The 71,101-nt window shown below is 34.8% G+C and overlaps 2 protein-coding genes and 1 pseudogene across 2 annotated transcripts; 2 read left to right on the forward strand and 1 right to left on the reverse strand.

Annotated features, from left to right (window-relative positions):
• The first annotated feature begins 13,840 nt into the window (after positions 1 to 13,840).
• Positions 13,841 to 18,500, forward strand: LOC133812798 (cytochrome P450 81Q32-like). Its single transcript, XM_062246618.1, has 2 exons — positions 13,841 to 14,839; positions 17,689 to 18,500. The coding sequence occupies exons 1-2, from the start codon at positions 13,874 to 13,876 to the stop codon at positions 18,331 to 18,333; spliced, it is 1,611 nt and encodes a 536-aa protein (XP_062102602.1). The 5' UTR covers positions 13,841 to 13,873; the 3' UTR covers positions 18,334 to 18,500.
• Positions 18,501 to 51,223: 32,723 nt separating this feature from the next.
• Positions 51,224 to 55,150, forward strand: LOC133812799 (cytochrome P450 81Q32-like; annotated as a pseudogene).
• A 10,248-nt stretch (positions 55,151 to 65,398) lies between these two features.
• On the reverse strand, positions 65,399 to 66,581 carry LOC133781808 (uncharacterized). The gene is made up of 2 exons (XM_062220888.1): positions 66,289 to 66,581; positions 65,399 to 66,197 (listed from the first exon to the last, which is right to left on the reverse strand). The coding sequence occupies exons 1-2, from the start codon at positions 66,579 to 66,581 to the stop codon at positions 65,399 to 65,401; spliced, it is 1,092 nt and encodes a 363-aa protein (XP_062076872.1).
• Between the last annotated feature and the right edge of the window lie 4,520 nt (positions 66,582 to 71,101).

Genomic DNA, 71,101 nt, shown 5'->3' on the forward strand with positions numbered 1-71,101 from the left:
GATGGCGATTGACAAGACTTGGACAACATTGAGAAATCGTGCTTGTCAAGAATATTGGAATGGTCTACAATCATTTTTGAGGATGGCCTCGGAATATAAGGATTCTGATGGAAGAATTAGGTGTCCGTGTGTCAGATGCATAAATAATAGGCTTGAAATTTTACCTGTTGTCGAAGCACATGTATTCGATTGGGGGTTTTATCAAGGTTATGAGAGGTGGATTTATCATGGGGAAGCAGAACTAGATGTTGTTGATGTAGTTGATGATGATGAAGTTGACGAGATGATTCCCATAGTGGAGGACTTCCTCTTACCGACAACTGAGCAAGTAGACAATAGTGGCGCAAGTCAATATTACGACGAGTTATTTGAGGAGATTGAAGCTGAGTTGTATCCTGTTTGTGATTGGATTTCTTCCCTTAACTTCTTAGCTAAGCTATTACATTTGAAAGTTAGAGGGAAGATTCCTAACAACATATTCGATGAATTATTGAAGTTGTTAAAGATTTCCTTTCCGAAGGAAAATAAAATTCCATCAACGTACTACGAGGCTAAAAAGAGATTGAAGAAATTAGGGTTGGGATACGAGTCGATTCATGTGTGCCAATATGATTGCTGTTTATTTTACAAAGAGCATGCAAACAAAGAGGAATGTCCAGTTTGTGGAACTAGTCGATGGGTGACTTTTGAAAAAACTAAAGGAAAAAAGGTGCCGCATAAGGTGATGCGTTACTTTCCATTGACACCCCGGTTGAAAAGACTATACAGCTCAAGGCTTACAGCGAAGGACATGCTATGGCACCACACTGGGAAATCGAAAGATGATGGAGTGATGCGACACCCGGTGGATGGGACGGCGTGGAAGAACTTTGACGTCAATCATCCTGGATTTGCAAGTGATCCTAGGAATGTCCGTTTAGGCTTAGCTGCTGATGGATTTAATCCATTTGGCAACATGAACCTGGCATACAGCATGTGGCCTGTGGTGTTGGCGAACTATAATCTTCCACCTTGGTTATGTATGAAAGACAACAATTTGATGCTGACCATCATTATTCCTGGTCCAAAATCACCGGGTAAGGACATAGATGTATTTCTAAGACCATTGGTGGATGAGTTGAAGGAGTTGTGGGCTAACGGAGTTGTTACGAGAGATAGTACGACCAACACTATGTTCAAGCTGCGCGCAGCTCTTTTATGGACAGTCAATGATTTTCCAGCTCGAAGTAGTTTGTCTGGATGGAGTGGTCAGGGATACAAAGCTTGTCCTACATGTAATGAAGACACATCTTCCATTCGAGTGATCGGTAAGACATCGTATGTTGGTCACAGAAGATTCTTGCCTAGTACACATCGAATGAGAAGGAACACTGAGTTCGATGGACAAATTGAGAGAAGACGTCCTCCGAAATTATTTACTTGTGAGGAAATATTAGAACAAGTGAACAACCTTCCACCCCAAGTTCCTGGAAAACACTTGCAGTTTGGAGGTGTCAAACGTAGAAGAGTTGCGGAAGATAGAAATTGGAGGAAAAAAAGCATCTTCTACGAGCTTGATTATTGGAGTACAAACATTTTAAAACATAACATTGATGTCATGCATGTCGAAAAAAATGTGTGTGATAGTCTCCTCAGCACAATCTTGGACAATGATAAGTCTAAGGACACCACTAATGCAAGATATGATTTGAAGAAGATGGGAGTAAGGGAATCATTGTGGATTTATGAAGATGAGAGTGGAAAGTTGATGAAGCCGCATGCTTCTTACGTGTTAACTCCTGATCAGAGACAACAATTTTGTCAATTTATTAAAGAAGTGAAATTTCCAGATGGCTTTTGTTCAAATTTGAAGAAAAAAGTAATAGAGAATGAAACAAATATCATTGGGTTGAAATCCCACGATTGTCATGTTATAATGCAACGATTATTGTCTGTGGGTGTTCGTAAGTTTCTCCCAAAAGATATATCGACCACCATTTCTGAACTATGTAGTTTTTTCAGGCAACTATGTTCGAGGACTATAAATGTTACAGATATGGAGGAAGCACAAAAAGACCTTGTTCTGATATTGTGCAAGATGGAGTTGATCTTTCCTCCGGCTTTTTTTGATATAATGATTCACTTGGTCTTACATTTGCCTGAAGAAGCAATTTTGGGTGGACCGGTATTTATGAGATGGATGTATCCTTTTGAAAGGTACATGAAAAAATTGAAGAACTACGTGGGAAATAAAGCTCGTCCTGAAGGGTCAATAGCTGAAGGCTATGTCGCTGATGAGGCTATGACATTTTGTTCGATGTATTTCAAAGGGGTTGAAACTAAATTTAATCGTCTTGATCGCAATAAAGATGAGGTGTATGTCCCACGACACCTTACTGTGTTTCAATCTCAATGTCGTCCCCTAACAAAGGGATCTCTCAAGCCTCTAGATCTTGCGACTCGTGAAATGGCTGAATGGTTCATCATTAACAATTCACCTGAAATTCAGGGTTACTTAGAGTAAGTTTATTCCCTTTAAAGTGGAATTTATGTTTATTCCAAATTATTTTATCTAATAGTCAAAGCATTCAAATTTACAGCGAACACCTAGTAGAGATCAAACTGAAATTCCCAGATGGTGATCATAATCTTTTACAGAAGAAAAATTTTCGCCAGTGGTTTCATAAGAAGGTAAAATTGAGATTATTTTTAAACATTTATTATTGTAATGATATTTTTATCATTCTAATATAAGTTTATTAATTTATTTAGATATATGACTTGCACAAACAAGGATCTTTAGAGAATGGTGATGAGTTGCTAGCTTTAGCATCTGGGTCAGATCACTTGGCAACATACTACGAAGGTTGTATAGTTAACGGTGTTCGATTTATCGCTTATGACCGAGATCAAAAGCGCACCACACAAAATAGTGGAGTGTCTGTTGCGGGAACTGAAGGTTTTAACTATTATGGCACGCTTCAAGATGTACTGGTCTTATCTTTCACTGGTGCATATTCAGTTGCATTGTTTAGGTGTAAATGGTTTAACACTGATCAAAGCAAGAAGAAAACAATCACTGAAAATAATATCACCAGTATAAACGTCAGTAGCGAATGGTACAAAGATGAGCCTTATATACTTGCTAGCCAAGCTAAGCAAGTATTCTATCTCGATGATCTACTTAGAGGCCGACACTGGAAAATTGTTGAGGATGTCAATCACCGTCAAATTTGGGACATCAAGGACGATGAAGCTGATGCAGATGTTGATGTTGTACATGACATAAACTCATCAAATTTTGTGTTGACCGTGGATCTCGGTCAGTTGGTTATGGAATCTCATGAACCTGCAACATATATTGGCACTATACAAAATTCACATGCTGATCAATTAGATGAAAATTTTATAAATGACGACTTAGGCGAAGAAGAAGAAGTCCATGAAGAAGATGAATTGCTAGTTGATATTTGTGAAGATGATGTTAATCATGTGTCTCCGATTGATGTTAATTTAATTAATGATGAAAGTGATAGTGATTATTCTACTTAGTTTTAATATTTTTGTAATAATGACAATTGTTTAAAATATAATATATGAGACTTGTAATCATGATGTTCATTTCCATTGGTGATATTTGATACTAACTAACAATTTAATACTAACTAATCATTTTTGTTCCTAAGTACAATGTCAGCAGATATAGCCACCTCTCATGGCGGAGATGGTGGAGGTCTAGACCCGCCAGATCCTAGTAGAGTACCGTCTTCCTGCGAGTCAGGTTAATAATAATTTTCAAATTTTGCTCATAGCTTGAAAGTCAAGCTCAACGAATGTTTAAATATAATATTAATATTTCACATTTTGGTTATTCTTGAAAATGTGGATAGCTGAAGTGCCGAGAAGAAAGGGTCGTGGCCTGGCTAATTCGAAGCCACTTGAAATTCGACGGCGAAATGCCGGGAAACCACTAGATCTTCAGCTTGATCCTAGGACGGACAAAGTGGTTGGCTTGGAGGACCAAGCTTTTGTCCGCGAGATAGGCCTCCAAGTCACTTTGTCGTTGCCAGGACATTACTTGGATTTCGCTGATGTACCTCAACAATTTAAGGAACAAGTCGTACATAGGATGAAGGTACAAATTTAGAACAAGTCTTGTGGTATAATTTTTAATGTAGAAATCATTTACAAACTAAACTAACATGTTATTTTTAATGTAGTATTTTTATAATGTTGATGGTCATCCAGAACCCGAGAGAGTTATGAAAATTATCTACACAGAGATGCGCAAAAGATATTCTGAGAGAAAGAACATCAGACATACTCACTTCAAAAAATATTACTCTAATCCGGAAGATTTGCAGAGTGTTTTAGTTGCCCCACCTGACCATTGCTCCAAGGAGAGTTGGAAAGATATTGTTCAGTTGTTTTTGAGCCCAAAATTTATCGCGCGATCCAACCAAAACAAGAAAAACAGAAAAGAAATGAAGTATACATCGACGCAAGGCACAAAATCGATGGCGGCTAAGCGTCACCAATTTGTAAGTAAAAATATTAATTTAATTTAACAAAATTTTACATTCTAACTTCCTATCTCTAAATTTGTATAGGCGAACCCTGATGAACATGTTATTGATACTTGGAAAGATAGCCATTTGAGAAAATCGACAAAAGTTTTTGTCAACGACACAGCTCGAGAAACTTTTGTAAGTTTATACTTTTGTGTTATTATTTTCATTAAACTATGTTACTGATGTGTTTCTAACACTTTTTATGAACAGGAAAAAATGACGGAAGAGCTTGAGAGGGCACGACTTCAAAGCCAGTCTCAAGGACCGATGGAGGGATCTGAAACTGGATCTGCTGCTGAATCCTCGTCGATCGATCAGTACGAAATTATGAGTAAAGTACTTGGGGAGAGGTCTGACTTTCAAAGAGGAGTAGGTTACAGCAAAGGCAAAGGGAAAAAATCAGCTTCTAGCTCCACAAGTCAAAGTCAGTCACAGGCCCAACCTCGGGAAGACATTGCTACTATGGCAGAAATAATTAAGTCAATGCGTGAAGAGATCCGGATGTTGAAATCTCAACAAGGTCCATCTGGTAATCCTCAGCATACCAGTACAGAAACTGAGTCGCGGTTTGAAAGCCTTCTCCAACGATATTTACCATCACAACCTGAAGGTGGTATATCTTCTCAAAGTCCACCTCCTTGGTCGATGCCACAACAACAACAACAACAACAACAACAACAACAACAACAACAACATGTGTATCCACCTCAACAGAATTATCCAAACACGTACGGACGTTCCTCCCAGTCCCCTCCTTTATATTACCCCGACGTCGCTACCGGATCTCAGACATCACATCCTAGGCGTCGTGACTTCGGGGATTCATTGCACCAGCAGCATCCACAGCAGATGTATGGTCAATTTGTGAGTCCGTCGCAGCAGCAGAGGTATGGTCAGTTTGAGAGTTTTTTGCATCAGTCTCCCTCGCCGCGACCACATGCTCGACAATTTAGATCATCTTCGCAGCATCACTCTACACAAGCACCACAGTTTGCTTCACCACCGTTGCCGCGCCCTAATACTAGTGATCAAGATATTGATCTTAATGAGTATTTTACACCAAGTTGGCCTGATCAAAACAATAATAATTAGATTATGTTTTTTAATTATATTAAGACAATTGAAATTTTATTATGTTTATGTTATAATTACTTTATATGTAATTAAAATGAGACAATTTGTATTTTCTTATTTTAATTTTATGATTAATTACAATGTTAGTTTTGTTTGATGAATATTAATTGTGTTATTAATTATAATATATGTTAAATATTATTATTTTTAAATAAGTATTATATGTATATTTATTAAAAAATAAAATAAAATAAATTGTTTTATTTTAATATTAGTATTTAAATACCGGCGGATTAATACCGGCGGTTACAATGTTAGTTTTGTTTGATGAATATTAATTGTGTTATTAATTATAATATATGTTAAATATTATTATTTTTAAATAAGTATTATATGTATATTTATTAAAAAATAAAATAAAATTAATTGTTTTATTTTAATATTAGTTTTTAAATACCGGCGGATTAATACCGGCGGAACCCGCCGGTAATAAACCCGTCAAAAACGGTGTCAGCGTCGCACATCACCGGCGGACTCCCGCCTCTATTAATCCGCCGGTAATAGTGAAATACCGGCGGGTGGTGTCAAACGGTCGGTAATGGTGATAATACCGACCGTTTATTAATGGCGGGACTTTACCGGCGGAACTCCGCCGGTAATAACAAATACCGGCGGATATACCATGTATTACCGGCGGGCTCCTCCGCCGGTAATAGTGATTTTTGTTGTTGTGATAGTTGGCCCATTAAATTATAGTATACCATAAAAAGGACCACTTAAGCCCTATTAGTAAATATAACCCCTTAGGGTTATAAGGGTATGTCATGTATTTATATGAGTGATTGGTGTTAGAAGTGGTCATGAGGATATACGGTAATAAGAAGAAAAGGGGATAGCTCCACAAGTGCTCTCTAGGCTTTGCTCAAGTTTGGTGATCTTGGTGGTGATTCTCTTTGAAGTTCTTGAAGCAAAATGGCTCACATGGAAGGATTAGGAGGTATGTGCATTTATTGATTTTGATGCTCTAAATAAATACTTGATCTTGCATTTATGATTATGAGTATGGTTGGTGATTAAAGTTTGCATTTAATGATCATAATCTATGTCATTGTTTTTCAACAATTGGTATCAAGAGCCAAAGTTATTGATTTTAGAGCTCAAATTTTTTTCATAAACCCACATTCTCAAATCTGAAATTTATGATGTTTTTTCGGATTAATAAGTTTAATGTTGTGTGAATATGAGTTTTATTCCTTCAAATGTGTTCATATATGTCTTGGGAGCATTTTGTTTACATTTTCCATTGAGGTATATATGAGTTTTAACAATGGAGAAACCCATTTCAGATTCATCATTTTTTGGTGTATTATTTTGTGTTTTTGGAGTAAATGGGTATTGGAAAATGATAGAGGATTAAAAATGGAACAAAACCCCAAAACGGCGTCGCATTTGGTGGCCGGAGCTGTTATTTACGACCGGGTTGCGAAGCGGGTCCGATTGACCCGAAAACCAGACCCACGGGTTAAATTTGGGTGACAGGGGTGAAAAAAACGACATGTCGTTTTTCCTTATCCAGGAAAAAACGACATGTCGTTTAGGCCATGGTTTATTGGGTTGGCAAACTACATGTCGTTTTCCCTCTGTCAGGCAAAAAACTACATGTCGTTTTTCTGATGTTTTTCAGCCCTTTTCTGCGCAAAACGACAGGTCGTTTTCTGACCTATGCTGCGCGTCGTTTCATCCAAACGACATGTCGTAGGCCCTATTAAATTTTTTTTTGAGGGCGCGTGGGGGCGCGTGTAGAGTATTTTTTGGGCCATTTTTCATATTTTTATGAATTTTTTAATTTTCTATCATTTTTGGGTATGTACAATACTAATGCATGAATTTTATTCATATTTTGGTTATTAATTTTAGTATTGTGGCATAAATTTTGTAATTTATTTAAACAATTAGTGCTTATTTTCTTGCCTATCGTAAGATTAAGCATGGAAAATTGTTTGGTAATGAGGAACACTTAAATATTAATTTATTTAAGTATTGTATTTTCCTCCAAATAACATTAAGATCCTTATAAGTAATTAATTATCCTATCAATGATAATTACTTACTAAAGATGCTTAATATGGTGAAGAAGATTATTAAATATTATGAATCACAATTTATCTATCCTTTCGATAGTGAATTAACGTATTTGATTATAATATTTAATAGATTGTTCTTACCTGTGTATGAGTTCCATCTTGTTAAATTTGTTTGAGAACTCTAGCATACATAATGATCATTTGTTACTTTGCGATCATTTGTTTATGAGAAAAAGAGCACAAATGACATGATTCTGTTACAACATGCATTTAATGGTTATTGCTCTTGTTTCTCATTCAGCTTTAAGCAATCCAAGAACCTCTGCTATGTTGACACTGAATGGAACTAACCACAAGCAGTGGGTAGAATCTCTCATGATGAATTTGACTCTTATGAGAGTGGACTTGGCCTTGAGAACTGATGCACCTCCGAAACCTACTGATGATACCACTGAAAAGGACAGAAAGTCCTATGAGGATTGGGAGCATTCCAATCGCTGTTGTCTGATGCTTATGAGGTATCACATGGATGAGTCCATTCGTGATAGTATTCCCCAAACTGAAATTGCAAAGGATTTTCTCGCTGCGATCAAGGAGAAATACAAGAAATTCTCAAAGAATGAGAAAAATGAATGCCTGACTTTGTTCCATCGGACCAATTATGCTGATTCAGGTGACATTAGGTCTCACATTGACAAACTGATGGGTTGTTATCAAAAGCTCAAGGGCATGGGATTGGATCTTGGTGAGGACTACATGGTGTGGTTTGTGATGGAAACCATTCCCTCTCAGTTTGATTCGATCAGATCAAGCTACAATGCTCAAAAGGAGCAATGGACCATTGAGGAGATGACTGCTATTCTTGCTAAGGAAGAGGAGGACATGAAAAAGGGAAAAGCAAGAAGTATCTCCATGATAACAAACCCGAGCAATTCTCAGAAGAGAAAGTCCACTTCCAACAACTCTAGTGACCAAAGGCCTTCTAAGAAGAAAGGCAACCACCCTAAAGGAAATGGACAAGGGAGTTCATCTTCAACTGGTCACAAGAATGAGTATTTCAAAGGGAAGTGCAACTTTTGTCAATGTTTCGGGCATAAGAAAGTCGATTGTCGAAAGCTCAAAGCCCACTTAGAGAAGAAAGGTAAATGTCTTGTGTTGGTTTGCTTAGAATCCAATATTATTGATGTGCCCTCAAATACTTGGTGGTTAGATACTGGAGCTACGATTCATGTTACGAATTCCTTGCAGACAGTGACAAATCGAAGAAGGCCGAATAGTTTGGAGGAATACGTATACATGGGAGACAATACTAAAGTCAGAATAGAATTTTTTGGGACTGTTAGACTACAGTTGAATACAGGACATTTTTTGGAATTGCATGAAGTTGCTTACTTGCCCTCTATTAGGAGGAATTCGATTTCTGTATCTATTTTGGATAGACTAGGTTATAGTCTTCTTTTTGGAACTGGAAATCTGACTTTGTATCGTGACTCTATGTTAGTTGGAAATGGAAGTTTATGTGGAAATTTATATAAGCTTGATTTACTTGATGTTGTTTCTGTTACTTCTCCCTCTTGTCCTTCTTCTTCTTCTCTTAATGCTGTTGTTGGTTCCAAACGTGCAAGATTAGATTTGAAATCTTCCATGCTTTGGCATAAACGTTTGGGCCATATTTCTAGAGATAGAATGGAGAGATTAGTGAAAGATGGTGTACTTCAGGATCTCGATTTCTCTGATTTCACTTCCTGTGTTGATTGTATAAAAGGAAAGTTAACTGCCAAGGTTAGAAAGAGTAAGTCAGACAGATGCACAGATGTATTGGAGCTTATTCACACTGACATTTGTGGGCCTTTTGTTCCACCTGCTATGGGCGGCTATAAATACTTTATCACCTTCATTGATGACTTTTCCCGATATGGTCATATTGAGCTCATTCGTGAGAAGTCTGAATCTTTGGATGCCTTTAAGATTTTCAAGACGAATGTTGAGCTCCAAAAGGGAAAGAAGATTAAAGCTGTCAATTCTGATAGAGGTGGAGAGTATTATGGGTGTTATGATGAAACTGGAAGGAACCCCGGGCCGTTTGCCAGACACTTGCAGGAATGTGGCATTGATGCAAGATATACAATGCCAGGTACACCCCAACAGAATGGAATTGCTGAAAGAAGGAATCACACACTTCTTGATATGGTACGTTGTATGTTAATTCATTCTAGCTTACCAGAGTTTTTATGGGGTGAGGCATTAAGGACTGCTGCTTATATCTTGAATCAAGTACCTAGCAAGTCGGTTCCAAAGACGCCATACGAGCTGTGGTCAGGCAAGAAATCGAGTTTGCGTCATTTTCACGTTTGGGGATGCAAAGCTGAAGTAAGGCCTTATAATCCACAATCTAAGAAGCTGGATCCGAAAACTATCAGTGGGAGTTTCATAGGCTACACTATTGGTTCGAGAGGTTCTAGGTTCTATTGTCCCTCTCACACCACCAGGGTGATAGAATCAGACCGAGCTTTCTATTTTGAGGATGAATTTGGTTCAAGTCAAGGGTCAAGAGAAATTGTGTTCAGGGAAGAGCGTGTCTATGTCCCTGTACCTGTTGCTTCCGCTTCCGCTTCTGATCCTACTAATGATCCTGTGATTGAACAAGTTCCAATAGAAGCTCATGGTGAACCTCAGGATCCAGTACAAGATGAAAATCTTGATTTGGGGGACGATGAGGTTGTGGTGAGAAGATCACAAAGAGCCCGCAGGCCTGCTATTCCTGATGACTATCTTGTCTATATGCAGGAACATGAGTTTGATGTGGGAGATGATTCTGAGCCAGCCACTTTTCAAGAAGTAGTGAATAGTCCTAAATCTGCATTGTGGGTGGATGCAATGAAAGAAGAATTGAGTTCTATGTCACAAAATGAAGTTTGGGAGTTGGTTGAACTACCCAAAGGTTGTAGACCCATCGGATGCAAATGGGTGTATAAGATCAAACGTGACTCAAATGGGCAAGTAGAGAGGTACAAGGCTCGACTTGTGGCTAAAGGTTATAGTCAGAGAGAGGGCATTGATTTCAAAGAAACTTTTTCGCCTGTTTCCACCAAAGATTCGTTGCGAATCATTATGGCTATAGTTGCCCATTTTGACCTAGAACTCAAACAAATGGACGTAAGGACTGCCTTCTTGAATGGAGACCTATCTGAGGATGTGTACATGACTCAACCTGTAGGTTTTGAGAAGTCTGGCGAAGAACACATGGTTTGTAAACTCAAGAAGTCGATATATGGGCTTAAACAAGCATCAAGGCAGTGGTATCTCAAGTTTGATATGATTGTCACTCAAAATGGTTTCAAGGAGAATGTGGTGGATCAATGTATATACATGAAGGTCAGTGGGAGTAGTTTCATTTTCTTAGTATTGTATGTTGATGACATCCTGCTTGCATCTAATAATTCTGACCTGTTGGCTGAGACAAAACAACTCTTGTTCAACCATTTTGACATGAAAGACCTTGGCGAAGCTTCTTATGTTCTTGGGATTCAAATCCTTCGAGATAGGGCCAATGGTATTCTTCGTTTGTCTCAGAAAACTTACATTGATCGGATTTTGAAAAGATTCAACATGCATTCATGTTCTTCTGGGAAAGCACCGATAGTGAAGGGTGACAAGTTCTCAAAGGCTCAATGTCCACAAAATGATAAAGAGAGAGATGAAATGAAAGCTGTTCCTTATGCGTCACTGGTTGGTAGCCTTATGTATGCTCAAGTATGCACACGCCCTGATATTGCTTTTGTTGTCGGCGTGTTAGGTAGGTACTTGAGTGATCCCGGACTTAGCCATTGGAAAGCGGCTAAGAAGGTCATGCGGTATCTTCAGGGTACCAAGGATCATATGTTGACCTATCGGCGAGCTAACACTCTGGATATAGTTGGGTTCAGTGACGCCGATTATGCGGGATGCGTGGACGATAAAAAGTCCACTTCAGGCTACATTTATATGATGGCTGGAGGAGCTGTATCGTGGAAAAGTGTCAAGCAGACACTCACAGCTTCATCCACAATGGAGGCAGAGTATATGGCGTGTTATGAGGCTACTTGTCAAGCCATATGGCTGCGGAATTTCATTTCAGCACTAGATGTTGTAGACTCTATCACGAGGCCGCTGAAATTGTATTGTGATAATTCTGTAGCAGTAGCTTTCTCTAAGAACACTAAGAGTACTTCTCGCTCAAAGCATATTTATATAAAGTACTATTTTGTTAAAGAGAAAGTCGCTGAGTCCCTCATTTCTATCGAGTACACGCCTACCACTAGCATGTTAGCAGACCCACTAACGAAAGGCTTACCTATATGTGTGTTTTTAGAACATGTTGCCCGAATGGGATTGTTGGGAGCCTAGCTTGTTAAGCTCAGTGGGAGTTTGTTATTTTTGTATTGGACATGCTAGTATTTCGTACGGATTGCTTATGACTTGTGTTTTGTTAAGAACATGCATTATGATGATGAAGTCACTTCTTTATTGTTGTTGTTACATATGTATGTTTATACGTATATTTTGTTGTTCATGGAAGTGACAGGTACAAAACGAGATGAATGCGCATAATCTCAATTTTGTTGTACCTCATGCATGTTTGGATTGATTGTTGATGATTGTTTTGAATTGAATGTCTACAAGGTCAATTCATACATGATATGTGTATCCTCTAGATATGATGTTATGTATGTTTTATTTGATTACCTTATGTGGAATGATAGACATTGTTATGGTGGCTTGATTGTATTGTCCAAGTGGGAGAATGTTGGAATTATTATAATGAACTAATACAATCATAGGTTTAATTCCATAATACACAATCATTAATTATGTGCCTAATTTTACACTAATAACCATAATGGGATGGTTAATAAATTAACTATATGTTAGAGGCACATGAGAGCACCCTTAATACTATAGTTGGCCCATTAAATTATAGTATACCATAAAAAGGACCACTTAAGCCCTATTAGTAAATATAACCCCTTAGGGTTATAAGGGTATGTCATGTATTTATATGAGTGATTGGTGTTAGAAGTGGTCATGAGGATATATGGTAATAAGAAGAAAAGGGGATAGCTCCACAAGTGCTCTCTAGGCTTTGCTCAAGTTTGGTGATCTTGGTGGTGATTCTCTTTGAAGTTCTTGAAGCAAAATGACTCACATGGAAGGATTAGGAGGTATGTGCATTTATTGATTTTGATGCTCTAAATAAATACTTGATCTTGCATTTATGATTATGAGTATGGTTGGTGATTAAAGTTTGCATTTAATGCTCATAATCTATGTCATTGTTTTTCAACATATATACCTCAAGTGTAAAGAATAAAAAATGTAATCAGTTTATAATAAATTAGTAATGTATTTTATTAGGTTATCTCTAATTTAATATTCAAATTATATAAAAAAACCTAAAAAATACTGGATAATAAGATGTAAAGTTTGTTGAATAATATATATTATACCATTATTTTAAATTTGGAATCAAAATGGTTAGTATTTTATAATTTTGTTCCGGCAATTTTGTTCCCAGGGTTTGAATTTGTTAATTGTTGTTGACATTTACTACCGTAATAAATATAAATATAGGGTATATATATACTATATGACTCAGTACTCCATCAATCTACAATAAAAAAACAAAAAGCAAAAAATATAGAAAACAAAGTTAAAATGAAACAAATAATAATAATAATAATAATAATAATAAATCATATTTATTTTTCTATTTTGTTATAATTGGTATTATGTAGTCCACAACTTCATTCAAGCTAAGGATAATTATAACAGTCGATAAGGATAATGTGTGTTTACTAAAATTCCGTTGACCAAATATATGCCAAACGGTATAGAAGAAAATAGAAGAATTTTCCTCTTTTAAACTTGTTAAATATTCTCTTTTTTCTTCTCATCTAAGAAAAATAGAAAACTAAATAAAAGGCACAGATAGCATAATAATGATAATCTAGAGAGAAATGGGTTCCAATTAGTGGCAGAAAAAGACAAAAGCAGATAGGGAATATTCTTACTATAGGAATATTCTTACTATATTTAACATCACGGCTTATATATATTACTATAGATATATATATATATATAGCTATATTCATATCCAAATATTAATTTTTCTAAAACTTTGAAACCATGGAAGAAGAGCCACTACTACTTTACATGTCCCTTTCCTTCCTTATCCTCATCCTCTTAGGGTTCAAGCTCTATTATCCCTTCATTATCCAAACCAAAAAACGACACTACAAAACCCTACCACCGACTCCACCGTACTCACTCCCAATCATCGGCCACCTCCATCTCATCAAACACCCCTTCCACCGAACACTCCACCACCTATCTCGTAAATACGGCGACGTTTTGTTGCTCCACTTCGGCTCCCGCCGCGTGGTGGTGGTATCGTCGCCCTCGGCCGTGGAAGAATGCTTCACCAAAAACGACATCGTTCTGGCCAACCGGCCGCCTCTCCTTTTTGGGAAACACCTCGGCTACAACTACACCACCGTCACCCAATCCCCTTACGGCGACCACTGGCGCAACCTCCGCCGCATCGGCGCCATCGAGGTCTTCTCCTCGAGCCGTCTCAAGTCGTTCTCGGGGATCAGAAGAGACGAAATCAAACGACTGCTTCGCAAACTAAACAACAATAATAGTAATAATGGTGGTACTGGTAGTGGTGAGTTTGCGAAGGTGGAGATGAAGTCGCTGTTCTCGGAGATGACTTATAACATCATGATGAGAATGCTGGCCGGAAAACGGTACTACGGGGAAGATTTATCGGACGAAGAAGAGGCGAGGCAGTTTAGGAAGATCATGAAGGAGGCTATATCCTATGCCGGTGCGACGAATCCCGGGGATTTCTTGCCGGTTCTGAACTGGTTTGGTGGTAAGAATGGTTATGAGAAGAGAGTGAAGAGGCTTGCGATGAGTACAGATGGGTTCTTGCAAGGTCTGATCGATGAGCATCGGAGCAAGAGGAGGAGTAGTAGTACTGCTACTATTCCTAGTCAACAAGACGATAGTATGATCAATCATATGCTTTCTTTGCAGGAGTCGCACCCTGATTATTACACTGACCAAATTATCAAAGGCTTTATGCTGGTACGTTATTAGTTAATTATATATATATATATATAAATTAAGAAAAATGGGTGAAATGATTTTTCTCTCAAGGAGTTTTCGTAATGTTATTAGTACAATTTAATATAAGGTTAGACTTATATGAATTTAATAAATACTGTGAGTATCACTAACAAATCATTTAGTGTCACTTCAATACTTATAAATTAATAATAGTTGTATAAGAGCTAACTATTATAATGGTAGACATAAATTATAATAATATTATTTCTTATGATTTATTATTAAGAAATTTATTTTCATTATATTTTATATGAAATCTAATTATATGTATATTTAGAAAATAACTAATAAAAATAATATATTATTTTATCTATATTTTTATTTGTATAAATATTAAAGGGTGATTTTTGTTTTTAAAATTTTAAGTTGAAAGAGTAAAATATTCAATTTTTTTTAAATAAAAAGTGAATGAATAAGTAAGAATTTAGAATTAATTATTACATGATTTTTTTTTCAATCACTATAGAAGGATGATCATGTGTATGTATATTATCTTTTGTTTCTTGTATATATTTAATTCAAGTACTACAAGAGAAAGTATTTTTTTGACCTTATTTGTGGAAAATCTAATGATCATGGCTAAATCAAGAAGAAGAAGAAAAAAAACTAGTGGGGGCAAAATGAATATAAAGACAAAAATAGTGTGAATTTTTTTTTATAAGAATTAAACTTAATATATATATTTTAAATTAAATTAACAATATATATCTTAATTTTGATATTTCTATAATAATATAATAAGTATGTAGTTTTGTAATAAAAATTAATGCAATTACTTGTATATATATAATTTATCAAGTATATTCTTTGATTCGACCGCTTATTATTAATATTTGCGATGTGTTATTTTTTTTTTTTTTAAATGGATGTGTTTAAAAGTAAGTCTTTTTTAATCATATATGGTTTCAAACTCAAAGTCGGTCAAGATATATTCTATTGCCCCTTATAATATAAAACCTGACGAAAAAGTATACACATATCTATACTATATATATATATATGCACGGATAATTTTTTTCAGTCATTCTTTTTTTGTTTGGTAGTGAGTTACCGACTCTTATTTAGTAAGTCGTTGATATATCCTTTTTTCCTTACTTCATATAAATATACTTTTAATTATATATTTATATAAATTAATAGTAAATAATAAAATAAAATTTATAGAATATGACTATTGCATTATTCAGTATTTCGTCTGGTCAATTTTCTTTTTTGACACTATTTTATTCACTCCATCTTGTCTTATGTTGTTTTGTCTTTTAAGTTTTTACTTCACTGATTTTTTTCTTTTGTTCCATGCTTTTTACTGTTTTGAATACTAAAAAAATAATATTTATCTTTTCCAGCAAATCATTTTCAATTTTTATATCATCTATTATTTTTCTTTTTGACAAATCTGACTGATTTATATAATAAAAACTGATTTATTTGTGATTGTATATGCATAATATACATTATGTTGTATTAAGTATGCGGAGTTATTTTTTTTTTCTTAATTTATTTTTTCTATTAACCAATATATATAATATACACTAATTATAATATGTTTATTCGTAGTTGTATATGCACAATATACAATATAATATCTATATATATAAATTTAATATGTATGATTATATTGTATTTAGTCAATTGCATTTATATAGTCATATAATAAAAGGCTATCATCATTTATTGAATATTAATACATACGAATGCAACGTGGTTTAATGCATGTGAAAGTTACACGTATTGATAGGCTTGTTGCTCGAGTCATACTATGCTGGTATGTTGATCACATATATACGGTCATCTTTCTTTTTATAAACAAAAAATAAATTATTAACTGTGAACTATTTATTTATATTATTATTTAATTTTATTACGAATTCAAAACAAAAATATATTATTTTTATAAAGAGTAAAACGTAAGAAAAAAAGTAACACTGGTACCGGGTTGCTCGTGCCTTTGGCACGAGCCACTCTCACTAGTATATATATATACAGGGGATATATATACATGACACCACTTTGGTACAACATTTAACTATTTTGACACTTAAATAATTGAATTTTTTTTTACGACGATGTACAATATTGTCATCTAAGATATTCTGTAAATTTTCAAGAAATTCTGAATAATTTATAGTACTAAAAATAAGTTTCGAACAATTGAATTTTACTTGTGCATACACAAAATTAGACACGCGCACAACATTTCAAAATTTCTTGTGCAAATAAAATTCAACTGTTTGAATATTGTTTTCGGCACTATAAATTATTCAGAATTTCTTAAAAATTTACAACTTAAATGACTACAATATACACACCGAAATACCTACTAACTGCACAAGTGCATATATTTATATATTAGAATGAGAAAACTGACAGTTATTAGGCATAGATTCTATATAGGGTTTATATATTTTTAGATCCTGTGTTTTGTCTAATTACCTGTTTGGACTCTGTGTTTTCACAAATTACTTTTTGGACTCTATGATTTATAAAATAATTCAAATAGACTCCTAAACCCAATTTTGATCAAATTTTTTTGAACTAAAATCACAAATAATTCATTAAACTAACAACTCAGAACAAAAATATATTCATTCTGCCTAAGAACTGTGTTGTTATATTCAATTTTTTGTTCATCAAAATCATATTTAGGGACTTATTTGAACCATTTTACAAAATACATGGTCCAAAAAATAATTTGTCAAAATACAAAGTCCAAACAAATAATGAAAAAAAATACTGAGTCTAAAAAAAGTAAAAATCCTTATATATACACACGAGAATATAATAACTCTGGCTCTCTAATTTTTCAGGTATTGTTGCTAGCTGGGACTGACACATCATCAGTGACATTAGAATGGGCAATGTCCAATCTACTTAACCATCCACACATTCTCAAAAAAGCCAAATCAGAGATTGATGATCAAGTTGGACAACACCATTTGGTGGATGAACAAGATCTTTCCAAACTTCCATACCTTCAAAGCATTATTTCCGAGACCTTACGACTCTACCCAGCAGCTCCATTGCTCGTTCCTCACTACTCATCAGAAGATTGCACTATTAAAGGATTTGACATTCCACGTGGCACAATCTTATTAGTTAATGCATGGGCTATACACAGAGATCCAAAGATATGGGGTGACAATGCTGAGAGTTTTAAGCCCGAGAGGTTCGACCTCGCGGGTGGGGACGAAGGTGCTGGACTTTTCAACAAGCTAATGCCTTTTGGATTGGGAAGAAGGGCTTGTCCTGGATCGGGCTTGGCCCAACGTGTAATTGGCTTGACTTTGGGGTGTTTGATACAGTGCTTTGAGTGGGAAATGATCAGTGAAGAAAAAATCAACATGAGTGAAGTCAGAGGTGTCACAATACCGAAAGCTATTCCATTAGAAGCTATGTGCAAACCACGTCCTATCATGAACTCGGTTCTATGTGACTCTATTCATGATATTTAATCATAAAATAGAGTTTAATGCAAATTTTCATTACTTCTATGTTGAATATTATATATCAATGATAAGTTGAAGATCATGACTTGGTTTGAGGTTGTTGGGCATTGTTGTCTAAAAGTATGTATTTGTAAAGTTTACTTGAAATTAATAAAAGTGAAAACTTTCTATAATTTATGGATTATGTTATTATTGAATAATATATATATATAAGGATGGATTATGTTATTGTTGAATAATATATATAAATATTAGAAAATTTGTAAGTTAGTTAATGTAACTATGATATTAGTATAAACGAGTTATATACGAGAGGATTAACAACCTAGTAGATAATGAACTAAATAGTTTTGGGATTTATGCCATTAATGAAACTATATTTCTCATGTAACACATTTTTATCATCAATAAAAGAAGTAGATTTCATTTTGTTTATTCAATCGCATTGTTCGCTTGTTTTATTACATGTTTATTCAATTAATACAATCATTCATAAAATTCCGAACATATATAGAAAGTTACAATTATAGTGACTAGGTCACAGTGGATTATAGTTGTAATTATATGTTCAAAAGAATGAGTCCTAAGATTAAATCAGTGTATTGGATTTTCACTGATTTGGTAATCTACGATATGATCTACTTACACATTCGGGGCATTAACCAAGTAGATAAGATCAGATGTATTTGGTTACATCGGATTAAGACCAATATTGATTATTGATAGATAAATAAGTATCATTATTATCAAATATAATTAATGTCACAACGTTGATCATATGTCAAGTCGATCTTAATTCTGAGTGATAATATGGTAATATATTATTTAAATCTTTTGATTTGTTCGTTATCAACTTACCCTACGCTTTAGCCTATACTTACATCATGGAGATTTAGTAGTGTAATTGAGTGTGAGTATTATTCATAGATATGGAATCTATAACTTCTGCATGAGAAGTGAAAAAATGTTTCCTTAATTACTTTGTTCAAAAGGTTAAATGATTGAGATCTCATTTCTGTGTTTCAGTTCACAGAAGTATCATTTATAAGGAACTTAGTGAGAGTTAAAAATAAAATACTGATGAGGGATAAAATGGTAATTTTCATCCAACTCGTTAGTAAGTCATCGACAGAGGATTGACTGACTCTAATGGTTATAACAATGGATAACATATTTGTGGTTTGGAAAATACGTTCTATGAATTCAAGAGTTCAATTCCGAATCTATAGTGAATTCATGAGGAATTAATAAATTGTGAGATAATTTATTTGATAAATAAACTCACGAGAATTTATTGAAGCTTGTATTCATGGATTCATGGTTCTCATGTCGTCTCTTATTAAATTAAGTTTAATAGTCTCAAACAATTGATTTAATTATCAATTTTGACTGTCTTTTTCGCTATCAATTTAATAACAGAACTTAAAGAAAATAAAGAAGATAAACATCGAGAGTTTACGTGGTTCAAGTTATAGAACAACCCTACTCCACGAGTCTTTAGTATCAGTGTTCTTGAAGCTTGAGATAACAAGCTTCAATGGAGGTTTTCTCGGGTAGCGTATATATTTCTCTGAGTACAAAAGTCGTGAACCATTTTACAATGGTACTGTAACGTCCTGGATAGCCAAGACCGCTACACTGTGTGATTATAAAGGTGCAAGACTCGCTAATCAAGTCACTTTAATCAAACGTGTCATTAATTGAGGTGTTCTAGGGTTAAAAGATATTTTGGCCTCAAAAGATACATTTTACAAAGCATAAACCATTTACAGCAAGGATCCCCAAAACTATTTAGTGTTTACAAGCTGATTTACAAAAATTTAAAAGTCAAAGACAACATTGGCCCTACTAAGGCAAAACAGGTGATCTGGTCCTCCCGTCCTTGTAACTTCCTCAACCGTGGCGGTTAAGCGGCCTGACATGTACATTCACCCTGCAGAGCTCTCCAATCAGGGCTGATCGATCTTGCCTTTGCCTTTACCTGCACCACGCAACACCCATGAGCCAAGGCCCAGCAAGAAAACAACATACACAGCATAAACAATATTATCGAACAAATATTCCAATAAGCATGTTCAAATATTCAATCCATAGCATATAAGCATACTTCAAGGTACAAGTAACCTCATCTATACTTAGATTATTCTACAATCTCATTAATCACATTCATAGCCAGATATAATAATCAATTAACACAAATACTAGGGCCGACACCTTAGGCCGCACCCTCTGTTTAACCCACTAACTCCGGCCCGCTTAAACCGAGCTCAGTGCATAATAAGCTATCCTCGGATACTAGTGTCCGAGCCATGCCAATTGCACAAGTTAACCGTGGCACGCTTAGGCCGTCGGTTTACAATTTACATGGCATAATACCATTCTTTCAATCATATATATCAGGGAGCTCTTAGTCCCGTTTAAATATTCAACAGGGTGTAGTTTTCTTACCTTTGGCTTCTAGATGAACTAGTTACGGGCGATACTCCTTGAGCACGATCCGATCCCCGAGCCCTAGCTTAGCACCTAGTCACAACCATGATGAAGGATACCATTAACAATCTTAAATGAGTTTCTAAACCAAGTTCTAGTCCACGGATCATTGAACTTCACCAAATATGGTAAAAGATTCAATCCCGAGCACCCTAGGTTAAATTCCCAAGCCTAAAATCTCAAAATCCCTTAAGGGCCCCAGCATAGGCCATCCATGTTGCGGCATGGCCCCAACCAGAGCCCTCCTAAGGCACAAAAATAGGTAAGGGCCGCGGCCCTACATGGACCATGCCGCGGCCCATCCCCCTTCCTCAGCACATCTCAGCTTTCAAGGGCCGCGGCCCGACCCTTCGAACCCAGAAAAACCCACCATTTTCAACCTTTAAACCTCACTTTAGGCCACCCCAAAGCTCCCAACTCAAAACCAATTAATAACAACATCATTAGAATGGTTTAAACAACATAATTCAACTAAGAATCCAGCCTAACACTCACCAAAATCCCTTTCCCAATTTCTGAAATTTCAAACCCAAAAACTCAAAACCAGCCATGGAAACTCTAAACTTCAACCATCAAACTTTGAATTAAACCTTACCTCAGCTGTAGAATCGTTTCTCCATGGATCCCCTGGCCTATCTTCAGAGTTTTAAGTCTCAACTCCATCTTGAATATCAAAATCACAACTATTACAAACTCAACCATTTTTCTTGAATTTCTAACCTCAAAAACGAAAATTAATGCTTACCTTGGCTCTAATTCAACCCTTGATTAGTTCCTTGAGCTAATCCTCTAGTTCAGCCCGTCAATTCCCCCAAGTTTCAGTTAATTCCCCCTTGAAAATAAGGGTTTTTCCTTTGCTAAGAGAGAGAAGAGAGAGAAGGAGAGAAATGTTGGTTTAATTTCTGTGTCTAGTATTTTCTAAGTCTTACCAAGTATATCCTTAGGTGATTAAACTAATCCCAAAGCTCGGGGTACCGGAAATGTCCCTGAGGGCAAAATAGTAAAATTCCCCAGTATTCCCGCTTAAACATCCTAACCTCAAATATATCTCCAATTATTTATTTTCATCACCTGATAGTCTAAATCACTACCCGATACCTAAAATACCCCTGACTTGTCCAAAGTCAATTATAATGCCCCGTTGTCACTTTTCCCGCTATCTAGCCCTAGGATCGCCTCGAGTCGCCGGCTACAGAATTATCCACATAATAATGTGGTTCTCACATATATAACATATTTATTTCATATTATCACATAATATCATCAATTATCATATAATATCATTTAAGCACTATTAATCACATAATATCACATTCAAATAAAATTATTCACTCTAATCCCATTTATGCCCTCCCGACACACTAATCAAGGCCCTTAAGCCTTATTAGTGAATTTGGGGTCGTTACAACTATCCCCTCCTAATGAGAATTTCGTCCTCGAAATTTACCTGAATAATTCGGGATACTGTTCCCGCATTGCTGATTCGAGCTCCTAGGTCGCCTCCTCGACCTTACTATTCCTCCACAGCACTTCGACTAACGGAATAGTCTTATTCCGTAAAGTTTTATCCTTTCGATCCAGAACCTGAACTGGTCGCTCCTCATAGGACAAATCTGTCTGTAGCTCTAAGTCCTCATACTTCAGCACATGTTTTGTATCAGACACATACTTTCGCAACATGGAGACATGGAACACATTATGAACTCCTGACAGCGACGGTGGCAACGCCAATCTGTAAGCCACCTGTCCAATCCTCTCTAGGATCTCAAAAGGTCCAACGAACCGAGGGCTCAGCTTTCCCTTAACTCCAAATCTTTTCACCCCTCGCAGCGATGAAACTCGCAAGAATACATGGTCCCCAACCTGGAACTCCACATGTCTACGCCTAGGATCAGCGTAGCTCTTCTATTTGCTTTGCGAGGCGAGCATCCTGGCTCGGATCTTTTCAATAGCCTCATTGGTCTTCTGAACCATATCTGGGCCTAAGTACTTCCTCTCACCCATTTCATCCCAATGAATAGGTGATCTACACTTTCTCCCATATAGCATTTCATAAGGAGCCATTCCAATCGTGGCTTGATAACTGTTATTATACGAGAACTCAATCAAGGGTAAATACTTGCTCCATGATCCCTCGAAATCAATAACACACGCTCTAAGCATGACGTCCAATACCTGAATGGTACTCTCAGTCTGTCCATCAGTCTGAGGGTGAAATGCTGTACTAAACTTCAGCTGAGTCCCCATAGCTCTCTGCAGAGCTCTCCAAAACTTGGAGGTAAAGATAGGGTCTCGATCAGATACAATAGACTTTGGAACCCCATGGAGACGAACTATCTCCCTCACATACAACTCTGCATACTGTTCCACTGTATAGGTCGACCTCACTGGTAGAAAATGAGCTGACTTGGTGTATCTGTCCACTATCACCCACACCGAGGCATGAAGTCCAACTGTCCTGGGTAATCCTCCCACAAAATCCATCGTAATGTCCTCCCATTTCCACTCTCGGATACCCAAAGGCTGAAGCAATCCCGCCGGTCGCTGATGCTCAGCCTTAACCTGCTGACATGTCAAACATCTAGCCACATACTCTACCACGTCCTTCTTCATCCCGGGCCACCAATATAATGTCCGTAGATCCTGATACATCTTCGTGGTACCCGGATGAAGTGAGTATGGCATAGTGTGAGACTCATCCAGTATCTCTTGTCTGATCCCCTCATCTGCCAAAACACAAATCCGTCCCTGATATCGAAGTAAACCTGTCTCAGAAACAGTATAATCCTTAGCTGTCCCTGCTAAGACGTGTTGTCTAATCTCCTGCAACTGCGCATCCACCAACTGTCCCTCCTTGACCCGCTCTGACAAGGTCGACTGCAAGGTAATATTAGCTAACTGACCTACCACCAGTTCTATCTTTGCCCTGACCATCTCATCAGCTAATTCCCTCTAGATCTGGGTGGAACTATACAACTATCCTGGGCCCCTCCGGCTCAATGCATCTGCCACCACATTGGCTTTCCCAGGGTGGTAAAGGATTTCGCAGTCATAATCCTTAACCAACTCCAACCAGCGTCTCTGTCTCATATTCAGATCCTTCTGAGTGAAGAAATACTTCAAACTCTTATGATCAGTGTATATCTGGCACTTCTCCCCATACAAATAATGTCGCCACACCTTCAGTGCGAATACCACTGCTACTAACTCCAAATCATGAGTCGGATACCGCTGCTCATACTCCATCAGCTGCTGAGATGCATAGGCTATAACTTTCTCATTCTGCATCAACACGCAGCCTAAACCCATCCTCGATGCATCATAATAGACCACAAACTTTCCTTCCTCTGAAGGAAGACTCAACACAGGTGCAGAAATGAGTCGTCGCTTCAATTCTTGAAAATTGTCTTCACATTTATCTGTCCAGATGAACTTTTGATTCTTCCTTGTCAACTTGTCATCGGTGAAGAAATCTTTGAGAACCCCTCTACGAACCGTCTGTAATAACCGGCCAATCCAAGGAAACTTCGAACCTCCAGGCATTCCTTGGCCTCGGCCAATCCCTTACTACTTCTACCTTGGATGGATCCACCTTAATCCCTTCTGCCCCAACTATATGCCCAAGAAAGGTCACCTCTGGCAACCAAAACTCACACTTCTTAAACTTGGCGTACAACTGATGCTCCCTTAATCTCTCTAAAACCTGTCGGAGATGCTGCTCATGCTCTGTCTCTGAACTGGAGTAAACCAAGATGTCGTCGATGAAAACAATGACGAACTGATCCAAGAAGTCCTTGAACACCCTATTCATCAGATCCATAAAAGTTGTCGGGGCATTGGTTACACCAAAAGACATGACCAAAAACTCATAATGCCCATACCGCGTCCGAAAGGCCGTCTTCGGTATATCCTCATCTTTGGTCCTCAGTTGGTATTTTTCAAGGAAAGTTGGCATTTTTCTCCTTGGGCCCACGCAAACAAAGCAAACAAAGAAACCAAACACTAAATTATAAGACATTGGTTATTTTTTTAGTATGAAAATGTACCTCTTGGAATAACTTTTTTAGAAGGCCATGCAACTGTGGAACCAACTGCTTCTTGTATTGTAAGCATCGCATGATTAGGACGAAATAAGTAAGATTCTGGTACAATAGCAACATCAACCCATACTTGCATAAAGTCTGGTCCAAGAGGCTTTCCATGTACAGTTATCTTTGGATCACTAGAATCCCAAGGACCTTCAGCAACAATTACATCTGCCCAGTCAAGCAAGTAGCAAGCATTCTTCCCTTCTGTAAAGTTATGTCTTTTTTCTAGTGCAATACTCTACCAAATTTATTTTAAAGACAATATATTAGTTTCTGTAATTGTTCTTCTAAAATGAAAATTTAAAACAATAACAACTTTAATAATTTACCTTAGGGGACTGAATATTGTTTGACTGCGGTACATTGCGAGACTGTCCTTCGCTTGGTGTCACTTTACCACCAACCTAAATATAAAACCAAGATAAGTTTCATTGGAAGAAAAGAAAACTAAGGTTTATAAGTGCAAGATAGAAATACCACCAAGTGTTCTTTAAGTATATTCATCATTTCAATCATTTTGAGCTTCGTATTATGTTGCTCTTCTTCTAACTTGGAGATCTTGCTATTACACATATTAACAACAATTAGCTTTGACCTCGTTACGCCTCTTCCTTGTCCGATTAAACGACTAGATTTTGGGTTACCAAACAATTTTGTCAAGGCATCCTCATCAGCATTGTCTGTAGTTCCAGATTTTGGGTCTTCTAGGAGAATCTCATTCAATGAACCCTGCATATAAATTAGTAAAACTAATGTATGCATTATGAAAAATAAGTAAAAATTCACAAAAATTAAATGACTAATGCTCACAAAAATATCAGATGCCGTTGGGTTTACAGGTTCACCATTCTTCTTGGTATGGGCTCTCCGAAAAGCATCAATTCTAGATATTTTAACATCCTCATTTTCTTTCTTCTACACAATACATCAATAGAGATTATAAAATAGAGACTACAATAATGGAAGCAAAAATAGAGATTATAAAACTTTATTATTACCATATCATCGATTGAGTACAATTAGGTATCTTGAGTAGCTAGAGCAACACTCAAGCAAAACATCAATTCAAATGGGCTACTGATTAAGGTTTTTTTTTTATTGAATGTTGAGCATAAGAAAGATAATAAATTGAAAAATTATCTTTTAAAGTGTACAAAGAAAAATTCGGTGAGGGTGATAGACAGGTCTGGAATTTTTATATTAGAATTTGGTTTGAGGTGGAGGAAGCAGTTATGATAAATGGTTGACCAAGGGACAAGCTTTTTAAGTTATTTAAGACAAGGGAATTGAAACGAAAAAATAGGACTAAGGAAGAATATAGAGAACAGGAAAATGAAACAAATAGAAATAAATATTAGTTTATGTGTTATTTATTTAATTCTAAAATATACTGTTACTCTGTATTTTTATAAAGATAAAGAGCTTCCTAAGGAGCTAATCGAAATATTAGTTTTATAGAGGCTTCCTTCAATGGTCCGTGGTCTGGGTCTGGCCAGGTCTGACAAAGGCACCAATCACCTTGATTTAAGTGGTACTCTTCATTGTCAGAAAAGACACTGGTAAGATCAGAGATGATAAGGAGTCACTATATTATAAACTATAGTGCTTGACACTAGGCTTAGCAATGTTGAGTGACAGAGACATTTGAGGTTTCATAGATTGATGTCCTCTTAGGATTTGTGGGGTCTTATGCAAGGTCACTGATATTTTGTGGATGGGCATTGCATTCTGAATCTGTTGGTATGGGCAGTGAGGTGAACTGAAGTTGACACCCTACATAGGCACTGTGTGTTTCATGTGTAGCTGTTTTGTGGCTGTGAATATTTATTTGTTTAAGTCTGGAAATATACTAAACATGGCTATGCTTAGCTTCTTAAAGATAAATTTGTTACATGGTCTATGTGGTTATATTTTTATAAAAGTACGACCAACTCGATAGTAAATTTGTGTTTATAAAGGGCAGACTATGATGAGATAGTTTGATTAGTTTTTTAAAATAGCTTTTACTTAGCTTAATAAGGACATGCTATTTATTGCCGAGCTTTTTTGGTAATTTATGATCATAAAATTGAACTTTGCTTCCTAGTCACTCCCTTGATATTTTCTTATTTTTGGAAAAATTTTCCTTCAAAGTGGTATGGACTATTTTGGTAATATGGGTGTTGACCGCATTTTTGGCCAACGACGTGTGAACGTCAAAAACGATAAAACCTTCAAGAGAAAATAAACGACACAGACGATTTTATAGTGGTTCAGCCCCAATGTGTTGGTAATAGCCTAATCCACTTAGAGTTGTGATTATAAATCTGCACTCAAGATCAGATGAACCTGAGTCAACTGAGTTTCTTCAGTGCAGATTACAAAATGATGGACCCAAAACGGGTATGTTTTAAATATTTATAACTCGCAAGCGCACGAATCGTATATGGAATATAGTGTTCGTGTAAGCACAAGATCGAACCCAAAGGAGTTGTCTAAAATCGAAAATAAAACTATTTTAAATCAAAAGTAATAAATTCTAACCTAGCCCCAAAGATTGATGAGAGTTTTGTATAATGAAAATAAAATAATAATAAAGATATTAAAGACAAATATATAAATATAAATTAATAATAGAAATCAAGATAGTAAAATAAGATTATTAAGGATTAGAATCCACAAAATACAAGTTCAATAATATTTATAAGTATATTGATTCCCAAGTTTTAGTGATAGTTAAAATAAATCAAACTATCATTTTCCAAATAGATGTATAATTTTAAGCACAAATTACTTCAAAAAAGATAAGATTTTTCTTCACTTTTCAAAATTATAATTTCAAAGCATTTAGTATAAATCAATCTAATGAAATAACAAATAAATCAATGAACATTATTTATAAGGCAAAACATAATATTTTTGTTATAAGCATGGATGTGTACAATTTAATGACACATCTTACACAAAGAATATTATGTATTTGCACTAATGAAGAACAAAGCTTAAATGTGTGCTAACAATCCAAAATACATGATATTTAAGATGAAAGAAGATATTTGAAGAATAAAATTCTATAAACTTTGTTGCACAAAATGGGAAATCAACATACAAAATAAATACTATCTAGTTACATATTGTTTCATCATCACCTTAATAATCTTAAAAAGATTAGAAACACATAACTATAATAGCAAATACAAACTAAAAATTACAAACATAAATAGGAAAATTTGGAGGATGAACCCCCAAATTGTTCCTCTAAAAATACATAGAAAAATAACAAAAAAGAAGAAGAAGATGAAGATGAAGAGAATGGAGAGGTTTTGAAATGTGTAGAATGTGTAGTGTAACCTCCTCTCCCAAAAATGGACACCCTAAATCCCTTATTTATAGCCAAAAATGATGATTAAAATAATCAATTTAAATTAATTAAATTGATTAAATTAATTTAATTAATTATAATATGGCAAATATGGATAAATTATAGGGTGTAATAATTATGTTTTGGGGTAAAAAGTGTAGAAAGTTGGATAAAAATGTGGTATTTTTGGAGAAAATGAGACAAGGGAACATTGATATTTATGGGCTCAATGCAAAATAAAGTGGTTTAGGGCTGCTTTATGGCAGGTGGGAGCTGGGGCGTGTTGGAGGCTCATGGGCCTATGGCTGGCATGCGCTGGGAAGGAAGCAGGAGACCGAATGTATGTTGAGGCAGGGAGATAGTTGAGCATGTGGGAGCTGCTGTGGTCTTGTGATGCTTGGAGTAGCTTGGAGGAGAGAAATGGTCACGTGGCTGATGGAGTGCTTCGTGGGCCAAGTGGTTGTTGGGCCTAGAAGGTGGCATGGCCCATGAGGCTTATGGCTTTTGAAAAATGCCACAATTTCTTTCTCTTTTTGCTTTTTTTCAAGAACAAAAGTGTCATAAATTCCCTACAAAATAAATATAAAATAAATCATAATAAAATATTTTCAACTATAAAATAAATCAATTTAATTCTTTGAAAATATTAATTATAACTTAATTTATATTTAACATTTAATTTCAATAATACAACATTTTTTTTTACCTCAAACTAAAGAACAATAATTCAAATAATTAACTATAACATTTTACAACAAAATAACTATAAAAACACACAAAAATATATAAAATCAAAATAAACCCAATAAATTCAAAATTAACATTGAACACTGCTTGACGTATCGACCAGTTGAACACTGTCCGATTTTACCGACCAGTTGAACACTGCTCGGATAACTAACACACATGCATATTTGTAGCAAGAATTGAACATGCTGCGCATAGTCTCTTTAATCACTCGTAAATTAAAAAGGACAAAACATGTCTAATAATGAGTCTTAAACAACCAAATTGTTCAAAAATAAAATGACTGGTTAACAAATAACCAGCTCATAAACCAAACTTAAATAACAAGTCTAACAACTCAAAATCAAGCTACCACTCTGAAAGCGGTATTTAAAAATAATATATCCTTCGATGCTCGCCACTCCAGTGGTTTCTGATCCTAGCATTCCCGCTCAGCATACTTCTCCTTTGCTTCGTTGCTTTCCTCAGCCAAGTATGGACCTCCACATATGGTGTCTAAGGTAAAGTCCACAGGTCCGGGCTGCAAGGGTGGAGATCTTTGTCACTTGAAACCAGGATTGCTGCTACCTCCTTCTCCTTAGGGTGTCTCTGCCCGATACTTCCTCAACTTGCCCGACCGGAGAAGAAATTCTATCTCGTCCTTTAGGTGATTGCATTCATTCGTGTCATGACCATAATCTCCATGGAAACGACAAAATGTATTCATATCTCTCTTCCTCATCTCTTTCCTGATGGGTGGAGGTTTCTTGTAGGGAACCTCTTCATGACTAGCAAGATATATCTCCGCTCGGCTGGTCGAGAGAGTGGTGTAGTTAGTGAATTGAGGCTCATACTTGGTTGGCCTTTCATTTGAATTCAACTTTGCTTTCTTTTCCTCATGGTGGTCAAAACCGTTATTTCCACGTTTCCTTCCACCAGAGTCACTTGATCCGCCCGAATTTCGTTTCCTACTGACTCACTAGTTTGTGTCAAATTTTGAGAGTAATCTCTTCTTTTTGAGCTGATCTAACATGCATTGTAGTGAAACTCTTTGCTTACACATTTGACTTGGTTGCCATTGTGTCTGACTCTCTTAACTTCAGGTGGCTGCTAATTATGTAGCCATGGTTCCATCTGGACAAATATTTGATAGGTAAAAAAAAATAAGCACATAAAATCACATGCCCTTTTCCTGAATTTGTTTTCACTAAACTGGTTTGTGTTAATTTGCAGCTCTCTTGAGATGGGTCAGGTTTACATTTTTCGTGTTGGCTCTGGTCAGTAAGACAAAATGATTTTGTAGATCAGTTAGATATTATATAGTTCCTAAGCAAGAGTGAAACCTATTTTCCTCTTCCAAAAGGAAAAAAAATAGTGAAATGAATTCTAATATTTATCATTGTGGCTCAGGAAGTTTGTGAAGGGTTGACAATTCTTGGCACCAAAATTTAATTGACTAGTACCTTATATTTTTACTTAACTTATGTTTATGAAGTCTATAATGATGCTTCATCAACAAGTTTTTTAATTTCAAGAATACTGAAGTAGGCAAATTTCTTAAAGGCTGGTATTTGTCGGGTTCAACTTGTCATGCAGGAAAAACGCTTTCACAATTGGCTTGAGAATGCTAGAGACTGGGCTGTCACTCGAAGTAGATTTTGGGGCACTCCTTTGGGGCACAATTGGCGGCTTTGAGGCGAGAGATTCTGGATGAATCTCATACTACACCTTACTTTTTGCATCCAGGCACCACGAAGATGTATCAGGATGTGAGATCGTTGTATTGGTGGCCAGGGATGAAGAAGGATGTAGTGGAATATGTGGCTAAGTGCTTGACATGTCAACAGGTCAAGGCTGAGCATCAGAGGCCGGCAGGTTATTGCAGCCTCTTGATATCCCAGAGTGGAAGTGGGAGGACATCACAATGGATTTTGTGGTGGGCTTACCCAGGACTGTTGGTCAGCATGATTCTATTTGGGTGATAGTGGATCGCGACACCAAGTCAGCTTAATTTCTGCCAGTGAGGACTACCTATACAGTTGACCAGTATGTAGATCTCTATGTGAGAGAGATCGTGCGTCTCCATGGAGCACCTAAATCGATCGTGTCAGATCGGGACCCCACTTTTACTTCCAAGTTTTGGGGGAGTTTGCAGAAGGCCATGGGGACACAGCTGAAGTTTAGTACAGCTTATCATCCTCAGACAGATGGGCAATCTGAGAGGACGATCTAGATTTTGGAAGACATGCTACGGGCATGTGTGCTGGACTTTCGTGGATCTTGGAGTAAGTATCTGCCTTTGATAAAGTTCTCCTACAATAACAGTTATCAGTCAACCATTGGAATTGCACCTTATGAGATGTTGTGTGGTAGGAAGTGCAGATCTCCTATTCATTGGGATGAGACAGGTGAAAGGAGATACTTAGGTCCTGAGGCAGTTCAGAGGACCAGTGAAGCCATTGAGAAGATTAGAGCTCGGATGCTTGCTTCTTAGAGTAGATAGAAGAGCTATGCAGATCTCAAGAACAGAAACGTGGAGTTCCAAGTGGGAGACTATGTTTTCCTTAGAGTTTCGCCATGGAAAAGGGTGAGAAGGTTTGGGAAGAAAGGCAAGCTGAGTCCTAGATTTGTAGGTCCATTTGAGATCTTGGAGAGGATTGGTCAGGTGGCTTATATATTGGCTTTGCCTCCGGCGTTGTCGTTCGTGCATAATGTATTTCATGTCTCAGCTCTTCGGAGATATGTATCTGATGTGAGTCATATCTTGAGTTATGAAGATCTGGAGCTTGAGCCAGATCTCTCCTTTGAGGAGCAGCCAGTTCAGATACAAGACAGAAAAGACAAGGTCCTCAGGAATAAGACGATACCTTTGGTTAAGGTATTGTGGAGGAACAACAAGGTCGAGGAAGCGACCTGGGAGCTGGAGTCAGATATGCAGAGTCAGTATCCCGAGTTGTTCAGGTAAATTTTGAGGACAAAATTTCTGTAAGGAGGGGATAGTTGTAATGCCCCGAAATCTTCGATATGGTGTGGTGGCGGGAATAGTAGGCCGGGAGGGCCATACTTGTTTAATTATGCCATTAATTGATAAAATGCATGTATATGTGAATTATATTATAATATGATGTTAAATGCATGCATGTGGGTCCGCATTTTAAATTACAGGGGTGTGATGATAATTTGGCCCGTTGAGGGTACAATTGTATATTTGTATGCATGTTGGTGATATGTTGTTGAGACCACATTATAATGTGGGTTTGTTCGAGCCATTCGACATGAGACGATCTTGGATTATTGATTAGTGGTCTAGTCATAACAGGTTTAAGTTCGAGGCCCGGGATGAGTCTCGGGGTATTTTAAATGATTAGAGCGTTCAAGGAGTTAAAGGGTAACGAGATATGAATTATTGGTGTTTGGGATTATTGAGAATAGCGGGAATTGGAGAGCGTTAATTATGATTAACGAGATAGGTTGGAAAGGAAAAAGTTGCCCTTGGGAGCCTTTATAAATCTTTAATTGACCTAGGGGTATAATGGTCTTTTTACCCCTAGGATAGATATAAACTGAGTTAAGCTGTAAAATTGAAGAGAAAACAGAGCATGTTTGGAGCTTACCCGTACCTTCCTGCTCATCCATCTCCTTTGTGATTTTTTGAGCTCTTGTTGAGGATTCTAGCTTTGGAAGTAGACCTTGGGAGTTTGGGAGAGTGTTCCACCATTGAAGAGCACCACAACCTGAATTTGAGGTAAGTTTTTAGCCACTAGTTTCCATGTATGCTCTGTTTTGGTTGTTAGTTTCAACTCTTGATTTTGATGTGGATAGTTGGAATCAATGGGAGTTTCTGTGTAAGATTGATTGGGTTTTGATGAGGGGGTGGTGCAGGTGAAGTTTAGGGGTTGGTTTGGAAAGTTGGTTTCAAGGGGAATCGCAAGGAGGGAAAACCAGTGGAGCTGCTGGTCTGAAGCTGGCGCCCCAGCACTATGCAGGGCAGATAGTAGCCCTCTCTGTTTTTGGGGCAGCGCCCCAGCGCTGGTTGGCAGCGCCTAGGCGCTAGGTCAGTTTCAGGGTGTGTTGTTTTTAGGGTTCGGGATGGTTTTTAAGGCTCGGGGTTTGGTTCTGTTATACCCGAAAATTGGAGAATGCATCCTAGGAGGCTAAGGAGAATGCATTCTAGGAGAGCTAAGGGGAGTGGTCCTAGGAGACCCCAAGGAGGATGTGGTCCTAGGAGACCCCAAGGGTGTGTTTGAGGTAAGCCTCCCAAGGTTTCCTAAGTGTTGGCTCGAACGTGTCCAAGGTAGGTAGCTAAGGAGGAGGAGTCCCATGCAAGTCAAGAATGGAGACTTAGATTTTGTCAAGGAAAGCCTACACAATGTCCGATCGGATATAGTTGGGAGATGCTAAAGGGGAGTGCTTCAGGCTTGTCCAAGGTGAGATGTCAAGGAGGATGCCTTGGACCCCCTTGGTCCAAGGAGAAGGCAAGAGGAGGATGCCTCGAACCACCTTAGTCCGAGGAGAAGGCCACAAGGTCCGATCGGACCTTGATTGGAGAAGGTATGCTCGGACTTGTCCGAGGTGAGAAGCAAGGGTGTTGGCTCGGACCACCTTGGTCCGAGGAGAGCCAAGCATGCATATATCACCTTGGTCCAAGGAAAGTTTGAAGGAGTAACCAACATGCATGTGAGACTACGTCAAAATCCCAGGAACAACTTCAACAACATATGCGGGAATCTCTCATTTCTCACTCAAATTGAGGAATCAGTTGTATTTTAAACATTTATTGTAATATAAATATAAGATGAATAATAAAATATCCCTATCGTAAGGGATATCAGTTGAGGATCCCAGGCCTATAAATAGAGAGCTTATGGGATGAGAGAGGGGTTCTTCTTCTGCTTCTTCTTTCTAGAGAGAGAAAATTGGGACTGTGTATTCTAGAGAGAGAAAGTTGGGTCTGAGTATTCTAGAGAGAGAATTCTTGTATTTTTGCCATCTGTACTGAAGAAACTCAGTTGGCTCAGTCCATCTGATCTTGAGTACAGATCTATAAATCACAACTCTAAGTGGATTAGGCTATTACCGACAATCGGGGCTGAACCACTATAAAAATCTCCTGTGTTATTTACTTTTCTTGTTTAAACCGTCTGTGTCATTTTTATTTCTCTTGAAGGCTTGTCGTATTTGACGTTCTCACGTCGTTGGCTAAAAACACAGTCAACAGGTTCCTTTACCCCTTTTGAGTAGATTGGGAGTCCCGAGAGTGAGGGATTGATCCCGGGAGTGTGGTTTAGATTGTGAACCATTCATTGATTTACTTTATTAATGGAATATAATTGGTTATGATTAGGTAACCGCTAAGGAATCTAAATGTTGATCGTTCTCAAGGGTCGTTCTTATATTATTTCTCGCTCGAACCAGAGGTAAGAAAACTGCACCCCATATGTGACATGCATGATTATTCTTGAGGCATGTTGATTGTGTAAATGTGGACATGGATTGATTATTGAATGCTTAGCAAATCTTGCTCACTTGTGCATGGTACTGACTCATTAGTTATAATTGGCATAGGTGTCAGTATCAACTGTGAAGTTGTGACTCATTTGTCAGGTTCGGCAGTGGTACTAGGCACTGGTCACATAGAGCTGACTCATTAGTCAGGACAACTTTAGCGTGTTCAATGCAAGCCAATAAAGATTAGATCTAATCGACATCTGCATTGGATGACTCAAAGAACATTAATGCCGGACAAACCTCAAGTTCGATGAATATTATAAGCGCTTGTGTGACTTACCCATCAGTCACTCATCTGTTAAGTTAGAGACTTACCCATCAGTCTCTCATTTGTTTAAGGCTAGTGGCTTACCTAGCAGCCACTCTTCTGTTTAAAGTAGTGACTTGCTTGTCAGTCACTCAGTATGGTTTTCTAGAACCTCAAGTGATATTCACTCATCTGTTTAAGAGCTATAAGCTCTGTGTGATTATAATGATAATCATTTGATAATGTTTATATACAATATTGTGTTTTCTTGCTGGGCTTTGGCTCATGGGTGTTGTGTGGTGTAGGTAAAGGGAAAGAAAAGCTCACCCTGCCCTGAGTGGAGAGCTTAGGTGGTGATGTGTACATATGCGGCCGCTTGACCACCACGACCAAGGAGTTCTCAGAGGAACTAGGGGGTTTACCCTATTTTTGCCACTTAGGTCGGCGGGTTTGTAAATTTGAATCAGTAGTGACCATTTTGCATTATAAACAACTTGTAAATGTTTTGATGAGCTCATGAACAGTTTTATATACTTAATAAAGCATATCCTTTCCTTTTTACTGTTTTTTCCACCTCAGCCTGTTAATAACACTTAGAACACGCTTGTAACCAAAGGACTTGGGTAGCGGGTCAAATTTCTGGTTCACCGTAACTGTTCTGGGGTAGCCAGGGCGTTACATACAATTTCTTGAGATTCCTCACTCCCGTCTTGGATGGTCATCGTCTGCTGCCCGGGTCTTAATTTTCCCTTCATGGAAATGCTGTAGCATTCCCTGGCAGCGAGCTGATCACCTCAGACCGTGCATATCCCCGAGGAAGAGGGGAATTTTAGCATGAGGTTGCAGATGGAGGTTATGGCTTCAAATGCTATCATTGTAGGTCGGCCCAAAATAGCATTGTATGCGGCGGGACAATCGATGACCAAAAATTCGAGGAGTATTGAGACAACCTGGGGTCCCTCTCCCAAGGTGATCACCAGCTCGATTGTTCCTATTGCTGCCGACCCTTCTCCAGAAAATCCATATAGCATCATGGAGGTGGCTTTCAACTCGGTGACAAATAAACCCATCTTTTCCAGCGTAGACCGGAATAGCAGGTTTACTGAGCTCCCATTATCGACCAGTATCCTTCTAACTCTCCGGTTAGCGAGCTGACGGCTATGACCAGGGGGTCGTTATGGGGGAACTGGACGTGATTGGCATCTTCCTCGGTGAATATGATTGGTTGCCTCTCCAGTCGTTGTTGTTTGGGTAGATGCTGCTCTGGGACGAACTCCACTCCGTTATGAGCTTTCAATTCGTTGACATATCTCTTCTGGGCACCTCTGCTCGTGCCGGCTAGATGGGGGCCTCCGGAGATCGTGGAGATCTCTCCTCCTATCACAGGAGGAGGGGTGTCTTGATTTATCCGAGACCCGGGCTGATTTATCGGAGCTTCTGGAGCGGGTTGACTGGTGGGAACTCTATTCCGCGCATACTGAGCCAAAGGCCCGACTCTGATGAGAGTCTCGATCTCATCCTTTAGGTGCCTACAATCGTCAGTGTTTTGGCCAATGTCGTTGTGAAATCGACAAAACTTGGAGGGGTCCTGCTTAGCCTTCTGGTGCTTCAAAGGTTCTGGCTTTTTCCAGGGGAGGCGAGCAGAGTTTGCTAGGAAAATGTTCTCCCTAGTGTTCGTGAGCTCAGTGTAAGTCGCGTAGACTGGCTTAAACTTTTCTACGGGCTTGTTCTTCTTTGGGCCGTGCTGGCTGCCCTTGCTGCTCCCTTTTCTCTTGCCTCCACCTAATTGGTTATTCTGTGTAACGGTTTGGGTTGCTGTCACGACATCCGTTCCCACTCCAGCAGGCTGATCAGAGGCTTGGCTGGTTCCCGCGGCCGATGCTCGCGCCTCCTCCAGGTTTATCCATCCCTGGGCCTTATTTAAGAATTCGTTCACGGTGCTGACACATTTTCTCTGTATCTCTTCCCAGAGTCTGCCTCCAACGAGGATCCCAGTCCTCAAGGCCATAAGCTTGGAGCTATCATCTGCGTCCCTGGCTCGAGCCGCGACGTTTGCGAATCTGCTCAGGAAAGCTTTCAAAGGCTCCTTGGGCTGTTGCTTTACGTTTGCCAGGGTGTCAGCTTTGACGTGGGCAGCCTGAGAAGCTCGGAATGCCCTCTTGAAGTCGGCAGAAAAGGTTTTCCACGAGCTGATGGACTGTTTTTTATTCTGTTTGAACCATTGCTTGGCCGGCCCAGTCAGGGTGGAAGGAAATATTAAACACCTTAGCTCGGGACCAATGTTGTGGGCCATCATCAGGGTGTTGAACATACCCAAATGATTTGACGGGTCCCCGTCTCCATTGAATTTGGACAAGTGAGGCATACGGAAACCAGGCGGATACGCCGTGGCTGCTATGCTGGGGGCGAAGAGCTCGAGTTCGTCCCCCGAGTCGTACTCATCTTTTTCCTTTTCCGATAAGAGCTTCCTCATCAGCTCCTCCATCTGAGCTAGACGCTCCAGGGTTTGGTCCTTACTTCCTTGGTTGTTCTGGGGCAGTTCAACAGCTCCAGCTCCATTGTACGCGTTAGGCGGGTTATTGTCCCTCCTATCTTGAGATAGGCTATGTGAGACATTCCCGCTGTCACGTACTTCCGAAAGAACCTCCCCTTGGTGAGCATGGCTATCATTTCTAGCTGGGTGTCCTCTTTGAGAGTTGAGGCGATCTCAGAGGTCGACCCTCGGGGTGGCCCGAGGGTTTTGAGCCGAACTCAAACGATGGAACAGGTCTTCGCCGGACATGCCACTTCGATGTCTCCCATTCCAGTAACTTCCATTTGAGAAACTCGGAGCCTGCCGTTGAGGGTGAGGGTCTGGGATTTCCCCGCGCTCCCGGCTGCGATGGGAAGGTCCGGCGGAAGGAGGATTTCTTCTGCTACTCCCATGAGCTGGAATGTCTCAGACTGGACGGGGAGGAGATGCGTATCTTATTGGTGACAGGGGATGCCTAACTGGTGACATGATCCTAGTCCCGTCAAGGCGGACTAAGCTAGGTCGCGGTCGCCCCGCTCTACCATTCCCCGCGTCCTGCGCTCTGTGGTCTGACCGTGGTGCCGGACGGCTGGCCGGGGCGGGCTGTTGTCGCGAGCCCTCCTCGGATCTCCTTCGCGAGCTTCCTCGGGCCCTCCTGGGTGCACTCGATGGGGGAACTGAGCTAGGAGTTGAGGTCCGGACCGATCGGCTGAATCGCTGGTCGACCCTAGGAAGTTCCTCAAACACAGTTTCCTGGTGGTGTGTCGTAGGAGTAGAATTCGATGTCGAGGTTCTGGCCGACCGACTGGGCCTGGACCGGTTATCCCGGCGGGACTTATGAGTCCCACTATGCCTCTTTCCGACATTAGCGTCGGTTGTAAGAAGGGGTAACCGGGCCACGACCTCTTCGATCTGCTTGTTTTCTTTCGATAGCTGACTCCTCAACTGTGCATTTTCCATTTCTATCGCTGTGTAGAAATCCGGGTTCGGATTGGGCGGCCGGGGAGCCGAACTTCCAGTGTCGCGTTGGTCCATCGGCTGCTTTCTCGATCGCTACTGAACCTCGGGGTTTTGCTCATCGGACATGGCGGCATGGTGGGCCTCCTGCCCATCATGTTGATCCACTTCATTACCATGCCTCGAGCGAGTAACCACCATGGTTGGGTTTTTGCATTAGCACCAATCTAAATCCTCTCAATGAAAGCACCAAACTGTTGACGTGGTTCTTCGGCAACAGATAATTATACGAATAGACGGGATGGATTAGTGCTAGATGATGAACCGTAATATGTAAATATTTATATTCCAAACTGGTGAAAATAGTATAGGGGGAAGGTTATAACTCCTTTCCTTTTAGGTGGTTCGAAGGTTAAAATCCCTTTAGTCCACCAGTCAATATTATTGATATAACTCTTTGGTATTCCTTACAGGGTGTTTCTTTACAAACTAGACGCCAACCCTTTGCAACGCCCAGGGTCTCCATATTTATAGGGAGAGGACACCTGGGTGTTGGTAGCGAGTTAAATTTATGGTTCACCGTAACTGTTCTGGGGTAACCAGGGCGTTACAGTTACTCTACACTCATGCTCATGCCTACACCTAGCATGTTCAAAATGGTTCAACCTATCTTAACATATTCACTTAGTTCAAGCCTAGTGTGACACTTATCCATGCAAGTTCAAAATGAGTAAAAAAACTATCCTATTTTTATGCTACACGCCCAAGACTAGGTAAGTCTCCACATGGTTCTTCAATTTAACTATATTGCTTAATTAATTAATTCATGAAAAATCCACCTATTAATTCTATAGAGAATTTCGGTATACTAGCTAAATTCAAATACTTTATGACTTATTTTTATGCCACATGTATACTTCTTAAGCTACCATTAAACATGTGTACATTATTCTTTAATAAAAACTTCAAACTATATTCTAATTTAATCTTATACTAAAAATCTCATAAACTGCTAGCTATAATAATTATAATTATTTCTAAGTCATAAGATCATACCTTAAAATAAATAATTTAAAACTCAAAGCAATCTTTTTAAATTCCACCACTCAAGTCATTATTATAAACTATTAAAATGTAACCTAATGTCATAATTAAGAAGCTTATAAGAAAATAATAACCTTGGTTATTACATGAAGTCATGCTTTGCCATCTCATATAGATCAATATGTACCAGTGCATCCACAATTTCTACTGTCTAAATCATTTAACATATGTATATGTATGACATTATATTATTTTATCATTATGTATGTCTTTCACGTGTGAAAAGTTAGAATGGTCCCAAAGTTCCTATAAGGCTTAGTGCATTGATTAGGGGGTCATGAGGGCATTATTGAAATATTATATGATTTAATCGAATATTTATGTGATTATGTGAATTGCATGAGTTATATTATGATATGACTGATGATGCATGTTTAAGTGTATCAAATGTGCATAACATGCCCACTTTTATTTAAAGGGGACATATTTGTAATTTTGACTCGATGAGGGTATAATTATGATTATATTATGTTATATGATTGAGACCACATTATTATGTAGATATATTTTAGATATTCGGCAAGAGTCGGTCCTTTCAAGTAAGATAGCGGTTTAGTCACAAAGAGGATTTATACCCGGCTCGGGGTGAGCCAAGGGGTATTTTGGTAATTTAGTGAGTTATCGGGACTCATTGGAGTATGAGTCGTATTTTGGAAAATATAGTAATATTCCATGTTAAGAAAATATATATGTATTGCCTCAATGGAAATGGTAAGAAAATATTACAACTCTATGCAAAATATTACAAAAGACAAGGATTGATTAAATAAAGTGTTACAACTCTATAACTGAAAAATACAAATAAAAGGAGAAGGAGATGTAAGATGATAGAAATAGAAAGTACAACTCTATTACAAAAAGATACAAGTAAACTAGAAGTGTTTGAACAAAGGAAATAAAATGGTTACAACTTTTAAACAAAAGAACAAGTAAATAGAATAAGAAGAAAAGAAGAAAGAGCAATAGAAGAAAATAAGAACAAGAACCAAAACAATAAACTCTCACTCACACAACCAAAGTGAAGAGTGTTGGGGATCACCAACTTGAACAAGGTTTGAAACATTTGTCCAAAAGCTTATTTCCCCCTAACTCAAGCAATAAGGGATCTCTCACAGATTATAGGAAATGCTTTCTGGAATAATCAAGCCTCAAGGTGTTTCTAGCCAAGTGCTCTAGTGGATAGAAAAGTTGTATCTTACAAGTGAGCATTAGGCTCCTATTTATAGAGTTTAGAGACACCCTTTGAATTTCAAATTCCACCAACCCCCATGGCTGTTACCAATGATTAATTGGGTGTTTTATGGAATTAAAATAGAGATTTGGGAGTTACTTGGCTGTTGGAATCGTTCAAAATTAGATAAAAACCGAAATTGTATGAAGTTGTCAGCCACTAGGGCCGCGACGCATGTTCCAGGCGCCGCGGCCCTCAGTCAAGTTCAGCAACAAATTTTTCAATTTTTTCCAAAACGTTCCAATTTATTCCCACTTGATTTTGTAACTTTCATACACAATATGGGAGTTAAAATCTCATCTCTATCGGCCATTTCTCATATGGCTTTAAGAAATTCATCTCAATATTGTGTAACAACAAATCTACACAATAATGGGTGATATTTTAGGAGTTACAAATTTGTGATGAATTTGTAACATCAAATATGTTACATGTTTGGATATTTCACATATATCCAAATAATGCAACTCTCTATTATATGTTACAATATGTGACACTCTATGTCACATTTATTTAATCTAAAACATTATATTATAAAATAATATAACATTCCACACTTGGCGGAATTAATTGGAAATTTTGAGTTTATGTGGTATTAGAGAGTCGAAATGTCATTTTTGCCCTTGGGGGCTTAGAGGGGAGGATTAAGTGGCAAGGGGTATTTTGGTCTTTTGAGACCATTAAGTACTTAAGCCAAGGAGGAGTTTATCAACTCAGAAAGTAATCTCTCTCTAATCTCACATATTCTCTCATTCTTTAGATAAATAAGTTTTCTCTCCTTTAAGCTCTTGAAGGGAAGCCTTGAATCATAAGTTGAGAAGTGATATTTGGGAAATTGGGAGCTATTAAGAGTACTAACAACTAGAAGGATTCAACCTTGTTGCAAGGGATCAAGAGGTAAGCTCTATTTTTCCTTAGCTTGGTTTCAATTTTTTAGTTCTCATGGGAAAGGGTTTGACTTTGGGTTTTGGTTGAGTTTTAGTTAAGTTTTAAGGTTGTTTATTGTGTTTTTGAGCTGCTGGGACCATTATTATGGTCAAAACTGTGTTTTGGGATGGATTTGGGATCAATTGTGATTTATGAAATCGTTGGTTTTTGAGTTCGCAGGGTCACGCTGTGGCACTGTTCTTGGGGTGCCGCGACCCTCATGAACTTGATCGAGGCAGGGGTGCCTCAAACTGCCTTAGCGCTTGGCGGGTTGCATCGCAACGCGTGTGTAGGGGATTTTGGGCACTCTCTGCCTAGATGCGTGTCGTGACCCTTAGTGGGGAACCTACGGCTCAAAATGGGAAAAAGTCATAAATTAGGTTTTAGGTTATGGGAACCCAAACCTAAGGGCTCGGAAATAGTTTTGCTACCTGCTTTAGTAGAATTCAAGGTCTCGGAGGCTAGGACTTGGTCCGGAAGCCTTCATTGGTTAGTTTCTTGATAGTTATTCCTGGTTATGGTTGTGACTAGGGTGAACTGTTAGGCTCGGGAGGAACGGATTGCACTCGGGGTCGCCATACTCTACTCGCTCAAGACCTGAGGTAAGAAAACTGCATCTGGACTGTGGTTAGGGCTTGAGCCCAGTTATCGAGCATGGTTATAACCATGTTTAGAATGTTTTATTAAACATGTTGATTGCGTTGTGCATACCTGTATTAAGTGATGAATGTTTTTCTGATATATCTGATTGAAAAGCTCGGCTTATAAGTCAAGGGCGGCAACTGCGTGCTGAACGCAGATTGATGTGGTTAGGCCAACCCAGAAGCGTGATATACACTTGAATGACCCTATGGCCACCTAAAAAATAAAATGCAAGATGAGTTGGGCCAACTCTAAGGCTGGTTAGATAGGAATATGGCAATGGCCCCTGGTGTGACTCTATAGTCGCTTATGTGGATTAAATGCACGCACAAGTATGGCTATTACTGTCAGGCATGTTTATTAAGATTCTGTAATGTGTTGATTAACTTCTTATGAGCATGATTGTGTTTTCTTGCTGAGCCTCGGCTCATGGGTGTTATATGGTGCAGGTAAAAGAAATGAAAAGCTGGACCAGCCATGATTTGGAGAGATTCAAAAGCGGAGTGTACATATGTGGCTTGCTCGACCACCATGGTCGAGAGTACTTACTGGAATTAGGGTTGGACCCTGATTTTGCCGCATAGGTCGGCCTTTTATATTCATTTTAGATCTGTAACAGTTTCAAACTCTTTTTGGGGATCCCGTGTAAAGACTTAAACCTTTTTTTTTTAGTAAAATGGCTACTGTTTGACCACAAATTTTAGTACCCAAACCTTGTGTTAGTTTGCTCTTCTTCACAAGAACCCGAGAACATCAATAATCTTTTAATTAAAACCAATAAGCATATACCCACACACATAATCAACGATACTCATAATATATGATCGAGATGAGAAAAAAAAGAAGAATAAGCAAAGCCACAATAACATAGACAAGTACAAAATTTTTCATACACTGGTTAAGGTTGTTTTTCTGCTTGTAGGTTGGTGGAGTGTTGCTCTGACCTTTAGGTGGGGTGGAGATGCTAGGAGGTGGGTAGATATTCTTCTTCGTGTCTAGCATAGATCTTGGTGGATCTCTCTTCTTATGGCCAGTGACTAGTGTGATAAGAATATCATTCTCATTGGTCATGGCTCAGTGGCCCCATTGGTCCTTATTCTCTCTCTTGGTGACAGCAACTTTTTTGATGTGGCAGTGTTGGTGCTCAATGACATCCGTGGTGGGTCAGATCTAGGGTCATCCATGGAATGAGAGGTCGGATATGCTTTTGGCAAAACCATTTCCTTCGATTTCTACTAGATTTTCATTTGTTTACCTTTCTCAATTATGATGTTTACACCTTCTATTACCCTGCCTTACTGATAGAGCTAGTGGTTGTATCATGGTAATTCCTTGGTTCGTAGTATCTTGAACTATAGTGTCGCTTATCATGGATCTTTTGGATCGTGTCTTTAGTCTTTATGTTTTTAGTTTGAATAATAGACTTGTTAATGCCGATTTCTTTTTGGGTAACCTAGTGTATTCATATCTCAATTCGAAGTTCCTACAGGTAGCTACTTTATGTTTTACTAAGAGACATCCCAGTATTGTTATTTAGTCATTCGGAGGTCTCTTTTATTTTTTATTAGTTTTAATAGCAGAAAAGAAATATATTCTCTATTTTATCTGTATATCGCTTATCCCTACGAAATACCAGATGAAATAGAACGATTTTAGAAGGGATATAATGAAATTTTATGATTGGTTCTTCCCATAGAAATGATCCTTTTATTTTTAATTTTTTTTTAAAGATTATTAGCTTTTCATCATTTATTAGGGTTGGTTTGTCATTTCTCTATTTCAAAAGAAAATTTAATTTACTCCACACAATCAGAAAGCTAGTTTGCTTGCACCAAATTAGATTTTTGGTTTGAGTATATATGAATTTTTATGTTGAGCATTGTAATGACTTGGGTAGCTTCCCAATTTTATGTTAGCTAGATTGGCATTTTCTGCTTATAATGGACTTCCAATTAATCCTTTAACAGAAACTTCATTATATAAAAAAGGGTTTATATCTTTTTGGATCCTGTGTTTTGTCCCATTACCTGTTTGGATCCTGTGTTTTGATAAATTATTTTTTGGACCTTATGTTTTGTAAAATGGTTAAAATAGAACCCTAAACTCAATTTTGATGAAGAAAAAATTGAATATAACAACACAACTTTTAAGCAGAATAATTTTATTTTTGTTCTAGTTTGTTAGTTTGGTAAATTATTTGTGATTTTAGTTGAGAAAACATTGACCAAAATCGGGTTTAGGGTTCTATTTTAACCATTTTACAAAACATAGGGTCCAAAAAGCAATTTATCAAAACACAGGGTCCAAACAAGTAATGAGACAAAACACAGGGTCTAAAAAAGTATAAACCCTATAAAAAAAAGAACCTTAGATATTAATTTGGGCATCATCAATTATATATTTGATTTTTTTTTACATATTACCACTAAAGTTTTCTACATTTTCAAAATTATTTTCAATCAATTTTACCTCGATGATTTACGTGATCAACAACCATATTAATTAATTTCTATTTATATATATTAGAGAAAATTACATTTTGGGTAACAAAATATAACAAGATATACAATAATAATACTATTATTTCTAATTACACTTTTAAACTTATATCATACCACAATTACATAAATATTAGAGTACATAGTTTTATTTGGATTGTGTTTAATTATGTGAAGTTAATGATAATTTTGATTTTTTCCACAATTATAATGATTTATTTAAAAAAAAAAGTGATTGAAAATGTAAGTTGACAAGACTTACCTTGATATTCAGTATACACATTAAACAACCTATTTAAAAAAAAACTTTTAGACTCCTCTCATTCATTTCAAAAAACAACCAATTTCTATTGAAATAAAATATTTATTTTATTTTTTTTGTCCATTTCGATTGGTTTTTTATATGCTTTAAAATCAATTTTTTAAAATATATTTTTGTGTATATTTATTTCTAAGCCTTCTGAGTATGTATAAACAAATTTATTTGAATATTTATGAATTATCATCAAAATGTACATAGATTAATAGTTTCATATAAATACGTTTAACTCCAACCAAATACATTAAAACTAAATAGTTTATTTTAGTGATTATTTAATTCTAATGATTTAAATTATGCAAAATAAGTTTATTTCTTATGCACAATTTAATAAAATAAACCAAATCATTTATTTTCTCACATTGTTTAATTTTTGTTATATATACTGTTTTCGTTAAATCATCATATTTATTTTAATTGTAAATAAAATAAAATAAAATATACAAACAAATTTAATTTAGGCATCAAATTTAACAAATTAGTTTATTTTATATTGCTATCTGTGCATCAAACTAATTGGTTATAAATTAAATAAAACCAATTATTTATTATATAATTTTATTGTTCAATTAATAAACAAGTAAATAAACTATATTGTTTAATGTAAGTTAAATTGTCACTAAAATAATCTTTTATGTTTACCTAAGATGCATTCACGTTTTATTTTGTTTTTTTAACAACCAATTTATTCATTTTATTCATTATATATATAACCTAACCACTTCGTTTATTTCATTATGTTAATTTTTAAAAATTGGTCATAAACTTTTTTTAACGGGTTTAGTTGTCATGTTGCATTCCAAAATTATAAACAAAAAATGCTTACAATCATACAAATAATCTTTAATAAATACTTTTGTTTATTTCTTAATGTCACTACCTTCAATGTTTTTGTTTATGATAACATTAAAATTCAGATTTCTATTTGAGTAGATTTGTACATGCTTACAATTATTGAACGTAACACATAATTTTATATTTTTAATTCTATTTAATTTTGTAATATTAGTTGTATTGGTTTTTTTTGTTTGATTATTATTGCATAATATATAATTATATAAGGTAAGATTATCACTACAACAATTACAGACACTAGCGGCGGATGTATTAGCGGCGGACCCAGTCCGCCTGTATTGTGTAGACTATTAGCGGCGGACAAGGTGGTTCGCTGCTAATAATGTTTGAGTATTTAATAATAAATAAATATATGTATTAGCGGCGGACTCACCACTATTAGCGGCGAGTAGTCCGCCTTTAATACACGTAATAAAAAGCCCGGGAAGTTTTTTAATTTTTATTAGCCACGGATATTAGCGGCGAACCACCCGCCGCTAATAATATTAGCGGCGGGTAATCACTTATATTAGCGGCGGATTCCCGCCGCTCATAATATTATTAGTCGCGGACAAAATTTAATAGCGGCGGGACCCGCCGCTAATAATATTATTAGCCGCGGACAAAATTTAATAGCGGTGGGACTCGCCGCTAATACTTTTCGTGTTTAAAACCGCACCGTCTCCTTCTCTCCCAAATCCCTCAGTCGCATTTCTTCTCAAACCGACTGATCCTCCATTTCTCCTCCACCGACTGATCATTCGCAAGTCTCAAAACGTTGTAATGGATGGTTTCAGGTCTCAGGTGCGCATCCTCATTTTCCATTAGAGTTCTCTCCATTTAGAGGTCAGTCCGGTCAATATAATGTATTTCATTTATGGTAGTTTTGGCAAAATGAGTTTCCTGCTATTAATTGTAGTTTCAGCCATTAATGTTGATTTGCTCCACAGATTTTAAATATTTATATTTATATTTTATTTTATTTTTCAAAATTGAATCTGGGACTATAATAAAAAAATTCTAAGTTTTTATTTTGGTGTTTCCGGTTTAGATTCTGATATTTGGGGTTTTGGCTTGTTTTTATTTATATGTGTGTATTTTTGGCCTCTCTGAGTTTCTTATTATCGAGTGATTGTATGCCCAAATGGGTTTATTTCATTTGATGATTTAATTTTCCATTTTCTCTAAAGTTCATTTTTTTTTCTTCATTTCTATACATTTCATGATTAGTTTTTGGTTTGACTGAGTCAGTCAAATGTTGAATTTCAAACACCTGTAGCAACATGGGTTTATTTAGTTGGTGTTTAAGCTACCTCTAAATTGATTTAAATCTATCTTTGATTATATTGTGGGATTTTCTGAACTGATCAAGTTCAACCCAGAAGTTGACAATTATTAACATAAGACTTATAATATATCAAAACGTGCACTAAACTAAAGCTATGTTTATATGCTTCACTTCTTTAGATGATGGTTATTGGTTAAAAAAGATTCAGAGTGAAATGTGTTAAATATAAAATAATACTATGAGCATAAATCTATAAATCAGATTCAAATCAATATAGCATGTTCATACAACAATCCAGGAACGCATTTTATTTAGAGCATTGAATTGAATATATATATAGATGAAACATACCTGACATTGAGTCTCCAATGTTCATCCTTGAATCTCTCACGATCTACATAAAACAATATTAGAAAAGCAATGCAAGAGAGATCTTATGGAAAGCAACCCTTACCAAACCATATACCACTGTATATTTCCCAACAACATATATGTTTTATATATATGTCTCATATGCCTTCTTACCCTAAGAGGTATATTGGGCCTATTGGGCTTATATTATCAGATATGGTGGATTATGATTTAATGGGCCAACCTATAGTCTTTAGGGTGCTACCATGTGCCTCAATTGCAATTAGATTAATATTAACCATCTAATTATGGTCTTTAACTATTTGTAGGCACTCTATAAAATGATTGTGATAATGGAATTATGTTTGTAATTATATTAGTCCATATAAAATTCTAACAAAATATACTCCACCACTTAGGAAAATCATATCATTCGGTTTTAAAATTGAAAGTTAATACTTGTGCTGTTACCGAGTACTGTAACATAAATTTATGTTTATACTAGTAAAAAATAATTTCTTAGAAACACTCTATCCTTTTTCATTAGTAAGAAGAAATAAAGTTTCAAAATTACAAAAATAAGAATTTTTTTACTGTTGAAAACAATAATTTTTTAAATTTTAGTTTGAAATTACATGATTTGAAAATGTTGATTGAAATCTAAAATTACATATATTTAAAATTTTGATTAGTTAATTATTATTTTTAGATAAAATAAAAAATAAAATTATGTGTTCAATTTTTATGAAAAAATTGGGCAGGTAATTTTGGAAATAAGTTTGTAGTACTTTGGAAAGAGATATAAAATCAATCAAATTTTTTGGTAGCTTCCACATGTTTATTATTTTTTAATTAATAAAATCATTTCGAAATACTAAACTAATCAAGTCCTTAATTATTGATTATGAACAGTTTTTGGCCAATTAATTTTTGGACAAAATAATTGTTTACACTTTGGTTCTTAAAAACACAAACGCAAACCAAAATTATTACTTCATGTTGCAGCAGCCATATGTGAGATTATGGTGAGTTTGGGGGCGGGTCGCAGCCACAGCCTCGAGATCAGTTTGGGGACCTCACGCTCGGACGATCATCACAACCACCTTATATTCCTTTACCGCCACAGCCACAGCTGTCGCCCTCACCGCCACAGCCACAACTACAGCCACAGCCGTCGCCCTCACAGCCACACCAAAATGTTGAAGATGAGGACAATTTCAATATTAATCTTAATGATTTTATTTAGTTATTAGTTTATGTATTTGGATTGAATTAATACTGTATTTATTTTTAATGACAATAGCGATATTAGCTAGGTTGATAAATATTAAAACTATTCACATTAATTCTAATGTTAGTTATGTTTAAATGAATTAAATGCTCACTTTGTTAAATTTTATTATGAATTATTTTTAAAAATAATTAAATTTAATAAATATTAATTTATTTCAAATTATTTTTAAATTATATTATAAAAACAATATTAGCGGCGGACTCCGAAGCTAATAATAATGTATCTGACAAAGATATTAGCGGCGGGCTCCGCCGCTAATAATATGATATCAGCGACAGGTGTGTCAGTCTGCTGCTAATAAGCATTAATAACAACAAATAATTAGCGGCGGGTCATTAACGGCAGGTCACCGCCGCTAATACTTATTAGCGGCGGAGGACCCCGCCGCTAGTGCAATCAATTCTTGTAGTGTATGCATGGCTGAAACAACTAAAATGAAAGTTTATTTGTATGTAATTAATATTTATAATTTTGAGCTATCTTTTGTAATATTATTATTATAATAAGAACATATGAAATTATTTATGTACATCATTTTATAATCGAAGTACCCTAATAAATCTTCATCCAAAACTTGAAGATAAATGTACAGAGACATTAGTATTCCTTAAAAAAATAATTATAATTTTGATTAGGTGTGTTACAGTGACTAGTTATCCAAGTTAAATGAACTGACAAGTCAACACTCAGGTTTATAACAAGTGCGTACTCACTGACGCAAACGCAACACTAGTATACGTACTCAATGACGAAAGCTTCCAATTAGGTCAATTTGTATTTAAGTTACAGCTACACAAGTTAATTTTAAGATAATTATGGCTTAAGCATATTGTCACGTGTTCAAATATGCAGATAATTATAGGGCAGGATCTGTTTAATTAACCATATCTCTCACACATTTGAATTTAATAATTATTACGAAGTATTGCTAACTAATTATAAAGTGTTACTTCATGTGATGTTGGATAGCATAATGCGTCAAAGAAGTCGTTTGGTTATTACCATTATTTCTGAAGAGAATTGCTAGGAGGCATTATTGGTGCCCATGTGACATACAGTTATTGGTGTAATCTAATATCATGTCTCACATATTTGAATTTAATAAATATTATGAAGTATCGCTAACCAACTATGAGGTGACATTTGTGTCCACCTTAAGATGTCAAATAACAACACTCAGAAGGTGTTTGGTATGGAGTAAAGTAAATGTGGGAATGAAAATCTAAATCCTTTCCTATGTTTAGTTCAAATTTTAAGAGAGTAAAGTTAATAATTTGTGTGAGCCTCACATATATTTTAAGGGTAAAATGAACCCTTTTGTACACAAAAATTTAATATTACCTCTATCCTAAGAGCATCTACAATACTAGCACTCTCCCATGTTGCCAAAAATATTAAAATATTAATGTTTTTGTATTCTCTTTCTTCCACATAATCAAAATTATTTTTATTAAAATAAAAAACAAGTTGAGCAGTGTTGCCAACTTTTGGCACTCTCTTGGCAATAATTTGATTTTGGGACTCATTTTTCTGATTTGGAACCCACAAATGACTATGGCAACCCTTCTAGCTTCAGTATTAGAATTGCTCTAAGTCTTTCTACACTTTCCAAGACAACTACTATGTCATATTAACCTAACCTAACCTCAACTACTCAAACCTAACCTCCCTCAATTTTTAATATTCCACTCGTTAAAGTTTTATGATTATTAACAACAAACTATATCATATTATTACAGATTTTATAATTACCATTACAAATATATATCATCAAGAATAGTACTATATACGAGGAAGAAAAAGTTAATAATCTTCTTCTTCTAAGAAAATAAATATTTTAGAATAAAGACAAAATGGATACAAGCAAGTCAAAACTAATGGCTCATGTGTCTTGGACTTTATAGCTAGCCGAAGTTCATCTTCATATATGTTCTTACTATTAATATAATATATACATATAAGTGTTCCTATTTTACACCTATTTTACACCAGTAAAAGTAGTTAAGTAGGGTGTTGACACTTAGCAATTCAATATATATATATAAATATATATATGACAATTTTGTATTGGTTTCACTTTAAGCCTTATTGGTAAGGCTTTTAGTGTTTCTTGACCTATATACAGTTTTCGGCGCAATTTTTTTTATGACCGTGTATATTGTAGCTATTTAGAGCATCTTACAAATTTTTAGAAAATTTCGAATAGTTTACCGTACCGAAAACTAAGTTCAAACATGTTAATTTCCACTCGCATAACAAAAATTAGTCACGCGTGCAACAACATGTTTGAACCTAGATTTTGTATGGTAAACTATTCAAAATTTTCTGAAAATTTGCAAGATACTCTAAATAGCTACAATATATACGGTCATAAAAAAATGTACCGAAAACTATTCACGACGAATTGTAAATAATAAAAGCTCAACTATGGTAGGGCTTAAAGGGAAAACCAGAATTCCCATTATATATCTCATGTACATATATATCAACCCACCATAGCTAGATATATAAATATATATATAGCTATATTCATATCCAAATATTAATTGTTCAAAAACTTTGAAACCATGGAAGAAGAGCCACTACTACTTTACATGTCCCTTTCCTTCCTCATCCTCTTAGGGTTCAAGCTCTATTATCCCTTCATTATCCAAACCAAAAAACGACACTACAAAACCCTACCACCGACTCCACCGAACTCACTCCCAATCATCGGCCACCTCCATCTCATCAAACACCCCTTCCACCGAACACTCCACCACTTATCTCGTAAATACGGCGACGTTTTGTTGCTCCACTTCGGCTCCCGCCGCGTGGTGGTGGTATCGTCGCCCTCGGCCGTGGAAGAATGCTTCACCAAAAACGACATCGTTCTGGCCAACCGGCCGCCTCTCCTCGTAGGGAAACACATCGGCTACAACTACACCACCCTCACCCAATCCCCTTACGGCGACCACTGGCGCAACCTCCGCCGCATCGGCGCCATCGAGGTCTTCTCCTCGACCCGTCTCAAGTCGTTCTCGGGGATCAGAAGAGACGAAATCAAACGACTGCTTCGCAAGCTAAACAATAATAATAATGGTGGTAGTGGTGAGTTTGCGAAGGTGGAGATGAAGTCGCTGTTCTCGGAGATGACTTATAACATCATGATGAGAATGCTGGCCGGAAAACGGTACTACGGGGAAGATTTATCGGACGAAGAAGAGGCGAGGCGGTTTAGGAAGATCATGAAGGAGGCTGCAACCTATGGCGGTGCGGCGAATCCCTGGGATTTCTTGCCGGTTCTGAACTGGTTTGGTGGTAAGAATGGTTATGAGAAGAGAGTGAAGAGGCTTGCGATGAGTACAGATGGGTTCTGCAAGGTCTGATCGATGAGCATCGGAGTAAGAGGAGTAGTAGTACTGCTACTATTCCTAGTCAACAAGACGATAGTATGATCAATCATATGCTTTCTTTGCAGGAGTCGCACCCGGATTATTACACTGACCAAATTATCAAAGGCTTTATGTTGGTACGTTATTAGTTAATTATATATATATATATATAAATTAAGAAAAATGGGTTAAATGATTTTTCTCTCTACACTAAATTTGATAATTTTTTTTGAAAAATGACCACTAACTACAATAAAATTCAATTGGTTGTCTAAATTTTTTTAACCAGTTATCTAAAATTTTCAACTCATTTAAAATGTTTGATCACTTGTCTAAAATTTTTACTAGCTATAATTATAAGATGTTATTTTACAAATAATTATTAAAACTAGATTAGAGTACAAAAACTTTAAAAAATAGGTAATTTTGTCAAAATACCCTATATATTAATTATATATATTAAGAGAATTGCTATACCTCAAGGAGTTTTCATAACTTTATTGGTACAATTTAATATCAAATTACACTTATATGAATTTAATAAATATTGTGAGTATCACTAACCAATCATTTAATGCCACCTTATATGTTATTGAGTACCTTAAGGTGCCAAATAACCACACTCATAAATTAATAGTAGTTGTATAAGAGCTAATTATTAATGGTAGACATAAATTATAATAATATTATTTCTTATGATTTGTTATTAAGAAATTTATTTTCATTATATTTTATATGAAATCTAATTATATATATATTTAGAAAATAACTAATAAAAATAAAAAAAAAATTGTCTATATTTTGATTTGTATAAATATTAAAGGGTGATTTTTTTTTTAAAATTTTAAGTTGAAAGAGCGAAATATTGAATTTTTTTAAAATAAAAAGTGAATGAATAAGTAAGAATTTAGAATTAATTATTACATGATTTTTTTTTCAATCACTATAGAAGGATGATCATGTGTATGTATATTATCTTTTGTTTCTTGTATATATTTAATTTAAGTACTACAAGAGAAATTTTTTTTGACCTTATTTGTGGAAAATCTAATGATCATGGCTAAAAAAGAAGAAAAAAACTAGTGGGTGCAAAATGAAAATAAAGACAAAAATAGTGTGAATTATTTTTTTTATAAGAATTAAACTTAATATATATATTTTAAATTAAATTAACAATATATATATCTTAATTGTGATATTTCTATAATAATATAAGTATGTAGTTTTGTAATAAAAATGAAGGCAATTACTTATATATATAATTTATCACGTATATTCTTTGATTCGACCGCTTATTATTAATATTTGCGATGTGTTTTTGATTTTTTTTTAAATGGATGTGTTTAAAAGTAAGTGTTTTTTTAATCATATATGGTTTCAAACTCAAAGTCGGTCAAGATATATTTTCATGCCCCGATATAATGTAAAACCTGACGAAAAAGTATACATATATATAATATAGGGGATATATATCTACATGATACCACTTTGGTACTACCATTTAACTATTTTGATACTTAAATAAATTTTTTTAATGTCGGTGTAGATTATTATTATTTAAGATATTTTATAAATTTTCAAAGAACTTCGAAATAGTTAACAGTATCGAAAACAAATTTCGATCAGTTGAATTTTTCTTGTGCATACAAAAAATTAGACATGTGTATAACAATTCAAAATTTCTTGCGCAAATAAAATTTAACTATTTAAATATTATTTTCGACACTATAAACTATTCAGAATTTATTAAAAAATTACAACTTAAATGACTATAATATACACACCTTAATACCTACTAACGGCACAAGTGCATATATTTATATATATGAATGAGAAAACTGATAGTTATTAGACATAGATTTTAGGTTTATACTTTTTTGGACCCTATGTTTTTTTCCATTATCTATTTGGACCCTGTGTTTTGACAAATTATTTTTTGGACCCTATATTTTGTAAAATAGTTAAAATAGAACCCTAAGCTTAATTTTGATGAAGAAAAAATTAAATATAACAATCCAATTTTTAAGCATAATGATTTTATTTTTGTTATGAATTGTTAGTTTGGTAAATTATTTGTGATTTTAGTTGAGAAAACATTGACCAAAATCAGGATTAGGGTTATATTTTAACTATTTTACAAAACATAGGGTCCAAAAAATAATTTATTAAAATACAGGTCCAAATAGGTAATGAAAAAAATACAGTGTCCAAAAAAAGTATAAACCCTAGATTTTATATATATACACGAGAATATCCGATGTAAATGATATAATAACTCTTACTCTCTAATTTTTCAGGTATTGTTTCTAGCTGGGACTGACACATCATCGGTGATATTAGAATGGGCAATGTCCAATCTACTTAACCATCCACACATTCTCAAAAAAGCCAAATCAGAGATTGATGATCAAGTTGGACAACACCATTTGATGGATGAACAAGATCTTTCCAAACTTCCATACCTTCAGAGCATTATTTCCGAGACCTTACGACTCTACCCAGCAGCTCCACTGCTCCTTCCTCACTACTCATCAGAAGATTGCACTATTAAAGGATTTGACATTCCACGTGGCACAATCTTATTAATTAATGCATGGGCTATACATAGAGATCCTAAGATTTGGGGTGATAATGCTGAGAGTTTTAAGCCCGAGAGGTTCGACCTCGCGGGTGGGGACGAAGGTGGTGGACTTGTCAACAAGCTAATGCCTTTTGGATTGGGAAGAAGGGCTTGTCCTGGATCGGGCTTGGCCCAACGTGTAATTGGCTTGGCTTTGGGGTGTGATACAGTGCTTTGAGTGGGAAATGGTCAGTGAAGAAAAAATCAACATGAGTGAAGGCAGAGGTCTCACAATGCCGAAAGCTATTCCATTAGAAGCTATGTGCAAACCACGTCCTATCATGAACTCGGTTCTATGTGACTCTATTCATGATATTTAATTATAAAAAAGAGTTTAATATGCAAATTTTCATTGCTACTATGTTGAATATTATATATCAATAATAAGTTGAAGGTCGTGACTTGGTTCGTTGTCTAAAAGTATGTATTTGTAAAGTTTATATGAAATTAATAAAAGTGAAAACTTTCTATAATTGATGGATTATGTTATTATTGAATAATATATATATATGGATGGATTATGTTATTGTTGAATAATATATATGAATATTAGAAAATTTGTAAGTTAGTTAAAGTAACTATGATATTAGTATAAACGAGTTATATACGAGAGGATTAACAACCTAGTAGATAATGAACCAAATTGTGTTGGGATTTATGCCCTTAATAAAATTATATTTCTCATGTAACATATTTTTATTATCAATAAAATAAGTAGATTTCATTTTGTTTATCCAATCGCATTGTTCGCTTGTTTTATTACATGTTTATTCAATTAATACAAACATTTATAAAATCTCGAACATATATAGATAGTTACAATTATAGTGACTAGGTCACAGTGGATTATAGTTGTAATTATATGTTCAAAAGAATGAGTTCTAAGATTAAATCAGTGCATTGGATTTTCACTGATTTAGTAATCTACGATATGATCTACTTACACATTCGAGGCATGATGTCTTGTCCAAGGCATTGACCAAAAGTAGATAAAATCGGATGTATTTGGTTACATCAAACTAGGACCGATATTGACTATTGATAGTTACATAAGTATCGCTGTTATTAAATCTAATTAATGTCACAACGATAATCATAGGTCAAGTCAATCTTAATTCTGAGTGATAATATTGTGCTGATTATATTATTTAAATATTTTGATTTGTTCGTTACCAGCTTACCCTACGCTTTAGCATATACTTACATCGTGGAGATTTAGTAGTGTAATTGAGTGAGAGTATTATTCATAGATATGAAATCTATAACTTCTGCGTGAGAAGTGAAAAAATGATTTCCTTAATTATTTTATTTAAAAGGTTAAATGATTGAGATCTCATTTCTGTGATTCAGTTCACATAAATATCATTTATAAGGAACTTAGTGAGAGTTAAGGATAAAATACTGATGATGGGTAAAATGGTAATTTTCACCCAACTTATTAGTAAGTCGTCGATAGAAGATTGACTGACTTTAATGGTTATAACAATGGATAACATTTTTGTGGTTTGGAAAATACATTTTATGAATTCAAGAGTTCAATTCTGAATCTATAGTGAAGTCATGAGAAATTAATAAATTGTGAGATAATTTATTTGATAAATAAACTCACAGGAATTTATTGAAGCTTGTATTTATGGATTCATGGTCTCCACGTCGTCTCTTATCAAATCAAGTTAAATAGTCTCAAACAATTGATTTAATTATCAATTTTGACTGTCTTTTTCGCTATCAATTTAATAACAGAGCTTAAAGAAAATAAAGAAGACAAACACCGAGAGTTTACGTGGTTCAGATTATAAAACAACCATACTCCACGAGTCTTTAGTATTAGTATTCTTGAAGCTTGAGATAACAAGCTTCAATGGATGTTTTCTCAGGTAGCGTATATATTTCTCTGAGTACAAAAATTGTGAACACTTTTACAATGAAACCCTAGCCCTATTAATATTCCCCAATTATTTGGGGAGTTAATTGCTATTCAATCCCTCTGAATGTTCTAATTAACACAGGGCCCAATTCGTAGGCTGCAGCCCACAGATTTTACGGGAGACACGCCTTTGACACTATCAGAATGCAGTTGCACGTTTTCTTGTGTCAGGCGGCATTGTGGAAGATGCCAATTGTCGAGTGTACGAACTCGACGCCACTACTCAAAGCACTCATAAAGTTCTTAAACGATCTTATGGTGGCCCAAGGCTACAGTAATTGACACCTGTGCTTCCTCCAGGCCCAAGACGACGGGAGGACCGCTAGAGTGGTTATCGAGACATGGCCTCACACTACAACAAATTTTTTATACAATGACTCTCTACAATGTCTTACACCATTGGTGTAAGACATTAAAACTTATCAGGGGTTTTAAATGTCTAATGGTGTAAGACATTGAAAGTTTTTATTAATGACTACAATTGGAAGACATTAAAAATGGTGGAAGACGTTGGAAATAGGTTGAGAAGTGGCCAGGGGGACATCTAATGTCTCCCGCTGGGAGACGTGGGACACGTGGCACGTCTCCCACTGGGAGACATTGAATGTATAGAGGGGTACATCCAACGTCTCCCACTGGGAGACGTGGGACACGTGGCACGTCTCCCAGTGGGAGACGTTGGATGTACCCCTCTATACATTCAATGTCTCCCAGTGGGAGATGTGCCACGTGTCCCACGTCTCCCAGTGGGAGACGTTGGATGTCCCCCTGGCCATTTAATGAATTTTGGGTCTTCTTCTTCCTCATAACACCAAACAGAGAGAGCACACCAAACAGAGAGCACGAAAGGGGGCTGCGATTTTAGGGTTTTCAAGGTTAGTTTTTTTTAATTTTTATGAATTTTAGTTAAATCATAGGTTTAGCATTAGGATGAGTAATATACATGATTTTGTGTTAGTTTTACATTTTTATGCATTTTTTTCTATACATTGTTAGATTTATTTGTTTTTCCATGGAGGTTTTTTATAGATTTAAGATTTCATAGTTTTTTTTTTTAATTTAACCTATCACATTGTATATATTTCATTATAATATATATGTTCATGATTTTTTTTAATTTTTATCATTATTTATTTCGAAATTTAGACATATTTTTGTATGTATATTTAAACTTCTTTTTTTTTTTAATTCTAACTATTTTGTTATATATATATAGTTATTATGTTAAAATAAATTTATTAAATAATTTTAAAAATATAAATATATGAAAAAATTTATGTTTTTGTTGATTATTGAGATTTTAGGTTATGAAATTTTTTATTGATTTTTTGTTTAGGTTATAATTAGTGGCTCATTGGAGTTTTTTTTTATTTGTTTACCAATCATTTACTTATTAGGAATTTAGTGATATTTGTTTAGTAATGTTTAACATATTAATTAATTTAATTTCGTAGGTTGTGATTTTGGTGGTGAGATTTTAGAGAGTACTTTGCATCAAAACTTCTATATCTATCAATCACACATTTGAGGTAATTAAGTTTATAAAATTATAATAATAAGTTATATATTGCTAGATATTTAGTGGTATTTTATTTATTATTTATTAATTTATTTATATTGGTTTGTGGATTTAATAGCGAATTCGATTACTACTTGAAGTAATTTTGCTAGCTTGTGGATTATTAATTGCAAGAGGTAAATATATATTCTCTTACTTCTACTTTTAATATTATTAAACAAATGTTAGAGGAGTTTGAATATCTTAAATATTCATCCATAGTGAAGTAGGTTCTGAGATTAAAATTGTGTGCTGCGGTGAAAACGGAAGGTTGAGAACTTGTGTGTATTAGTGAAGTAGGTTCTGAGAAATTTGACTGTGTGCTGCGGAGCTATAAGGAAGAAACTTATTGTATGTTGTTTGAATTGTTTGTTTTGCTATTCACATGTAGATGGTTAGGTCACTATTATAGGGGAAATGCTGCCCGATTTTATCTAGGATAATAAACAATTAATTTTATATAGGCATTCTATAAGGAAGAAACTTATTGTATGTTGTTTGAATTGTTTGTTTTGCTATTCACATGCAGATGGTTATGTCACTATTATAGGGGAAATGCTGCCCGATATTATTTAGGATAATAAACGATTAGTTGAGAACGGGCATTACCTGATTGAACATGCGAGTCCCGGGCATTACTTGAGAACGGTATTATTAATTAAAATTTACAAATTATTTTTGAAACTATAAATGTAATCAAATAATTAATTAATATATTTTACTTTATATTTCTTGCAGCTAACAAGCACATCATATACAGAGGCACAAATTGATGAGTTGCGACAATAATGAGCGACATATATGTTGCCGATAATCCAAAGTTACCGACCTCGTTGATAGGTTTTTTTTTTTTAACTCTTTCTTCATACACAATGCAATATTTGTTCATTTTGAATATGTCTAACAAATATTGTTTTTCTTGTATATGTCTAACAAATTTATTTTTTTCTTTCAATTTAATTGATTATTAAATCAATTTAAATTTAGATTAAAATCATTTCAATTTAAATTAAAATAATTTCAATTTAAATTAAAATAATTTCAATTTAAATTAATATTATTTCAATTTAATTAATTATTAAATCAAATTAAAATAATATTAATTATAAATTTATTTTTTTAAAATGTGGGAGACTTTCAATGTCTCCCATTGGGAGAGGTGGGAGACTTCCCACGTCTCCCAGTGGGAGAGGTTGAAAGTCAAACATTGACTTTCAACCTCTCCCACTGGGAGACGTGGGAAGTGACTCACCTCTCCCAATGGGAGACGTTGGATGTTTCCTAGGGACTTCCCACGTCTCCCATTGGGAGAGGTGAGTCACTTCCCACGTCTCCCAATGGGAGAGGTTGAAAGTCAACGTTTGACTTTCGACCTCTCCCAATGGGAGACGTGGGAAGTGAGGCACGTCTCCCAATGGGAGACGTGGGATATATACCTACAATGACCCTAGCAGCAACGTCTCCCCAATTGGGAGACATTGTAGACTTCCAATGTCTCCCAAATAAAGTCATAAAACCTCTATTTTGTTGTAGTGTCACTTGGAGACATCCACGCCTAAAATGGGAAACACAACTCGTTGGGAGGATACTACACTCCGAGGAGCTTTGGGCGAGCTCTATAGAGCTTTATTATCTTTTGAGGAGCTTAATTACTTCTCTAATTACTGCCACGAGTCCAATGATGAAATTACAAACAACAATCAATTAGAAATATTAAATTGACTGGGTCAATTTAGAGATATTTACATGTTGTTATCCCCAAAAATTGGAGATCGATAACGTGGCAATAGAGATGACAAGTGGCAGTACATGGTCCGTAAACGACACATTAATAGTCAATAAATATATTGACTCCTCAGAGTTGTGATGAAGTGATCTAGCTTAGAAGTGGCCCGGTAGACCAATGAAGAATTTTGACTGGCCAGTCAAGTGTCATGACCGACCAGGCATGACCTTGTCCCACCAGTCATATGGTTGTCTGCCCAGGCATGACCTTGTCTACCCAGGCATGACCTTGTCTGCCCAGGAATAACCTTGCCTGCCCAGGCATGACTTTGTCCGACCAGGCATGAACTTGGCCGATCGGTCATGACCATGTCCGACCATTCAAGTGCATGTTTGCCCAGCTAAGTGCATGCCTGCCCAGCTAAGTGCATGTCTGTCCAGTCAAGTGCATGACTGCCCAATAAAGGTGTGGCCGACCAAACTGAAGGTGATATGGATCAACTAGATAAAGCAGGACTACGTCAAGATTCCCAAAAACGGCTTCAACAAGAATCGGTCTTGGCATACGCGGAAATCTCTCATTTATCCCACAAATTTTGTGTACTGTTACATTTTGAATATTGTTGTAATTTAAATATAATTAGAATAATAAAATATCCCGACTATGGGGGGATATCAACTGTACGATCCTGAGCCTATAAATACAAGGCTTATGGCATCATAAAGAGGACTTTTGGACTTTGGGGACTTTTGGGGGATTTTTGAGCTTTTGATCTGAATTTTCTAGAGAGAGAAAGTACTTGCATTTGAGAGAATTCTTGTATTTTTGTAATCTACACTGAAGAAACTCAGTTGACTCAGGTTCATCTGATCTTGAGTGCAGACCTATAATCACAACTTTAAGTGGATTAGGCTATTACTATCACATTGGGGCTGAACCACTATAAAATCGTCTGTGTCGTTTATTTTCTCTTGAAGGTTTTATCGTTTTTAACGTTCTCACGTCGTTGGCCAAAAACGCAGTCAACACATGTAATAAGAATTTGGGAATAAAAGAGAATCTTTGGGTAAATTTATTAATATTGATAAATTTATGTCAATATAAATAAATAATATTAAATCAAGTTTCAAATTATAATTTGTTAATTTGAATAATGATTTAATTAATTCATTAAAAGATAAATAAATAAAAAATCTTTGAATTTAGGCTAAATTGCGATTTAAATTCAAGACAAAAAGATTGAGCCTAAGTACATGTGTGGGTGTGGGAGCCCAATGTTTTGAATTTTTGTTTATTAGTTTAATGAATATAATTAAAATAAAGCTCATCAAGTTGCTTATATAAGGAATGTGATGTCTAAGATTTTCATAAGATTGTCTCAGTTGATTCATTTGGGTAAGTGTGACAATCTAATCCATTCTTGACCGCTCATTCTCTTGTTCTTCCCTCACTAATTCTGTCTCATGTGTTGAGAACTTATCTACTCTTTGTTAGACTTGATTTAGAGATAGGCTTGGAAGACTTTGACACAGTCTAAGCTGTTTAGATTCTTCACAATTCCTAGCATTATCATAAAGGAAAAAATGATAGAGAATCTAAAAGACGAATGAGATATTGTTCCGCTGCATATTCATATAAAAGTTTCTACATCTTTGTGCTTGTTTTAATTTACGAATTTGATTTTTAAATGTATGTCATGCGATTCTATGTTTCTGTTATGTTTTTTGAAAAATAACAGGTAGCATCCATCTAGATTTAAATTCCAAGATCCTACAAATAGTCCATAGTAAAATAAAGTCAGGGAAATACAAAGGATATTGGTAGCGATAATACCCAAAAAAATTTCAATTGTTACACTTCAAAACTCAATTTTATTTTGCGATAATAATACATACCGTCCACAATATGGTACAGTCGTGGGTACATAGACTTAACGTCTGATATAGGTGTACATGTGACATGATTTCATTGGTCCAACTTAACGTATGACGTGTACATGTGGCATCACTCAAATTATAATAAAAATTTGGAAATAAATTACCTTTTATTTTTGGGTCAATAGTGGCAGTTTGAGGAGAATATATGAGCGCGCAAGACACACCACAATCATGATTGAATGAACAAAAGTTTTTTGGGCCAAGTTAGTTAATGTAATTATAATTTTTATGTCATGTTTGTAGTGTCATAAATACCTTCTTTTGTAGTAGTGTGAACAACACTTGTCAATAAGCGTAAGTGAATTTTTTGTGTCAAACCAATATAATTCTAGTGTCTTTCTGCTATTTTTAACAATTTCTCATTCTTTAGATCATCGCCAATGGATGGATGATACAAATATAGTGCTAAATTTAGCACAAAATATGAAATAAATGCTATATTTGACATAATATTTGTAATTGTGATCCAATACATATAGATGCAAAAAAAAAAAAACTATAATGAATATTCATTTAATATTTATTGAAAATATAAGTAATATAATTTTTTAATTAATTTTAACTTTAAAATAAATAAATAAAGAATTAGAAAAGTTCTAATTTATGTCAGTTAATAAATAAGATATGCAAAAATAATTAATGGTAAAATTGTAAATAAAAAAAGTAATTTATTGTTGTGCTAAATTTGACATAATTTTTAGATTTTACACACTATTATAAAGAAAATATTATTTTAAAAGGTGGTAAAATATAACACTATATTACCAATTTGACACTCTATTAGAGATGCTCTTATAATAGTTATTTTTCTAAGTATATGTTAATGAAAATTGTGTGTGTTCTTTAAGGATTCACCTAAAGCTTTTAATAGGAAAGCTTGTTCCACCCCTTCGACAAATTCTTTCGCAGCAGCTTGAACTGAACCGAGGCTATCAAGGTGAACGAGAGAAAAACCCTATTAATCGATCAAGGGATCTAAGCCACAACTCTATTCCCGACTCGAAATCCATAAAGGACTTTACAGAATGGATTACTGGTCTTGTTATGATTGATGGTTTTTCTTGAAGATCCTTACGACCTTTAAGAAAAACATATTATATAGAATCAATGAGACTCAGATGCTATTGAAAATGAGGATGACATCTAAATTCTTCCTTTTCCTTATCACAAAAATTATCAAAATGAAAGAATTGGTGATAAGCCACTTGTACAATGTAAAGTAGAGAGTTGCCTAATGTTTTAAAGAAAGTAATCTAATTTGTAACTCATCTAAAAAAAAATATGTGCTAATTAAATTTGTCCAAATTTATTCATGATACAACAATTTTATAAGATAAAAAGGAAATCCAAAACAAAACTGAAAGAAAAACAAATTGGTTGTTCATAGACAATGCAATGTTCATATTTATTTTCTTCTTTGGGGAGAAAAGATCATGACAATAATATGTAATAAAAAAGACAAAAAATTTATAGTTAATGCACAGGGCTCACTACAGGAAAACAAGCTATTACCGGCGGCGGCAATAGTCAGGAAAACCGTCGGTAATACTTTTACCGGCGGTTTCCGTCGGCAAAAATCTGCCGGTAAAAACCGGTCGGTAAAAGTCGTTATTACCGGCGGAATTAGCCTCCCGCCGGTAATAATATTATTACCGGCGGATAATTACTGGCGGATCCCGCCGGCAATAATTTGGTCAGAAGTCACGTCTGACACATTATTACCGGCGGTTTCCGCCGGTAATTGTAAAATATATTTAAAAAAATTAATTTTTATAAATTATAATATAATTAATATTAAATAACTAAATTTATAATTAAAAAAAATTAGAAATAAAATCAATATTATTTAAATTAATATCCAAATTAAAAATACAACTTTAAAATACTAAAATTGTCTTTTCAAAATAAAAAAACATACACTTAAATTTAATAATAAATAATAAAACCTAAACTAATTATTATTGTCTTCATCAAAAGTTTCATTTAGAAAATCTTCAACATTCGTGCTTCGACTCAAACCTTCATGAGACTGTGGTGCTGGTGGCGAAGGATAATATGGCCGAGGCTGTGGGCGAATCAAAGGAGACTGCTGCTGTTGTTGATTCGGAGAAGTGTAGTACTGCTGATTATAAACGGGCTGCTGTGTCGATCCTCCATAATGAGGATATACCGGCTGCTGCTGCATGAACGACCCAAATTGACCATACATAGGTTGTTGTTGCTGTTGCTGCTGCTGCGGTAATCCTCCAAACTGACTTCCCATAGGTTGTGTCTGAGGAAACTGGGAAGAAAGTCCAAAGATATAATTAAAAAGTGGCGACTGAGAGGAACCACCAGATATTTCTGAATTTCAGGTGAATTGTTGTATATGTACCACTCTGCTTGTTCACGAGTCGCACGATCAAGAGGCTTTAGAGTTTCTTTTGTTATAGGTCGACATTGCGATTGAAATACAAAAAGATTTCTTGGTGTCACCTCATCTTCATTGCGATCAAGACGATTAAATCTTGTTTCAACACCTTTGAAATACATCGAACAAAATGTCAAAGCCTCATCTGCAACATAACCCTCGGCTATCAACCCTTCAGGACGAGCTTTATTTCCAACGTAATTCTTTAATTTTTTCATGTATCTTTCAAAAGGATACATCCAACGCATAAATACCGGTCCACCCAGAATTGCTTCTTCAGGAAAATGTAAAATCAAATGCACCATTATATCAAAAAAGGCTGGAGGAAATATGAGTTCCATTTTACATAATATTAGAATAAGATCTTTTTGTGCTTCCTCCATATCGCTAACCTTTATAATTCTTGCACAAATTTTCCTGAAGAAGTTACATAACTCATAAATGGTAGTCGATATACTCTTTGAAAGAAACTTGCGAACACCCACTGATAGTAATCGTTGCATTATTACATGATTGTCGTGGGACTTTAAACTGCTGATATTTGTTAAATCAGCATTTACTTTCTTCTTTAAATTGGAACAAAAATTATCTGGAAATTTCACATCTCGAATAAATTTACAAAACTGCATTCTTTGATCAGATGTGAGAACATAAGGGGCATGAGGCTTCATTAACTTTCCGCTGTCATCTTCATATATCCACAACGATTCCCTTACTCCAAACTTTTTCAAATTATGTCTTGCATTAGTGGTGTCCTTGGATTTATCATTATCCAAGATAGTGCCTAAAAAACTATCACACACATTCTTCTCCACATGCATGACATCAATGTTGTGTTTTAAAGTGTTCGAAGACCAATAATAAAGCTCATAAAATATGCTTTTCTTCCTCCAATTTTGATCTTCTGCAATACGCCTACGTTTGACACCTCCAAACATCTCGTGTTTTCCAGGAACTTGTGGTACAAGTTTGTTTACTTGTTCTAATATTTCGTCACAAGTAAAACGTCTTGGTGGACGTCTTCTCTCGATTTGTCCATCAAACTGAGTGTCTCTTCTCATTCGATGATTACTTGGAAGGAATCTTCAGTGACCAATGTAGGATGTCTTACCGATTACTCGAACAGAAGTTGTGTCTTCATTACACGTCGGACAAGCTTTGTATCACTGACCACTCCATCCAGATAAATAGCTACGAGCAGGAAAATCGTTAACTGTCCACAATAAGGCTGCACGCAACTTGAACATAGTGTTGGTTATACTGTCTCTTGTATCGACACCATTAACCCACAACTCCTTTAACTCATCCACCAATGGTCTCAAGAATATATCCATGTCCTTTCCCGGTGATTTTGGTCCAGGAATAAGAATGGATAATATGAAATTATTATCTTTCATACACATCCAAGGTGGAAGATTGTAGTTAGCCAACACCACAGGCCACATACTATATGTTTGACTCATGTTGCCAAATGGATTGAAACCATCTGCAGCTAAACCTAAACGAACATTCCGAGGTTCACTAGCAAAATCAGGATGTTTGGCATCGAAATCCTTCCACGCTAACCCATCCATTGGGTGTCTCATTATCCCATCGTCTTTTGATTTCCCAGTATAGTGCCATAACATTTGCTTCGCTGTAAGTCTTGAACTGTACAGTCTTTTTAATCGAGGAGTCAATGGAAAGTAACGCATCACCTTATGTGGTACCTTTTTTCCATCAGTTTTTTCAGGAGAAATCCATCTACTACTTCCGCAAATTGGACAAGTCTCTTTAGTTGAATGCTCTTTGTAAAACAAACAACAGTCATGTTCACATACATGAATTGACTCGTACCCTAACCCTAATTTCTGTAATCTTTTTTTAGCCTCGTAGTAGGTTGATGGAATTTTATTTCCCTTCGGAAATGCAAGCTTTAGTAATTTCAGTAATTCATCGAAGATTTTATTCGGAATCTTGCCTCTAACATTCAAATGCAATAATTTTGCTTAAAAAGTTAAGAGAAGATATCCAATTACAACCAGGATATAACTCAGCCTCTATCTCGTCAAACAGATCGTCATAAAATTGTCCCGCCGCAGGATTATTTTCAACTTCTTCGGTTGTAGGTAGAAGGAAGTCTTCGACCATCGAAATCATCTCATCAACATCATCATCGTTGGCGTCCACCACATTGGCAACATCTGCTTCTGCTTCACCGTGATATATCCACTTCTCGTAACCTCGATGAAAACCCCAATCGAATACGTGTGCTTTCACCATAGGTAAATTTTCAAGCCTATTGTTTATGCATCTAACACACGGACACCTAATTCTACCAGAGGAATCCTTATATTCCGACGCCATCGTCAAAAAAGCTTGTAGACCGTTCCAATATTCTCGACAAGCACGATTTCTCAATGTCGTCCAAGTCTTGTCAATCGCCATCTAAAGTGTTATAAAAGTATATAAGTTTACGATATGTGAATAGTCTTATATTTTAAAGTGTTATAAAATGTTTATAATAGTCTATTATAAACATTTAATAGTTTTAAACTACTTTAAAATGTTTTATAATATAAACAATTATAATTGTTATATTAAATTATAAAACATTTAATAGTTTTATGCTACTTTATAATGCTTTTATAATATAATTGTTATATTATATTATAAAACATTTAATAGTTTTATACTACTTTATAATGCTTTTATAATATAATTGTTATATTAAATTATAAAACATTTAATAATTTTATATTATATTATAACACATTTAATAATTTTATGCTATTTTATGTTTTGTCATCATATTTTATGCTATTTTATCTAATTTATCCTAATATTATTTATTTATTTATTTATTATTATCTAATGTTTACTAAAAAATTAATTATTTAATTAATAATTATTTATTTATTTATTTATCAAATTATTAATAATATTATTAATTTAAATGTTTACTTATTATTTAATTAATTAGTTAATTATTATCTAATTTTTCCTTTATTTAAATAAATTATTATTATCTAATGTTTACTAATTATTTAATTTATACTTAATTAATTAATTAATTATTTATTTATTTAATTAGTTATCTATTATCTAATTTTTCCTTTACTTAAAATAAATTATTTAATCAATACTTAATTATTTATTTATTTATCAAACATATTATTAATTTAAATGTTTACTTATTATTTAATTAATTAGTTAATTATTATCTAATTTTTCCTTTATTTAAATAAATTATTATTATCTAATGTTTACTAATTATTTAATTTATACTTAATTAATTATTTATTTATTTATTTAATTAATTGTCTATTATCTAATTTTCCATTTACTAAAAAATTAATTATTTAATTAATACTTAATTATTTATTTATTTAATATTCATTTAATTATTTATTTATTTTATTATTAATTTAATCTTTCCTTATTATTTAATTAATTATTAATTAATAATAAATTAATTAATTACTAAATTAATTGTCTATTATCTAATTTTCCATTTACTAAAAAATTAATTATTTAATTAATACTTAATTATTTATTTATTTAATATTCATTTAATTATTTATTTATCATATTATTAATTTAAATCTTTCCTAATTATTTAATTAATTATTAATTAATAATAAATTAATTAATTAATTACTAAATTAAATAATTAATTATTTATTTATTTAATTATTTATCTATTATCTAATTTTTCCTTTACTTAAAATAAATTATTTAATTAATACTTAATTATTTATTTATTTAATATTCATTTAATTATTTATTTATCATATTATTAATTTAAATCTTTCCTAATTATTTAATTAATTAGTTAATTATTATCTAATTTTTGCTTTATTTAAATAAATTATTATTATCTAATGTTTACTAATTATTTAATTTATACTTAATTATTTATTTACTTAATTAGTTGTCTATTATCTAATTTTTCCTTTATTTAAATAACTTATTATTATCTAATGTTTACTAATTATTTAATTTATACTTCATTAATTATTTATTTATTTAATTAATTATCTATTATCTAATTTTTCATTTACTAAAAATTTATTTATTTAATTAATACTTAATTATTTATTTATTTAATATTCATTTAATTAATAATAAATAAATTAATCATTTATTTATTTCACATATTTAATTATAACTATTTTAAAAGCTGAATAATTAATATGTAATTAATTGAAATTATTTTTATTTAATTAATTCGATAACTACTCTTTTATATAATTACTTAATAATTTTTTACATATATTATTTAATACTTACTTTTTAATAAATACATTTTTAATTATTTAATTTTTATTATTCTCATATCAATTCCTATCTAAGTTATTAAAATAACTTTTTTCTATATTTTAATATTTATTATTTTATTTATCTACCATTAAACTATTTTTTTAATAATTAATAACAAATTTATTAAAATCTAAACTTCATAATATTAAAATAATTTTAATTAAACTATAACAAAAATACATTATAACATTCTAACAATATAATAACAATTTAACAATAATAAAAAATTATCCATTAATAATATCTAACAATATTTTAATATTCTTTAAAACTAAATAAAAAAAATAAAAATGTATGAAATACAAAATTACTGCAGTACAACAATAGCAAGATTCAGTACTCCCAATGAAGCCCTAAAATATAAACATATATATATTAGTTGTAAATTAATGGAATATTTAAATTCAATATATATAATTAAGAAAATTGTTCATAACCAAATATTAACCCAAACTTTTTATTATATATGTATTTGATTAAAAATACAATCAGCCAAAAAAAATATGAAAAGATATACATGAAAAGAGCATGATATTAGAAACATGATATTAGAAGAACAAAAAATTTTAATTATAACCCAACTCAAAAGTATAACTCAAACAACATCAGAAAAATCTAATAGATTACAACAAAAAACATATAACTACATACCCAGACTGATTGTGATGAAACAATGCTGAATACAATCCCAAAAAGCTTTTGAAAATGGTGGATATTGCCTCTGCTCTGCTCTGCGTTCGGATATTTGGAGAGTTTTTGAGATTTTAAGAGAGTCGGACGAACGGAGGCGAAGAAGACAGATGGGCAGGATATATAGAATATTATTGCCGGCGGAGGTCCGCCGGCAATAATAGTTCCGCCGGTAATAATATTTAACGGTAATATTTTTATTATTATTACCGGCGGAGCCCGCCGGTAATAATCCGCCGGCAATAAGCGAAAAATAAATTGGGCGGCAGGTTTGCCGCGTGAATAAAATCTGATTATTGCCGGCGGATTGTCCGCTAGTAATAATTAAATAATTTAAAAAATAAAAACAAAATTAAAAAACATGATTAATACCGCGCGGACTCAGTTTTCCGCCGGTAAAGATAGTATTATTACCAGCGGACTGGCTCCGCAGGTAATAGTTCCGCCGGTATACCATGTTTTTGTTGTAGTGGCTGATCTTGAGCTAATGCAGGCTAGACCCACGCCTAGAACCTCTTTAGCCGAAGGATCCATTTTTTTTTAAAATTCTTTTAAAATATACCATAAACATTTAGAAACTTCGTAAAAAAAGAATTTATAATCTTTAATATTTCATAGGCCTCAATCCTATTTATAATCAATCCTATCAATACATATGGGTGTGCCAATATATTTATTTGAACCGATAAATAATAAACATTATCGTTTCATTTTAAGGTTGAAGCAAAATTTCCATGCATCAACCACTTAATTTTTAGAAGATAAAATAAGAAACCATTAATAAAACTTATATATTTTAAATAAATAAGAGTGCGAACTCACTTACGTAACCTTTTTTTTTTTGGTGTGACAATGAAGCTTATCTTTACGTACCAAATGGAAACACAGTGATTGTGATTGTGTGTACATAAAGACATAATATCAAAGGAGTGGGTACTCAGTGACGTAATCTCGTCCATACATCATGTGACAATATGAGAGATATTTTATGCTTAAATAATAGTATCTAGTGATTATATTTAGAGATTATACTTTTTTTATCTCATATTTTGTCCCATTATCTATTTGGATTTTGTGTTTTGACAAATTACTTTTTTGACCCTATATTTTATAAAATAGTTAAAGTAGAACTCTAAACTCGATTTTGGTCAATATTTTCTCAACTAAAATCACAAATAATTTACCAAACTAACAATTCAGAATAAAAATAAAATCATTCTGCTTAAAATCTGTGTTGTTATATTCAATTTTTTCTTCATCAAAATTGAGTTTAGGGTTCTGTTTTAACTATTTTACAAAACATAGGGTTTAAAAAGTAATTTTTTAAAACGCAAGGTCCAAACAAGTAATGAAACAAAACACAGTATTCAAAAAAGTATAAACCCTTATATTTATTATAAAATTAATGTGGTAAGATAGTTCTTTTTATTTTATTGGTACATCACACTTTTTATGTGAGAATATTTGTATTTTGGTTTTTTAAATAATTTATATTCCTGAAAACAGATTTCAAACAAACATCTATTTTTACGTGAGTATAAAAAAATAAACATACGTGTAATAAATTATTTTAACTATATTTTAAGTATTGTAAATCACTCAATATTTCTTGAAAATTTGTAGGCTAAAAAATGAATACCGCTTCATGAAAAAAACTAGGAGAGAAAATGCCCCCACGTGCTCATACAGGAAGTGTAATGTACCGATAAGGTAAAATGACTACTCTAGCATAGACACTCCCTAATTAAAATTAATAGTAGTTAAATTATATTATTTCAAACCTCTCCATAATAAGCTATATATATAGATGACAAATATAATGTGAAAATTGCACTATTTTAGTGTAAAAGTTACATTATTATAGAATTTTGGAT

This window comes from Humulus lupulus, chromosome 1, assembly GCF_963169125.1.
Source record: "Humulus lupulus chromosome 1, drHumLupu1.1, whole genome shotgun sequence".
Classification (NCBI taxonomy): domain Eukaryota; kingdom Viridiplantae; phylum Streptophyta; class Magnoliopsida; order Rosales; family Cannabaceae; genus Humulus; species Humulus lupulus.

Bases quoted from the DNA above. Each gene is read 5' to 3' on its own strand.
- LOC133812798 (XM_062246618.1), top strand. From the start codon at position 13,874: ATGGAAGAAGAGCCACTACTACTTTACATGTCCCTTTCCTTCCTTATC. The intron at 14,840-17,688 runs GTACGTTATTAG...CTAATTTTTCAG, and splicing joins TTATCAAAGGCTTTATGCTG to GTATTGTTGCTAGCTGGGAC.
- LOC133781808 (XM_062220888.1), bottom strand. From the start codon at position 66,581: ATGGCGTCGGAATATAAGGATTCCTCTGGTAGAATTAGGTGTCCGTGT. The intron at 66,198-66,288 runs GTTTGACGAGAT...TTTGAATGTTAG, and splicing joins GGACAATTTTATGACGATCT to AGGCAAGATTCCGAATAAAA.